This window comes from Schistocerca serialis, chromosome 10, assembly GCF_023864345.2.
Source record: "Schistocerca serialis cubense isolate TAMUIC-IGC-003099 chromosome 10, iqSchSeri2.2, whole genome shotgun sequence".
Classification (NCBI taxonomy): domain Eukaryota; kingdom Metazoa; phylum Arthropoda; class Insecta; order Orthoptera; family Acrididae; genus Schistocerca; species Schistocerca serialis.
The window spans coordinates 1,678,505-1,750,593 of NC_064647.1; positions in this window are offsets into that span (position 1 = coordinate 1,678,505).

The window sequence follows — 72,089 nt, forward strand, 5'->3', positions numbered from 1 at the left end:
CATTGTGCCTTTTGTATTTAATTCCGATGCAATTTCTGTGTTTCATCGTCAATAAGAAGGTCAGAGGGATACAGTAAACCAGAAGTAAAGCATCGGAATCTATAACTAGTGTCACAGGAATGGTTCAAAACATAGTCAGTAAGAAGAGTCAGTCTTCTTGTACTTAAGTCGGCATTGTGCCTTTTCTATTTAATTCCGATGCAATTTCTGTGTTTGATCGTCAATAAGAAGGTCCAAGGACACAGTAAACCTGGAATGAAGCATCGGAATCTATAACTAGTGTCACAGGAATGGTTCAAAACATAGACAGTAAGAAGAGTCAGTCTTCTTGTCCTTAAGTCGCCATTGTGCCTTTTGTATTTAATTCCGATGCAATTTCTGTGTTTCATCGGCAATAAGGTCAGAGGGATACAGTAAACCTGAAGTCAAGCATCGGAATCTATAACTAGTGTCACAGGAATGGTTCAAAACATAGACAGTAAGAAGAGTAAGTCTTCGTGTACTAAAGTTTGCAATTTGCCTTTTGTATTTTTTCCGATGCAATATCTGTGTTTCATCGTCAATAACAAGGTCCAAGGGATACAGTGAACCTGGAGTGAAGCATCGGAATCCATAACTAGAGTCAATGGAATGGGTCAAAACATAGACAGTAAGAAGAGTCAGTCTTCTTGTACTTAAGTCGGCATTATGCCTTTTGTATTTAATTCCGATGCAATTTCTGTGTTTCATCGTCAATAAGAAGGTCAGAGGGATACAGTAAACCTGAAGTGAAGCATCGGAATCTGGTGCTAGTGTCACAGGAATGGTTCAAAACAGAGTCAGTAAGAAGAGTCAGTCTCCTTGTCCTTAAGTCGGCATTGTGCCTTTTGTATTTAATTCCGATGCAATTTCTGTGTTTCATCGTCAATACGAAGGTCAGAGGGAAACAGTAAACCTGAAGTGAAGCATCGGAATCCATAACTAGTGTCACAGGAATGGTTCAAATCATAGACAGTAAGAAGAGTCAGTCTTCTTGTACTTAAGTCGGCATTGTGGCTTTTTCTATTTAATTCCGATGCAATTTCTGTGTTTCATGGTCAAAAAGAAGGTCCAAGGGATACAGTAAACCTGGAGTGAAGCATCGGAATCTATAACTAGTGTCACAGGCATGGTTCTAAACATAGACAGTAAGAAGAGTCAGTCTTCTTGTGCATAAGTCTGCATTGTGCCTTTTCTATTTAATTCCGATGCAATTTCTGTGTTTCATCGTCAATAAGAAGGTCAGAGGGATACAGTAAACCTGAAGTGAAGCATCGGAATCTATAACTAGTGTCACAGGAATGGTTCAAAACATAGTCAGTAAGAAGAGTCAGTCTGCTTGTACTTAAGTCGGCATTGTGCCTTTTCTATTTAATTCCGATGCAATTTCTGTGTTTCATCGTCAATAAGAAGGTCCAAGGGATACAGTAGACCTGGAGTGAAGCATCGGAATCTATAACTAGTGTCAATGGAATGGTTCAATACATAGACAGTAAGAAGAGTCAGTCTTCTTGTACTTAAGTCGGCATTGTGCCTTTTGTATTTAATTGCGATGCAATTTCTGAGTTCCATCGTCAATAAGAAGGTCAGAGGGATACAGTAAACCTGAGGTGAAGCATCGGAATCTATAACTAGTGTCACAGGAATGGTTCAAAACATAGTCAGTAAAAGAGTCAGTCTATTTGCCCTTAAGTCGGCATTGTGCCTTTTGTATTTAATTCCGATGCAATTTCTGTGTTTCATCGTCAATAAGAAGGTCTAAGGGATATAGTAAACCTGGAGTGAAGCATCGGAATCTATAACTAGTGTCGCAGGAATGGTTCATAACATAGACAGTAAGAAGAGTCAGTCTTCTTGTACTTAAGTTGGCATTGTGCTTTTTATATTTATTTCCGATGCAATTTCTGTGTTTCATCGTCAATAAGAATGTCCAAGGGATACAGTAAAAATGAAGTGAAGGATCGGAATCTATAACTAGTGTCACAGGAATGGTTCAAATCATTGTCAGTAAGATGATTCGGTCCTCATGTACTTAAGTAGGCATTGTGCTTTTTGTATATAATTCCGATGCAATTTCTGTGTTTCATCGTCTATAAGAAGGTCCAAGGGATACAGTAAACCTGAAGTGAAGCATCGGAATCTACAACTAGTGCCACAGGAATGGTTCAAAACATAGACAGTAAGATGAGTCAGTCTTCATGTACTTAAGTTGGCATTGTGCCTTTTCTATTTAATTCCGATGCAATCTCTGTGTTTCATCGTCAATAAGAAGGTCAGAGGAATACAAAAAACCTGAAGTGAAGCATCGGAATCTATAACTAGTGTCACAGGAATGGTTCAAAACTAAGTCAGTAAGAAGAGTCAGTCTTCTACTCCTTAAGTCGGCTTTGTGCCTTTTGTATTTAATTCCGCTGCAATTTCTGTGTTTCATCGTCAATAAGAAGGTCCAGGGGATACAGTAAACCTGGAGTGTAGCATCGGGATCCATAACTAGTGTCACTGGAATGATTCAAAACATAGACAGTAAGAAGAGTCAGTCTTCGTGTACTAAAGTTGGCAATTTGCCTTTTGTATTTAATTCCGATGCAATTTCTGTGTTTCATCGTCAATAAAAAGGTCCAAGGGATACTGTAAACCTGAAGTGTAGCATCGGAATCTATAACTAGTGTCACAGGAATGGTTCAAAACATAGGCAGTAAGAAGAGTCAGTCTTCTTGTCCTTAAGTCGCCATTGTGCCTTTTGTATTTAATTCCGTTGCAATTTCTGTGTTTCATCGGCAATAAGGTCAGAGGGATACAGTAAACCTGAAGTCAAGCATCGGAATCTATAACTAGTGTCACAGGAATGGTTAAAAACATAGTCAGTAAGAAGTCAGCCTTCTTGTACTTAAGTCGGCACTGTACCTTCTCAATTTAATTCCCATGCAATTTCTGTGTTTCATCGTCAATAAGAAGGTCCAAGGGATATAGTAAACCTGGAGTCAAGCATCGGAATCTATAACTAGTGTCACAGGAATGGTTCATAACATAGACAATAAGAAGAGTCAGTCTTCTTGTACTTAAGTCGGCATTGTGCCTTTTATATTTATTTCCGATGCAATTTCTGTGTTTCATCGTCAATAAGAATGTCCAAGGGATACAGTAAAAATGAAGTGAAGCTTCGGAATCTATAACTAGTGTCACAGGAATGGTTCAAATCATTGTCAGTAAGAAGATTCGGTCTTCATGTACTTAAGTCGGCATTGTGCCTTTTGTATATAATTCCGATGCAATTTCTGTGTTTCATCGTCTATAAGAAGGTCCAAGGGATACAGTAAACCTGAAGTGAAGCATCGGAATCTATAACTAGTGTCACAGGAATGGTTCAAAACATAGACAGTAGGAAGAGTCAGTCTTCTTGTATTTAAGTGGGCATTGTGCCTTTTGTATTTAATTCCCATGCAATTTCTGTGTTTCATTGTCAATAAGAAGGTCAGAGGGATACAGTAAACCTGAAGTGAAGCATCGGAATCCAAAACTAGGGTCAAAGGAATGGTTCAAACATAGACAGTAGGAAGAGTCAGTCTTCTTGGACTTAAGTCGGCATTGTGCCTTTTGTATTTAATTGCGATGCAATTTCTGTGTTTCATCGTCAATAAGAACTTCCAAGGTATACAGTAAACCTGAAGTGTAGCATCGGAATCTATAACTAGTGTCACAGGAATGGTTCAAATCATAGGCAGTAAGAAGAGTCAGGCTTCTTGTACTTAAGTCGGCATTGTGCCTTTTCTATTTAATTCCGATGCAATTTCTGTGTTTAATCGTCAATAAGACGGTCCAAGGGATACAGTGAACCTGGAGTGAAGCATCGGAATCTATAACTAGTGTCACAGGAATGGTTCAAAACATAGGCAGTAAGAAGAGTCAGGCTTCTTGTCCTTAAGTCGGCATTGTGCCTTTTGTATTTAATTCCGATGCAATTTCTGTGTTTCATCGTCAATAAGAAGGTCAGAGGGATACAGTAAACCAGAAGTAAAGCATCGGAATCTATAACTAGTGTCACAGGAATGGTTCAAAACATAGTCAGTAAGAAGAGTCAGTCTTCTTGTACTTAAGTCGGCATTGTGCCTTTTCTATTTAATTCCGATGCAATTTCTGTGTTTGATCGTCAATAAGAAGGTCCAAGGGACACAGTAAACCTGGAATGAAGCATCGGAATCTATAACTAGTGTCACAGGAATGGTTCAAAACATAGACAGTAAGAAGAGTCAGTCTTCTTGTCCTTAAGTCGCCATTGTGCCTTTTGTATTTAATTCCGATGCAATTTCTGTGTTTCATCGGCAATAAGGTCAGAGGGATACAGTAAACCTGAAGTCAAGCATCGGAATCTATAACTAGTGTCACAGGAATGGTTCAAAACATAGACAGTAAGAAGAGTAAGTCTTCGTGTACTAAAGTTTGCAATTTGCCTTTTGTATTTTTTCCGATGCAATATCTGTGTTTCATCGTCAATAACAAGGTCCAAGGGATACAGTGAACCTGGAGTGAAGCATCGGAATCCATAACTAGTGTCAATGGAATGGGTCAAAACATAGACAGTAAGAAGAGTCAGTCTTCTTGTACTTAAGTCGGCATTATGCCTTTTGTATTTAATTCCGATGCAATTTCTGTGTTTCATCGTCAATAAGAAGGTCAGAGGGATACAGTAAACCTGAAGTGAAGCATCGGAATCTGGTGCTAGTGTCACAGGAATGGTTCAAAACAGAGTCAGTAAGAAGAGTCAGTCTCCTTGTCCTTAAGTCGGCATTGTGCCTTTTGTATTTAATTCCGATGCAATTTCTGTGTTTCATCGTCAATACGAAGGTCAGAGGGAAACAGTAAACCTGAAGTGAAGCATCGGAATCCATAACTAGTGTCACAGGAATGGTTCAAATCATAGACAGTAAGAAGAGTCAGTCTTCTTGTACTTAAGTCGGCATTGTGGCTTTTTCTATTTAATTCCGATGCAATTTCTGTGTTTCATGGTCAAAAAGAAGGTCCAAGGGATACAGTAAACCTGGAGTGAAGCATCGGAATCTATAACTAGTGTCACAGGCATGGTTCTAAACATAGACAGTAAGAAGAGTCAGTCTTCTTGTGCATAAGTCTGCATTGTGCCTTTTCTATTTAATTCCGATGCAATTTCTGTGTTTCATCGTCAATAAGAAGGTCAGAGGGATACAGTAAACCTGAAGTGAAGCATCGGAATCTATAACTAGTGTCACAGGAATGGTTCAAAACATAGTCAGTAAGAAGAGTCAGTCTGCTTGTACTTAAGTCGGCATTGTGCCTTTTCTATTTAATTCCGATGCAATTTCTGTGTTTCATCGTCAATAAGAAGGTCCAAGGGATACAGTAGACCTGGAGTGAAGCATCGGAATCTATAACTAGTGTCAATGGAATGGTTCAATACATAGACAGTAAGAAGAGTCAGTCTTCTTGTACTTAAGTCGGCATTGTGCCTTTTGTATTTAATTGCGATGCAATTTCTGAGTTCCATCGTCAATAAGAAGGTCAGAGGGATACAGTAAACCTGAGGTGAAGCATCGGAATCTATAACTAGTGTCACAGGAATGGTTCAAAACATAGTCAGTAAAAGAGTCAGTCTATTTGCCCTTAAGTCGGCATTGTGCCTATTGTATTTAATTCCGATGCAATTTCTGTGTTTCATCGTCAATAAGAAGGTCTAAGGGATATAGTAAACCTGGAGTGAAGCATCGGAATCTATAACTAGTGTCGCAGGAATGGTTCATAACATAGACAGTAAGAAGAGTCAGTCTTCTTGTACTTAAGTTGGCATTGTGCTTTTTATATTTATTTCCGATGCAATTTCTGTGTTTCATCGTCAATAAGAATGTCCAAGGGATACAGTAAAAATGAAGTGAAGGATCGGAATCTATAACTAGTGTCACAGGAATGGTTCAAATCATTGTCAGTAAGATGATTCGGTCCTCATGTACTTAAGTAGGCATTGTGCTTTTTGTATATAATTCCGATGCAATTTCTGTGTTTCATCGTCTATAAGAAGGTCCAAGGGATACAGTAAACCTGAAGTGAAGCATCGGAATCTACAACTAGTGCCACAGGAATGGTTCAAAACATAGACAGTAAGATGAGTCAGTCTTCATGTACTTAAGTTGGCATTGTGCCTTTTCTATTTAATTCCGATGCAATCTCTGTGTTTCATCGTCAATAAGAAGGTCAGAGGAATACAAAAAACCTGAAGTGAAGCATCGGAATCTATAACTAGTGTCACAGGAATGGTTCAAATCTAAGTCAGTAAGAAGAGTCAGTCTTCTACTCCTTAAGTCGGCTTTGTGCCTTTTGTATTTAATTCCGCTGCAATTTCTGTGTTTCATCGTCAATAAGAAGGTCCAGGGGATACAGTAAACCTGGAGTGTAGCATCGGGATCCATAACTAGTGTCACTGGAATGATTCAAAACATAGACAGTAAGAAGAGTCAGTCTTCGTGTACTAAAGTTGGCAATTTGCCTTTTGTATTTAATTCCGATGCAATTTCTGTGTTTCATCGTCAATAAAAAGGTCCAAGGGATACTGTAAACCTGAAGTGTAGCATCGGAATCTATAACTAGTGTCACAGGAATGGTTCAAAACATAGGCAGTAAGAAGAGTCAGTCTTCTTGTCCTTAAGTCGCCATTGTGCCTTTTGTATTTAATTCCGTTGCAATTTCTGTGTTTCATCGGCAATAAGGTCAGAGGGATACAGTAAACCTGAAGTCAAGCATCGGAATCTATAACTAGTGTCACAGGAATGGTTCAAAACATAGACAGTAGGAAGAGTCAGTCTTCTTGTATTTAAGTCGGCATTGTGAATTTTGTATTTAATTCCCATGCAAATTCTGTGTTTCATTGTCAATAAGAAGGTCAGAGGGATACAGTAAACCGAAGTGAAGCATCGGAATCCTAAACTAGTGTCACAGGAATGGTTCAAAACATAGACAGTAGGAAGAGTCAGTCTTCTTGTACTTAAGTCGGCATTGTGCCTTTTGTATTTAATTGCGATGCAATTTCTGTGTTTCATCGTCAATAAGAAGTTCCAAGGTATACAGTAAACCTGAAGTGAAGCATCGGAATCTATAACTAGTGTCACAGGAATGTTTCAAAACATAGGCAGTAAGAAGAGTCAGACTTCTTGTCCTTAAGTCGGCATTGTGCCTTTTGTATTTAATTCCGATGCAATTTCTGTGTTTCATCGTCAATAAGAAGGTCAGAGGGATACAGTAAACCTGAAATAAAGCATCGGAATCAATAACTAGTGTCACAGGAATGGTTCAAAACATAGTCAGTAAGAAGAGTCAGTCTTCTTGTACTTAAGACGGCATTGTGCATTTTCTATTTAATTCCGATGCAATTTCTGTGTTTGATCGTCAATAAGAAGGTCCAAGGGATACAGTAAACCGGGATTGAAGCATCGGAATCTATAACTAGTGTCACAGGAATGGTTCAAAACATAGACAGTATGAAGAGTCAGTCTACTTGTCCTTAAGTCGCCATTGTGCCTTTTGTATTTAATTCCGATTCAATTTCTGTGTTTCATCGGCAATAAGGTCAGAGGGATACAGTAAACCTGAAGTCAAGCATCGGAATCTATAACTAGTGTCACAGGAATGGTTCAAAACATAGACAGTAAGAAGAGTAAGTCTTCGTGTACTAAAGTTTGGAATTTGCCTTTTGTATTTAATTCCGATGCAATATCTGTGTTTCATCGTCAATAACAAGGTCCAAGGGATACAGTGAACCTGGAGTGAAGCATCGGAATCCATAACTAGTGTCAATGGAATGGGTCAAAACATAGACAGTAAGAAGAGTCAGTCTTCTTGTACTTAAGTCGGCATTATGCCTTTTGTATTTAATTCCGATGCAATTTCTGTGTTTCATCGTCAATAAGAAGGTCAGAGGGAAACAGTAAACCTGAAGTGTAGCATCGGATTCTATAACTAGTGTCATAGGAATGGTTCAAAACATAAACAGTAAGAAGAGTCAGTCTTCTTGTCCTTAAGTCGCCATTGTGCCTTTTGCATTTAATTCCGATGCAATTTCTGTGTTTCATCGGCAATAAGGTCAGAGGGATACAGTAAACCTGAAGTCAAGCATCGGAATCTATAACTAGTGTCACAGGAATGGTTCAAAACATAGACAGTAGGAAGAGTCAGTCTTCTTGTATTTAAGTCGGCATTGTGAATTTTGTATTTAATTCCCATGCAAATTCTGTGTTTCATTGTCAATAAGAAGGTCAGAGGGCTACAGTAAACCTGAAGTGAACCGTCGGAATCCTAAACTAGTGTCACAGGAATGGTTCAAAACATAGACAGTAGGAAGAGTCAGTCTTCTTGTACTTAAGTCGGCATTGTGCCTTTTGTATTTAATTGCGATGCAATTTTTGTGTTTCATCGTCAATAAGAACTTCCAAGGTATACAGTAAACCTGAAGTGAAGCATCGGAATCTATAACTAGTGTCACAGGAATGGTTCAAAACATAGGCAGTAAGAAGAGTCAGGCTTCTTGTCCTTAAGTCGGCATTGTGCCTTTTGTATTTAATTCCGATGCAATTTCTGTGTTTCATCGTCAATAAGAAGGTCAGAGGGATACAGTAAACCTGAAGTAAAGCATCGGAATCTATAACTAGTGTCACAGGAATGGTTCAAAACATAGTCAGTAAGAAGAGTCAGTCTTCTTGTACTTAAGTCGGCATTGTGCCTTTTCTATTTAATTCCGATGCCATTTCTGTGTTTGATCGTCAATAAGAAGGTCCAAGGGACACAGTAAACCTGGAATGAAGCATCGGAATCTATAACTAGTGTCACAGGAATGGTTCAAAACATAGACAGTAAGAAGAGTCAGTCTTCTTGTCCTTAAGTCGCCATTGTGCCTTTTGTATTTAATTCCGATGCAATTTCTGTGTTTCATCGGCAATAAGGTCAGAGCGATACAGTAAACCTGAAGTCAAGCATCGGAATCTATAACTAGTGTCACAGGAATGGTTCAAAACATAGACAGTAAGAAGAGTAAGTCTTCGTGTACTAAAGTTTGCAATTTGCCTTTTGTATTTAATTCCGATGCAATATCTGTGTTTCATCGTAAATAACAAGGTCCAAGGGATACAGTGAACCTGGAGTGAAGCATCGGAATCCATAACTAGTGTCAATGGAATGGGTCAAAACATAGACAGTAAGAAGAGTCAGTCTTCTTGTACTTAAGTCGGCATTATGCCTTTTGTATTTAATTCCGATGCAATTTCTGTGTTTCATCGTCAATATGAAGGTCAGAGGGATACAGTAAACCTGGTGTGAAGCATCGGAATCTGTTGCTAGTGTCACAGGAATGGTTCAAAACAGAGTCAGTAAGAAGAGTCAGTCTACTTGTCCTTAAGTCGGCATTGTGCCTTTTGTATTTAATTCCGATGCAATTTCTGTGTTTCATCGTCAATAAGAAGGTCAGAGGGAAACAGTAAACCTGAAGTGAAGCATCGGAATCCATAACTAGTGTCACAGGAATGGTTCAAATCATAGACAGTAAGAAGAGTCAGTCTTCTTGTACTTAAGTCGGCATTGTGGCTTTTTCTATTTAATTCCGATGCAATTTCTGTGTTTCATCGTCAAAAAGAAGGTCCAAGGGATACAGTAAACCTGGAGTGAAGCATCGAAATCTATAACTAGTGTCACAGGAATGGTTCAAAACATAGGCAGTAAGAAGAGTCAGTCTTCTTGTACATAAGTCTGCATTGTGCCTTTTCTATTTAATTCCGATGCAATTTCTGTGTTTCATCGTCAATAAGACGGTCAGAGGCATACAGTAAACCTGAAGTGAAGCATCGGAATCTATAACTAGTGTCACAGGAATGGTTCAAAACATAGTCAGTAAGAAGAGTCAGTCTGCTTGTACTTAAGTCGGCATTGTGCCTTTTCTATTTAATTCCGATGCAATTTTTGTGTTTCATCGTCAATAAGAAGGTCCAAGGGATACAGTAGACCTGGAGTGAAGCATCAGAATCTATAACTAGTGTCAATGGAACGGTTCAATTCATAGACAGTAAGAAGTGTCAGTCTTCTTGTACTTAAGTCGGCATTGTGCCTTTTGTATTTCATTCCGATGCAATTTCAGAGTTTCATTGTCAATAAGAAGGTCAGAGGGATACAGTAAACCCTGATGTGAAGCATCGGAATCTATAACTAGTGTCACAGGAATGGTTAAAAACATAGTCAGTAAGAAGTCAGTCTTCTTGTACTAAAGTCGGCATTGTGCATTTTCAATTTAATTCCCATGCAATATCTGTGTTTCATCGTCAATAAGAAGGTCCAAGGGATACAGTAAACCAGGAGTGAAACATCGGAATCTATAACTAGTGTCAATGGAATGGTTCAATACATAGACAGTAAGAAGAGTCAGTCTTCTTGTACTTAAGTTGGCATTGTGCCTTTTCAATTTAATTCCGATGCAATCTCTGTGTTTCATCGTCAATAAGAAGGTCAGAGGAATACAAAAAACCTGAAGTGAAGCATCGGAATCTATAACTAGTGTCACAGGAATGGTTCAAAACTAAGTCAGTAAGAAGAGTCAGTTTTCTACTCCTTAAGTCGGCTTTGTGCCTTTTGTATTTAATTCCGCTGCAATTTCTGTGATTCATCGTCAATAAGAAGGTCCAGGGGATACAGTAAACCTGGAGTGTAGCATCGGGATCCATAACTAGTGTCACTGGAATGATTCAAAACATAGACAGTAAGAAGAGTCAGTCTTCGTGTACCAAAGTTGGCAATTTGCCCTTTGTATTTAATTCCGATGCAATTTCTGTGTTTCATCGTCAATAAAAAGGTCCAAGGGATACTGTAAACCTGAAGTGAAGCATCGGAATCTATAACTAGTGTCACAGGAATGGTTCAAAACATAGTCAATAAGAAGAGTCGGTCTTCTTGTACTTAAGTCGGCATTGTGCCTTTTCTACTTAATTCCGATGCAATATCTGTGTTTCATCGTCAATAACAAGGTCGAAGGGATACAGTGAACGTGGAGTGAACCTTCGGAATCCATAACCAGTGTCAATGGAATGGGTCAAAACATAGACAGTAAGAAGAGTCAGTCTTCTTGTACTTAAGTCGGCATCATGCCTTTTGTATTTAATTCCGATGCAATTTCTGTGTTTCATCGTCAATAAGAAGGTCAGAGGGATACAGTAAACCTGAAGTGAAGCATCGGAATCTATTGCTAGTGTCACAGGAATGGTTCAAAACAGAGTCAGTAAGAAGAGTCTGTCTTCTTGTCCTTAAGTCGGCATTGTGCCTTTTGTATTTAATTCCGATGCAATTTCTGTGTTTCATCATCAATAAGAAGGTCAGAGGGATACACTAAACCTAAAGTGAAGCATCGGAATCCACAACTAGTGTCACAGGAATGGTTCAAAACATAGACAGTAGGAAGATTCAGCCTTCTTGTACTTAAGTCGGCATTGTGCCTTTTGTATTTAATTCCGATGCTTTTTCTGTGTTTCATCGTCAATAAGAAGGTCCAAGGTATACAGTAAACCTGAAGTAAAGCATCGGAATTTATACTAGTGTCACAGGAATGGTTCAAACATAGTCAGTAAGAAGAGTCAGTCATCTTGTACTTAAGTCGGCATTGTGCCTTTCGCATTTCATTCCGATGCAATTTCTGTGTTTCACCGTCAATAAGAAGGTCACGGGGATACAGTAAACCTGAAGTGAAGCATCGGAATCTATAACTAGTGTCACAGGAATGGTTCAAATATTGACAGTAAGATTAGTCAGTCTTCGAGTACTTAAGTCGGCATTGTCCCTTTTGTATTTAATTCCGATGCAATTTCTGTGTTTTATCGTCAATAAGAAGGTCCAAGGTATATAGTAAACCTGAAGTGAAGCATCGGAGTCTATAACTAGTGTCACAGGAATGGTTCAAAACTAAGTCAGTTAGAAGAGTCAGTCTTCTTGTCCTTAAGTCGGCATTGTGACTTTTGCATTTAATTCCGAAGCAATTTCTGTGTTTCATCGTCAATAAGAAAGTCCAGGGGATACAGTAAACCTGGAGTGTATCATCGGGATCCATAACTAGTGTCACAGGAATGGTTCAAAACATAGACAGTAAGAAGAGTCAGTCTTCGTGTACTAAAGTTGGCAATTTGCCTTTTGTATTTAATTCCGATGCAATTTTTGTCTTTCATCGTCAATACAAAGGTCCAAGGGATACTGTAAACCTGAAGTGAAGCATCGGAATCTATAACTAGTGTCACAGGAATGGTTCAAAACATAGTCAGTAAGAAGAGTCGGTCTTCTTGTACTTAAGTCGGCATTGTGCTTTTTCTACTTAATTCCGATGCCATTTCTGTGTTTCATCGTCAATAACAAGGTCCAAGGGATACAGTGAACCTGGAGTGAAGCATCGGAATCCATAACTAGTGTCAATGGAATGGGTCAAAACATAGACAGTAAGAAGAGTTTGTCTGCATGTACTTAAGTCGGCATTATGCCTTTTGTATTTAATTTCGATGCAATTTCTGTGTTTCATCGTCAATAAGAAGGTCAGAGGGATACAGTAAACCTGAAGTGAAGCATCGGAATCTATTGCTAGTGTCACAGGAATGGTTCAAAACAGAGTCAGTAAGAAGAGTCAGTCTTCTTGTCCTTAAGTCGGCATTGTGCTTTTGTATTTAATTCCGATGCAATTTCTGTGTTTCATCGTCAATAAGAAGGTCGGAGGGATGCACTAAACCTGAAGTGAAGCATCGGAATCCACATCTAGTGTCACAGGAATGGTTCAAATAATAGACAGTAGGAAGAATCAGCCTTCTTGTACTTATGTCGGCTTTGTGCCTTTTGTATTTAATTCCGATGCATTTTCTGTGTTTCATCGTCAATAACAAGGTCCAAGGTATACAGTAAACCTGAAGTAAAGCATCGGAATCAATAACTAGTGTCACAGGAATGGTTCAAACATAGTCAGTAAGAAGAGTCAGTCTTCTTGTACTTTAGTCAGCATTGTGCCTTTCGTATTTAATTCCGATGCAATTTCTGTGTTTCACCGTCAATAAGAAGGTCAGAGGGATACAGTAAACCTGAAGTGAAGCATCGGAATCTATAACTAGTGTCACAGGAATGGTTCAAGACATAGTCAGTAAGAAGAGACAGTCTTCGGGTACTTAAGTCGGCATTGTCCCTTTTGTACTTAATTCCGACGCCATTTCTGTGTTTCATCGTCAATAAGAAGTTCCAAGGGATACAGTAAACCTGAAGTGAAGCATCGGACTCTATAACTAGTGTCACAGAATTGGTTCAAACATAGACAGTAGGAAGAGCCAGTCTTCTTGTACTTAAGTCGGCATTGTGCCTTTTGTATTTAATTCCGATGCAATTTCTGTGTTTCATCGTCAATAAGAAGGTCCAAGGGAAACAGTAAACCTGAAGTGAAGCATCGGAATCTATAACTAGTGTAACAGGAATGGTTCAAATCATAGACAGTAAGAAGAGTCAGTCTTATTGTATTTAAGTCGGCATTGTGGCTTTTGTATTTAATTACGATGCAGTTTCTGTGTTTCATCGTCAATAAGAAGGTCACAGGGATACAGTAAACCTGAAGTGAAGCATCGGAATCTATAACTAGAGTCACAGGAATGGTTCAAAACATAGTCAGTAAGAAGAGTCAGTCTTCGTGTCCTTAAGTCGGCATTGTGCCTTTTGTACTTAATTCCTATGCAATTTCTGTGTTTCATCGGCAATAAAGTCAGAGGGATACAGTAAACCTGAAGTGAAGCATCGGAATCTATAACTAGTGTCACAGGAATGGGTCAAAACATAGACAGTAGGAAGAGTCAGTCTTCTTGTACTTGAGTCGGCATTGTGAGTTTTCTATTTAATTCCGATGCAATTTCGGTGTTTCATCGTCAATAAGAAGGTCATAGGGATACAGTAAACCTGAAGTGAAGCATCGGAATCTGTAACTAGTGTCACAGGAATGGTTCAAACATAGTCAGTAAGAAGAGTCAGTCTTCTTGTACTTAAGTCAGCATTGTGCCTTTTCTATTTAATTCCGATGCAATTTCTGTGTTTCATCGTCAATAAGATGGTCCAAGGTATATGGTAAACCTGAAGTGAAGCATCGGAATCTATAACTAGTGTCACAGGAATGGTTCAAAACTAAGTCAGATAGAAGAGTCAGTCTTCTTGTCCTTAAGTCGGCATTGTGCCATTTGTATTTAATTCCGATGCAATTTCTGTGTTTCATCGTCAATAAGAAGGTCCAGGGAATACAGTAAACGTGGAGTGTATCATCGGGATCCATAACCAGTGTCACAGGAATGGTTCAAAACATAGACAGTAAGAAGAGTCAGCCTTCGTGTACTAAAGTTGGCAATTTGCCTTTTGTATTTAATTCCGATGTAATTTCTGTGTTTCATCGTCAATAGGAACGTCAGAGGGATACAGTAAACCTGAAGTGATGCATCGGAATCTATTGCTAGTGTCACAGGAATGGTTCAAAACATAGTCAGTAAGAAGAGTCGGTCTTCTTGTACTTAAGTCGGCATTGTGCCTTTTCCACTTAATTCCGATGCAATTTCTGTGTTTCATCGTCAATAACCAGGTCCAAGGGATACAGTGAACCTGGAGTGAACCTTCGGAATCCATAACCAGTGTCAATGGAATGGGTCAAAACATAGACAGTAAGAAGAGTCAGTCTTCTTGTACTTAAGTCGGCATCATGCCTTTTGTATTTAATTCCGATGCAATTTCTGTGTTTCATCGTCAATAAGAAGGTCAGAGGGATACAGTAAACCTGAAGTGAAGCATCGGAATCTATTGCTAGTGTCACAGGAATGGTTCAAAACAGAGTCAGTAAGAAGAGTCAGTCTTCTTGTACTTAAGTCGGCATTGTGCCTTTCGCATTTAATTCCGATGCAATTTCTGTGTTTCACCGTCAATAAGAAGGTCTGGGGGATACAGTAAACCTGAAGTGAAGCATCTGAATCTATAACTAGTGTCACAGGAATGGTTCAAGACATAGTCAGTAAGAAGAGACAGTCTTCGGGTACTTAAGTCGGCATTGTCCCTTTTGTACTTAATTCCGACGTCATTTCTGTGTTTCATCGTCAATAAGAAGTTCCAAGGGATACAGTAAACCTGAAGTGAAACATCGGACTCTATAACTAGTGTCACAGAATTGGTTCAAACATAGACAGTAGGAAGAGCCAGTCTTCTTGCACTTAAGTCGGCATTGTGCCTTTTGTATTTAATTCCGATGCAATTTCTGTGTTTCATCGTCAATAAGAAGGTCCAAGGGAAACAGTAAACCTGAAGTGAAGCATCGGAATCTATAACTAGTGTCACAGGAATGGTTCAAATCATAGACAGTAAGAAGAGTCAGTCTTATTGTATTTAAGTCGGCATTGTGGCTTTTGTATTTAATTACGATGCAGTTTCTGTGTTTCATCGTCAATAAGAAGGTCACAGGGATACAGTAAACCTGAAGTGATGCATCGGAATCTATAACTAGAGTCACAGGAATGGTTCAAAACATAGTCATTAAGAAGAGTCAGTCTTCTTGTCCTTAAGTCGGCATTGTGCCTTTTGTATTTAATTCCTATGCAATTTCTGTGTTTCATCGGCAATAAAGTCAGAGGGATACAGTAAACCTGAAGTGAAGCATCGGAATCTATAACTAGTGTCACAGGAATGGGTCAAAACATAGACAGTAGGAAGAGTCAGTCTTCTTGTACTTGAGTCGGCATTGTGAGTTTTCTATTTAATTCCGATGCAATTTCGGTGTTTCATCGTCAATAAGAAGGTCATAGGGATACAGTAAACCTGAAGTGAAGCATCGGAATCTGTAACTAGTGTCACAGGAATGGTTCAAACATAGTCAGTAAGAAGAGTCAGTCCTCTTGTACTTAAGTCAGCATTGTGCCTTTTCTATTTAATTCCGATGCAATTTCTGTGTTTCATCGTCAATAAGATGGTCCAAGGTATATGGTAAACCTGAAGTGAAGCATCGGAATCTATAACTAGTGTCACAGGAATGGTTCAAAACTAAGTCAGATAGAAGAGTCAGTCTTCTTGTCCTTAAGTCGGCATTGTGCCTTTTGTATTTAATTCCGATGCAATTTCTGTGTTTCATCGTCAATAAGAAGGTCCAGGGAATACAGTAAACGTGGAGTGTATCATCGGGATCCATAACCAGTGTCACAGGAATGGTTCAAAACATAGACAGTAAGAAGAGTCAGCCTTCGTGTACTAAAGTTGGCAATTTGCCTTTTGTATTTAATTCCGATGTAATTTCTGTGTTTCATCGTCAATAGGAACGTCAGAGGGATACAGTAAACCTGAAGTGATGCATCGGAATCTATTGCTAGTGTCACAGGAATGGTTCAAAACATAGTCAGTAAGAAGAGTCGGTCTTCTTGTACTTAAGTCGGCATTGTGCCTTTTCTACTTAATTCCGATGCAATTTCTGTGTTTCATCGTCAATAACCAGGTCCAAGGGATACAGTGAACCTGGAGTGAACCTTCGGAATCCATAACCAGTGTCAATGGAATGGGTCAAAACATAGACAGTAAGAAGAGTCAGTCTTCTTGTACTTAAGTCGGCATCATGCGTTTTGTATTTAATTCCGATGCAATTTCTGTGTTCATCGTCAATAAGAAGGTCAGAGGGATACAGTAAACCTGAAGTGAAGCATCGGAATCTATTGCTAGTGTCACAGGAATGGTTCAAAACAGAGTCAGTAAGAAGAGTCAGTCTTCTTGTACTTAAGTCGGCATTGTGCCTTTCGCATTTAATTCCGATGCAATTTCTGTGTTTCACCGTCAATAAGAAGGTCTGGGGGATACAGTAAACCTGAAGTGAAGCATCTGAATCTATAACTAGTGTCACAGGAATGGTTCAAACATTGACAGTAAGATTAGTCAGTCTTCGAGTACTTAAGTCGGCATAGTCCCTTTTGTATTTAATTCCGATGCAATTTCTGTGTTTCATCGTCAATAAGAAGGTCGGAGGGATACAGTAAACCTGAAGTGAAGCATCGGAATCTATAACTAGTGTCACAGGAATGGTTCAAGACATAGTCAGTAAGAAGAGTCTGTCTTCGGGTACTTAAGTCGGCATTGTCCCTTTTGTATTTAATTCCGATGTCATTTCTGTGTTTCATCGTCAACAAGAAGCTCCAAGGGATACAGTAAGCCTGAAGTGAAGCATCGGAATCTATAACTAGTGTCACAGGAATGGTTCAAATCATAGACAGTAAGAAGAGTCAGTCTTCTTGTCCTTGTCGGCATTGTGCCTTTTGTATTTAATTCCGATGCAATTTCTGTGTTTTATCGTCAATAAGAAGGTCCAAGGTATATAGTAAACCTGAAGTGAAGCATCGGAATCTATAACTAGTGTCACAGAAATGGTTCAAAACTAAGTCAGTTAGAAGAGTCAGTCTTCTTGTCCTTAAATCGGCATTGTGCCTTTTGTATTTAATTCCGATGCAATTTCTGTGTTTCATCGTCAATAAGAAGGTCCAGGGGATACAGTAAACCTGGAGTGTATCATCGGGATCCATAACTAGTGTCACAGGAATGGTTCAAACCATAGACAGTAAGAAGAGTCAGTCTTCGTGTACTAAAGTTGGCAATTTGCCTTTTGTTTTTAATTCCGATGCAATTTCTGTGTTTCATCGTCAATACAAAGGTCCAAGGGATACTGTAAACCTGAAGTGAAGCATCGGAATCTATAACTAGTGTCACAGGAATGGTTCAAAACATAGTCAGTAAGAAGAGTCGGTCTTTTTGTACTTAAGTCGGCATTGTGCTTTTTCTATTTAATTCCGATGCAATTTCTGTGTTTCATCGTCAATAAGGTCGGAGGGATACACTAAACCTGAAATGAAGCATCGGAATCCACATCTAGTGTCACAGGAATGGTTCAAATAATAGACAGTAGGAAGAATCAGCCTTCTTGTACTTATGTCGGCTTTGTGCCTTTTGTATTTAATTCCGATGCATTTTCTGTGTTTGATCGTCAATAACAAGGTCCAAGGTATACAGTAAACCTGAAGTAAAGCATCGGAATCTATAACTAGTGTCACAGAAATGGTTCAAACATAGTCAGTAAGAAGAGTCAGTCTTCTTGTACTTTAGTCAGCATTGTGCCTTTCGTATTTAATTCCGATGCAATTTCTGTGTTTCACCGTCAATAAGAAGGTCAGAGGGATACAGTAAACCTGAAGTGAAGCATCGGAATCTATAACTAGTGTCACAGGAATGGTTCAAATAATTGATAGTAAGAAGAGTCAGTCTTCGAGTACTTAAGTCGGCATTGTCCCTTTTGTATTTAATTCCGATGCATTTTCTGTGTTTCATCGTCAATAAGAAGGTCAGAGGGATACAGTAAACCTGAAGAGAAGCATCGGAATTTATAAATAGTGTCACAGGAATGGTTCAAGGCATAGTCAGTAAGAAGAGACAGTCTTCGGGTACTTAAGTCGGCATTGTCCCTTTTGTACTTAATTCCGACGTCATTTCTGTGTTTCATCGTCAATAAGAAGTTCCAAGGGATACAGTAATCCTGAAGTGAAGCATCGGACTCTATAACTAGTGTCACAGAATTGGTTCAAAACATAGACAGTAGGAAGAGCCAGTCTTCTTGTAGTTAAGTCGGCATTGTGCCTTTTGTATTTAATTCCGATGTAATTTCTGTGTTTCATCGTCAATAAGAAGGTCCAAGGGAAACAGTAAACCTGAAGTGAAGCATCGGAATCTATAACTAGTGTCACAGGAATGGTTCAAATCATAGACAGTAAGAAGAGTCAGTCTTATTGTCCTTAAGTCGGCATTGTGCCTTTTGTATTTAATTCCGATGCAATTTCTGTGTTTTATCGTCAATAAGAAGGTCCAAGGTATATAGTAAACCTGAAGTGAAGCATCGGAATCTATAACTAGTGTCACAGGAATGGTTCAAATCATAGACAGTAAGAAGAGTCAGTCTTATTGTATTTAAGTCGGCATTGTGGCTTTTGTATTTAATTACGATGCAATTTCTGTGTTTCATCGTCAATAAGAAGGTCACAGGGATACAGTAAACCTGAAGTGAAGCATCGGAATCTATAACTAGAGTCACAGGAATGATTCAAAACATAGTCAGTAAGAAGAGTCAGTCTTCTTGTCCTTATGTCGGCATTGTGCCTTTTGTATTTAATTCCTATGCAATTTCTGTGTTTCATCGGCAATAAAGTCAGTGGGATACAGTAAACCTGAAGTGAAGCATCGGAATCTATAACTAGTTTCACAGGAATGGTTCAAGACATAGTCAGTAAGAAGAGTTAGTCTTCGGGTACTTAAGTCGGCATTGTCCCTTTTGTATTTAATTTCGATGTCATTTCTGTGTTTCATCGTCAACAAGAAGCTCCAAGGGATACAGTAAACCTGAAGTGAAGCATCGGAATCTATAACTAGTGTCACAGGAATGGTTCAAATCATAGATAGTAAGAAGAGTCAGTCTTCTTGTCCTTAAGTCGGCATTGTGCCTTTTGTATTTAATTCCGATGCAATTTCTGTGTTTTATCGTCAATAAGAAGGTCCAAGGTATATAGTAAACCTGAAGTGAAGCATCGGAATCTATAACTAGTGTCACAGGAATGGTTCAAAACTAAGTCAGTTAGAAGAGTCTGTCTTCTTGTCCTTAAGTCGGCATTGTGCCTTTTGTATTTAATTCCGATGCAATTTCTATGTTTCATCGTCAATAAGAAGGTCCAGGGGATACAGTAAACCTGGAGTGTATCATCGGGATCCATAACTAGTGTCACAGGAATGGTTCAAAACATAGACAGTAAGAAGAGTCAGTCTTCGTGTACTAAAGTTGGCAATTTGCATTTTGTATTTAATTCCGATGCAATTTCTGTGTTTCATCGTCAATACAAAGGTCCAAGGGATACTGTAAACCTGAAGTGAAGCATCGGAATCTATAACTAGTGTCACAGGAATGGTTCAAAACATAGTCAGTAAGAAGAGTCGGTCTTCATGTACTTAAGTCGGCATTTTCATTTTTGGATTTAATTTCGTTGCAATTTCTGTGTTTCATCGTCAATAAGAATGTCAGAGGGATACAGTAAACCTGAAGTGAAGCATCGGAATCTATTGCTAGTGTCACAGGAATGGTTCAAAACAGAGTCAGTAAGAAGAGTCAGTCTTCTTGTCCTTAAGTCGGCATTGTGCCTTTTGTATTTAATTCCGATGCAATTTCTGTGTTTCATCGTCAATAAGAAGGTCGGAGGGATACACTAAACCTGAAGTGAAGCATCGGAATCCACATCTAGTGTCACAGGAATGGTTCAAATAATAGACAGTAGGAAGAATCAGCCTTCTTGTACTTATGTCGGCTTTGTGCCTTTTGTATTTAATTCCGATGCATTTTCTGTGTTTCATCGTCAATAAAAAGGTCCAAGGTATACAGTAAACCTGAAGTAAAGCATCGGAATCTATAACTAGTGTCACAGGAATGGTTCAAACATAGTCAGTAAGAAGAGTCAGTCTTCTTGTACTTTAGTCAGCATTGTGCCTTTCGTATTTCATTCCGATGCAATTTCTGTGTTTCACCGTCAATAAGAAGGTCAGAGGGATACAGTAAACCTGAAGTGAAGCATCGGAATCTATAACTAGTGTCACAGGAATGGTTCAAACATTGACAGTAAGAGGAGTCAGTCTTCGAGTACTTAAGTCGGCATTGTCCCTTTGTATTTAATTCCGATGCATTTTCTGTGTTTCATCGTCAATAAGAAGGTCAGAGGGATACAGAAAACCTGAAGAGAAGCATCGGAATTTATAACTAGTGTCACAGGAATGGTTCAAGACATAGTCAGTTAGAAGAGACAGTCTTCGGGTACTTAAGTCGGCATTGTCCCTTTTGTACTTAATTCCGACGTTATTTCTGTGTTTCATCGTCAATAAGAAGTTCCAAGGGATACAGTAAACCTGAAGTGAAGCATCGGACTCTATAACTAGTGTCACAGAATTGGTTCAAAACATAGACAGTAGGAAGAGCCAGTCTTTTTGTACTTAAGTCGGCATTGTGCCTTTTGTATTTAATTCCGATGCAATCTCTGTGTTTCATCGTCAATAAGAAGGTCCAAGGGAAACAGTAAACCTGAAGTGAAGCATCGGAATCTATAACTAGTGTCACAGGAATGGTTCAAATCATAGACAGTAAGAAGAGTCAGTCTTATTGTATTTAAGTCGGCATTGTGGCTTTTGTATATAATTACGATGCAATTTCTGTGTTTCATCGTCAATAAGAAGGTCACAGGGATACAGTAAACCTGAAGTGAAGGATCGGAATCTATAACTAGAGTCACAGGAATGGTTCAAAACATAGTCAGTAAGAAGAGTCAGTCTTCTTGTCCTTAAGTCGGCATTCTGCCTTTTGATTTTATTCCTATGCAATTTCTGTGTTTCATCGGCAATAAAGTCAGAGGGATACAGTAAACCTGAAGTGAAGCATCGGAATCTTTAACTAGTGTCACAGGAATGGGTCAAAACATAGACAGTAGGAAGAGTCAGTCTTCTTTTACTTGAGTCGGCATTGTGAGTTTTCTATTTAATTCCGATGCAATTTCGGTGTTTCATCGTTAATAAGAAGGTCATAGGGATACAGTAAACCTGAAGTGAAGCATCGGAATCTGTAACTAGTGTCACAGGAATGGTTCAAACATAGTCAGTAAGAAGAGTCAGTCTTCTTGTACTTAAGTCAGCATTGTGCCTTTTCTATTTAATTCCGATGCAATTTCTGTGTTTCATCGTCAATATGATGGTCCAAGGTATATGGTAAACCTGAAGTGAAGCATCGGAATCTATAACTAGTGTCACAGGAATGGTTCAAAACTAAGTCAGATAGAAGAGTCAGTCTTCTTGTCCTTATGTCGGCATTGTGCCTTTTGTATTTAATTTCGATGCAATTTCTGTGTTTCATCGTCAATAAGAAGGTCCAGGGAATACAGTAAACGTGGAGTGTATCATCGGGATCCATAACTAGTGTCACAGGAATGGTTCAAAACATAGACAGTAAGAAGAGTCAGTATTCGTGTACTAAAGTTGGCAATTTGCCTTTTGTATTTAATTCCGATGCAATTTCTGTGTTTCATCGTCAATAGGAAGGTCAGAGGGATACAGTAAACCTGAAGTGATGCATCGGAATCTATTGCTAGTGTCACAGGAATGGTTCAAAACATAGTCAGTAAGAAGAGTCGGTCTTCTTGTACTTAAGTCGGCATTGTGCCTTTTCTACTTAATTCCGATGCAATTTCTGTGTTTCATCGTCAATAACAAGGTCCAAGGGATACAGTGAGCTTGGAGTGAACCTTCGGAATCCATAACCAGTGTCAATGGAATGGGTCAAAACATAGACAGTAAGAAGAGTCAGTCTTCTTGTACTTAAGTCAGCATCATGCCTTTTGTATTTAATTCCGAAGCAATTTCTGTGTTTCATCGTCAATAAGGTCAGAGGGATACAGTAAACCTGAAGTGAAGCATCGGAAACTATTGCTAGTGTCACAGGAATGGTTCAAAACAGAGTCAGTAAGAAGAGTCTGTCTTCTTGTACTTAAGTCGGCATTGTGCCTTTTGTATTTAATTCCGATGCAATTCTGTGTTTCATCATCAATAAGAAGGACAGAGGGATACACTAAACCTGAAGTGGAGCATCGGAATCCACAACTAGTGTCACAGGAATGGTTCAAAACATAGACAGTAGGAAGATTCAGCCTTCTTGTACTTATGTCGGCATTGTGCCTTTTGTATTTAATTCCGATGCTTTTTCTGTGTTTCATCGTCAATAAGAAGGTCCAAGGTATACAGTAAACCTGAAGTAAAGCATCGGAATTTATAACTAGTGTCACAGGAATGGTTCAAACATAGTCAGTAAGAAGAGTCAGTCTTCTTGTACTTAAGTCGGCATTGTGCCTTTCGCATTTAATTCCGATGCAATTTCTGTGTTTCACCGTCAATAAGAAGGTCAGGGGGATACAGTAAACCTGAAGTGAAGCATCGGAATCTATAACTAGTGTCACAGGAATGGTTCAAACATTGACAGTAAGATTAGTCAGTCTTCGAGTACTTAAGTCGGCATAGTCCCTTTTGTATTTAATTCCCATGCAATTTCTGTGTTCCATCGTCAATAAGAAGGTCGGAGGGATACAGTAAACCAGAAGTGAAGCATCGGAAACTATAACTAGTGTCACAGGAATGGTTCAAGACATAGTCAGTAAGAAGAGTCAGTCTTCGGGTACTTAAGTCGGCATTGTCCCTTTTGTATTTAATTCCGATGTCATTTCTGTGTTTCATCGTCAACAAGAAGCTCCAAGGGATACAGTAAACCTGAAGTGAAGCATCGGAATCTATAACTAGTGTCACATGAATGGTTCAAATCATAGACAGTAAGAAGAGTCAGTCTTCTTGTCCTTAAGTTGGCATTGTGCCTTTTGTATTTAATTCCGATGCAATTTCTGTGTTTTATCGTCAATAAGAAGGTCCAAGGTATATAGTAAACCTGAAGTGAAGCATCGGAATCTATAACTAGTGTCACAGGAATGGTTCAAAACTAAGTCAGCTAGAAGAGTCAGTCTTCTTGTACTTAAGTCGGCATTGTGCCTTTTGTATTTAATTCCGATGCAATTTCTGTGTTTCATCGACAATAAGAAGGTCCAGGGGATACAGTAAACCTGGAGTGTATCATCAGGATCCATAACTAGTGTCACAGGAATGGTTCAAAACATAGACAGTAAGAAGAGTCAGTCTTCGTGTACTAAAGTTGGCAATTTGCCTTTTGTATTTAATTCCGATGCTATTTCTGTGTTTCATCGTCAATAAAAAGGTCCAAGGGATACTGTAAACCTGAAGTGAAGCATCGGAATCTATAACTAGTGTCACAGGAATGGTTCAAAACATAGTCAGTAAGAAGAGTCGGTCTTCATGTACTTAAGTCGGCATTTTCATTTTTGGATTTAATTTCGTTGCAATTTCTGTGTTTCATCGTCAATAAGAATGTCAGAGGGATACAGTAAACCTGAAGTGAAGCATCGGAATCTATTGCTAGTGTCACAGGAATGGTTCAAAACAGAGTCAGTAAGAAGAGTCAGTCTTCTTGTCCTTAAGTCGGCATTGTGCCTTTTGTATTTAATTCCGATGCAATTTCTGTGTTTCATCGTCAATAAGAAGGTCGGAGGGATACACTAAACCTGAAGTGAAGCATCGGAATCCACATCTAGTGTCACAGGAATGGTTCAAATAATAGACAGTAGGAAGAATCAGCCTTCTTGTACTTATGTCGGCTTTGTGCCTTTTGTATTTAATTCCGATGCATTTTCTGTGTTTCATCGTCAATAAAAAGGTCCAAGGTATACAGTAAACCTGAAGTAAAGCATCGGAATCTATAACTAGTGTCACAGGAATGGTTCAAACATAGTCAGTAAGAAGAGTCAGTCTTCTTGTACTTTAGTCAGCATTGTGCCTTTCGTATTTCATTCCGATGCAATTTCTGTGTTTCACCGTCAATAAGAAGGTCAGAGGGATACAGTAAACCTGAAGTGAAGCATCGGAATCTATAACTAGTGTCACAGGAATGGTTCAAACATTGACAGTAAGAGGAGTCAGTCTTCGAGTACTTAAGTCGGCATTGTCCCTTTGTATTTAATTCCGATGCATTTTCTGTGTTTCATCGTCAATAAGAAGGTCAGAGGGATACAGAAAACCTGAAGAGAAGCATCGGAATTTATAACTAGTGTCACAGGAATGGTTCAAGACATAGTCAGTTAGAAGAGACAGTCTTCGGGTACTTAAGTCGGCATTGTCCCTTTTGTACTTAATTCCGACGTTATTTCTGTGTTTCATCGTCAATAAGAAGTTCCAAGGGATACAGTAAACCTGAAGTGAAGCATCGGACTCTATAACTAGTGTCACAGAATTGGTTCAAAACATAGACAGTAGGAAGAGCCAGTCTTTTTGTACTTAAGTCGGCATTGTGCCTTTTGTATTTAATTCCGATGCAATCTCTGTGTTTCATCGTCAATAAGAAGGTCCAAGGGAAACAGTAAACCTGAAGTGAAGCATCGGAATCTATAACTAGTGTCACAGGAATGGTTCAAATCATAGACAGTAAGAAGAGTCAGTCTTATTGTATTTAAGTCGGCATTGTGGCTTTTGTATATAATTACGATGCAATTTCTGTGTTTCATCGTCAATAAGAAGGTCACAGGGATACAGTAAACCTGAAGTGAAGGATCGGAATCTATAACTAGAGTCACAGGAATGGTTCAAAACATAGTCAGTAAGAAGAGTCAGTCTTCTTGTCCTTAAGTCGGCATTCTGCCTTTTGATTTTATTCCTATGCAATTTCTGTGTTTCATCGGCAATAAAGTCAGAGGGATACAGTAAACCTGAAGTGAAGCATCGGAATCTTTAACTAGTGTCACAGGAATGGGTCAAAACATAGACAGTAGGAAGAGTCAGTCTTCTTTTACTTGAGTCGGCATTGTGAGTTTTCTATTTAATTCCGATGCAATTTCGGTGTTTCATCGTCAATAAGAAGGTCATAGGGATACAGTAAACCTGAAGTGAAGCATCGGAATCTGTAACTAGTGTCACAGGAATGGTTCAAACATAGTCAGTAAGAAGAGTCAGTCTTCTTGTACTTAAGTCAGCATTGTGCCTTTTCTATTTAATTCCGATGCAATTTCTGTGTTTCATCGTCAATATGATGGTCCAAGGTATATGGTAAACCTGAAGTGAAGCATCGGAATCTATAACTAGTGTCAGAGGAATGGTTCAAAACTAAGTCAGATAGAAGAGTCAGTCTTCTTGTCCTTATGTCGGCATTGTGCCTTTTGTATTTAATTTCGATGCAATTTCTGTGTTTCATCGTCAATAAGAAGGTCCAGGGAATACAGTAAACGTGGAGTGTATCATCGGGATCCATAACTAGTGTCACAGGAATGGTTCAAAACATAGACAGTAAGAAGAGTCAGTATTCGTGTACTAAAGTTGGCAATTTGCCTTTTGTATTTAATTCCGATGCAATTTCTGTGTTTCATCGTCAATAGGAAGGTCAGAGGGATACAGTAAACCTGAAGTGATGCATCGGAATCTATTGCTAGTGTCACAGGAATGGTTCAAAACATAGTCAGTAAGAAGAGTCGGTCTTCTTGTACTTAAGTCGGCATTGTGCCTTTTCTACTTAATTCCGATGCAATTTCTGTGTTTCATCGTCAATAACAAGGTCCAAGGGATACAGTGAGCTTGGAGTGAACCTTCGGAATCCATAACCAGTGTCAATGGAATGGGTCAAAACATAGACAGTAAGAAGAGTCAGTCTTCTTGTACTTAAGTCAGCATCATGCCTTTTGTATTTAATTCCGATGCAATTTCTGTGTTTCATCGTCAATAAGGTCAGAGGGATACAGTAAACCTGAAGTGAAGCATCGGAAACTATTGCTAGTGTCACAGGAATGGTTCAAAACAGAGTCAGTAAGAAGAGTCTGTCTTCTTGTACTTAAGTCGGCATTGTGCCTTTTGTATTTAATTCCGATGCAATTCTGTGTTTCATCATCAATAAGAAGGACAGAGGGATACACTAAACCTGAAGTGGAGCATCGGAATCCACAACTAGTGTCACAGGAATGGTTCAAAACATAGACAGTAGGAAGATTCAGCCTTCTTGTACTTATGTCGGCATTGTGCCTTTTGTATTTAATTCCGATGCTTTTTCTGTGTTTCATCGTCAATAAGAAGGTCCAAGGTATACAGTAAACCTGAAGTAAAGCATCGGAATTTATAACTAGTGTCACAGGAATGGTTCAAACATAGTCAGTAAGAAGAGTCAGTCTTCTTGTACTTAAGTCGGCATTGTGCCTTTCGCATTTAATTCCGATGCAATTTCTGTGTTTCACCGTCAATAAGAAGGTCAGGGGGATACAGTAAACCTGAAGTGAAGCATCGGAATCTATAACTAGTGTCACAGGAATGGTTCAAACATTGACAGTAAGATTAGTCAGTCTTCGAGTACTTAAGTCGGCATAGTCCCTTTTGTATTTAATTCCCATGCAATTTCTGTGTTCCATCGTCAATAAGAAGGTCGGAGGGATACAGTAAACCAGAAGTGAAGCATCGGAAACTATAACTAGTGTCACAGGAATGGTTCAAGACATAGTCAGTAAGAAGAGTCAGTCTTCGGGTACTTAAGTCGGCATTGTCCCTTTTGTATTTAATTCCGATGTCATTTCTGTGTTTCATCGTCAACAAGAAGCTCCAAGGGATACAGTAAACCTGAAGTGAAGCATCGGAATCTATAACTAGTGTCACATGAATGGTTCAAATCATAGACAGTAAGAAGAGTCAGTCTTCTTGTCCTTAAGTTGGCATTGTGCCTTTTCTATTTAATTCCGATGCAATTTCTGTGTTTTATCGTCAATAAGAAGGTCCAAGGTATATAGTAAACCTGAAGTGAAGCATCGGAATCTATAACTAGTGTCACAGGAATGGTTCAAAACTAAGTCAGCTAGAAGAGTCAGTCTTCTTGTACTTAAGTCGGCATTGTGCCTTTTGTATTTAATTCCGATGCAATTTCTGTGTTTCATCGACAATAAGAAGGTCCAGGGGATACAGTAAACCTGGAGTGTATCATCAGGATCCATAACTAGTGTCACAGGAATGGTTCAAAACATAGACAGTAAGAAGAGTCAGTCTTCGTGTACTAAAGTTGGCAATTTGCCTTTTTTATTTAATTCCGATGCAATTTCTGTGTTTCTTCGTCAATACAAAGGTCCAAGGTATACAGTAAACCTGAAGTAAAGCATCGGAATCTATAACTAGTGTCTCAGGAATGGTTCAAACATAGTCAGTAGGAAGAGTCAGTCTTCTTGTACTTTAGTCAGCATTGTGCCTTTCGTATTTAATTCCGATGCAATTTCTGTGTTTCACCGTCAACAAGAAGGTCAGAGGGATACAGTAAACCTGAAGTGAAGCATCGGAATCTATAACTAGTGTCACAGGAATGGTTCAAACATTGACAGTAAGAAGAGTCAGTCTTCGAGTACTTAAGTCGGCATTGTCCCTTTTGTATTTAATTCCGATGCATTTTCTCTGTTTCATCGTCAATAAGAAGGTCAGAGGGATACAGTAAACCTGAAGAGAAGCATCGGAAATTATAACTAGTGTCACAGGAATGGTTCAAATTATAGACAGTAAGAAGAGTCAGTCAACTTGTACTTTAGTTGGCATTGTGCCTTTTCTATTTAATTCCGATGCAATTTCTGTGTTTCATTGTCAATAAGATGGTCCAAGGTATATGGTAAACCTGAAGTGAAGCATCGGAATCTATAACTAGTGTCACAGGAATGGTTCAAATCTATGTCGGATAGAAGAGTCAACTTCTTGTCCTTAAGTCGGCATTGTCCCTTTTGTATTTAATTCCGATGCAATTTCTGTGTTTCATCGTCAATAAGAAGGTCCAGGGAATACAGTAAACCTGGAGTGTATCATCGGGATCCATAACTAGTGTCACAGGAATGGTTCAAAACATAGACAGTAGGAAGAGTCAGTCTTCGTGTACTAAAGTTTGCAATTTGCCTTTTGTATTTAATTCCGATGCAATTTCTGTGTTTCATCGTCAATAGGAAGGTCAGAGGGATACAGTAAACCTGAAGTGATGCATCGGAATCTATTGCTAGTGTCACAGGATTGGTTCAAAACAGAGACAGTAAGAAGAGTCATTCTTCTTGTCCTAATGTTGGCATTGTGCCTTTTGTATTTAATTCCGATGCAATTTCTGTGTTTCATCGTCAATAAGAAGGACAGAGGGATACAGTAAACCTGAAGTGAAGCATCGGAATCCACAACTAGTGTCACAGGAATGGTTCAAAGCATAGACAATAGGAAGAATCAGCCTTCTTGTACTTATGTCGGCATTGTGCCTTTTGTATTTAATTCCGATGCTTTTTCTGTGTTTCATCGTCAATAAGAAGGTCCAAGGGATACAGTAAACCTGAAGTAAAGCATCGGAATCTATAACTAGTGTCACAGGAATGGTTCAAACATTGACAGTAAGAAGAGTCAGTCTTCGGGTACTTAAGTCGGCATTGTCCCTTTTGTATTTAATTCCGATGCAATTTCTGTGTTTCATCGTCAATAAGAAGTTCCAAGGGATACAGTAAACCGAAGGGAAGCATCGGACTCTATAACTAGTGTCACAGAATTGGTTCAAAACATAGACATTAGGAAGAGTCAGTCTTCATGTACTTAAGTCGGCATTGTGCCTTTTGTATTTCATTCCGATGCAATTTCTGTGTTTCACCGTCAATAAAAAGGTCCAAGGGAAACAGTAAACCTGAAGTGAAGCATCGGAATCTATAACTAGTGTCACAGGAATGGTTCAAATCATAGACAGTAAGAAGAGTTAGTCTTCTTGTACTTAAGTCGGCATTGTGGCTTTTGTATTTAATTACGATGCAATATCTGTGTTTCATCGGCAATAAGAAGGTCCAAGGTATAGAGTTAACCTGAAGTAAAGCTTCGGAATCTATAATTAGTGTCACAGGAATGGTTCATAACATAGACAGTAAGAAGAGTCAGTCTTCTTAAGTCGGCATTGTCCCTTTTGTATTTAATTCCGATGCAATTTCTGTGTTTCATCGTCAATAAGAAGGTCCAAGGGATACAGTAGACCTGGAGTGAAGCATCGGAATCTATAACTAGTGTCAATGCAATGGTTCAATTCATAGACAGTAAGAAGAGTCAGTCTTCTTGTACTTAAGTCGGCATTGTGCCTTTCGTATTTAATTCCGATGCAATTTCTGAGTTTCATCGTCAATAACAAGGTCAGAGGTATACAGTAAACCTGAAGGGAAGCATCGGAATCTATAACTAGTGTCACAGGAATGGTTCAAAACATAGACAGTAAGAAGAGTCAGTTTTCTTGTTCTTAAGTCGGCATTGTGCCTTTTCTATTTAATTCCGATACAATTTCTGTGTTTCATCGTCAATAAGAAGGTTCTAGGGATACAGTAAACCTGGAGTGAAGCATCGGAATCTATAACTAGTGTCGATGGAATGTTTCAATACATAGACAGTAAGAAGGGTCAATCTTCTTGTACTTAAGTCGGCATTGTGCCTTTTGTATTTAATTCCGATGCAATTTCGAGTTTCATCGTCAATAAGAAGGTCAGAGGAATACAGTAAACCTGAAGTGAAGTATCGGAATCTATAACTAGTGTCACAGGAATGGTTCAAAACATAGTCAGTAAAAGAGTCAGTCCTCTTGTCCTTAAGTCGGCTTTGTGCCTTTTGTGTTTAATTCCGAGGCAATTTCTGTATTTCATCGTCAATAAGAAGGTCCAACGGATATAGTAAACCTGGGGTGAAGCATCGGAATCTATAACTAGTGTCACAGGAATGGTTCATAACATAGACAGTAAGAAGAGTCAGTCTTCTTAAGTCGGCATTGTCCCTTTTGTATTTAATTCCGATGCAATTTCTGTGTTTCATCGTCAATAAGAATGTCCAAGGGATACAGTAATAATGAAGTGAAGCAATGGAATCTATAACTAGTGTCACAGGAATGGTTCAAATCATTGTCAGTAAGAAGAGTCGGTCTTCATGTACTTAAGTCGGCATTGTGCCTTTTGTATATAATTCCGATTCTATTTCTGTGTTTCATCGTCTATAAGAAGGTCCAAGGGGTATAGTAAACCTGGAGTGAAGCATCGGAATCTATAACTAGTGTCACAGGAATGGTTCATAACATAGACAGTAAGAAGAGTCAGTCTTCTTAAGTCGGCATTGTCCCTTTTGTATTTAATTCCGATGCAATTTCTGTGTTTCATCGTCAATAAGAAGTTCCAAGGGATACAGTAAACCGAAGGGAAGCATCGGACTCTATAACTAGTGTCACAGAATTGGTTCAAAACGTAGACATTAGGAAGAGTCAGTCTTCTTGTACTTAAGTCGGCATTGTGCCTTTTGTATTTCATTCCGATGCTATTTCTGTGTTTCACCGTCAATAAAAAGGTCCAAGGGAAACAGTAAACCTGAAGTGAAGCATCGGAATCTATAACTAGTGTCACAGGAATGGTTCAAATCATAGAAAGTAAGAAGAGTTAGTCTTCTTGTACTTAAGTCGGCATTGTGGCTTTTGTATTTAATTACGATGCAATATCTATGTTTCATCGGCAATAAGAAGGTCCAAGGTATAGAGTCAACCTGAAGTAAAGCATCGGAATCTATAATTAGTGTCTCAGCAATGGTTCAAAGTATAATCACTAAGAAGAGTCAGGCTTCTTGTACTTAAGTCGGCATTGTGCCTTTTCTATTTAATTCCGATGCAATTTCTGTGTTTCATCTTCAATAAGAAGGTCCAAGGGATACAGTAAACCTGGAGTGAAGCATCGGAATCTCCAACTAGTGTCACAGGAATGGTTCAAAACATAGACTGTAAGAAGAGTCAGTCTTCTTGTACTTAAGTCGGCATTGTGCCTTTTGTATTTAATTCCGATGCAATTTCTGTGTTTCATCGTCAATCAGAAGGTCAGAGGGATACAGTAAACCTGAAGTGAAGCATCGGAATCTATAACTAGTGTCACAGGAATGGTTCAAAACATAGACAGTAAGAAGAGTCAGTCTTCTTGTACTTAAGTCGGCATTGTGCCTTTTCTACTTAATTCCGATGCAATTTCTGTGTTTCATCGTCAATAAGAAGGTCCAAGGGATACAGAAGACCTGGAGTGAAGCATCGGAATCTATAACTAGTGTCAATGGAATGGTTCAATTGATAGACAGTAAGAAGAGTCAGTCTTCTTGTACTTAAGTCGGCATTGTGCCTTTCGTATTTAATTCCGATGCAATTTCTGAATTTCATCGTCAATAACAAGGTCAGAGGTATACATTAAACCTGAAGGGAAGCATCGGAATCTATAACTAGTGTCACAGGAATGGTTCAAAACATAGTCAGTAAGAAGAGTCAGTTTTCTTGTTCTTAAGTCGGCATTGTGCCTTTTCTATTTAATTCCGATACAATTTCTGTGTTTCATCGTCAATAAGAAGGTCCAAGGGATACAGTAAACCTGGAGTAAAGCATCGGAATCTATAACTAGTGTCAATGGAATGTTTCAATACATAGACAGTAAGAAGGGTCAATCTTCTTGTACTTAAGTCGGCATTGTGCCTTTTGTATTTAATTCCGATGCAATTTCTGAGTTTCATCGTCAATAAGAAGGTCAGAGGGATACAGTAAACCTGAAGTGAAGCATCGGAATCTATAACTAGTGTCACAGGAATGGTTCAAAACATAGTCAGTAAAAGAGTCAGTCTTCTTGTCCTTAAGTCGGCTTTGTGCCTTTTGTATTTAATTCCGATGCAATTTCTGTGTTTCATCGTCAATAAGAAGGTCCAAGGGATATAGTAAACCTGGAGTGAAGCATCGGAATCTATAACTAGTGTCACACGAATGGTTCATAACATAGACAGTAAGAAGAGTCAGTCTTCTTAAGTCGGCATTGTCCCTTTTGTATTTAATTCCGATGCAATTTCTGTGTTTCATCGTCAATAAGAATGTCCAAGGGATACAGTAAACATTAAGTGAAGCAATGGAATCTATATCTAGTGTCACAGGAATGGTTCAAATCATTGTCAGTAAGAAGAGTCGGTCTTCATGGACTTAAGTCGGCAATGTGCCTTTTGTATATAATTCCGATTCAATTTCTGTGTTTCATCGTCTATAAGAAGGTCCAAGGGATACAGTAAACCTGAATTGAAGCATCGGAATCTAAAACTAGTGCCACAGGAATGGCTCAAATCATAGACTGTAAGATGAGTCAGCCTTCTTGTACTTATGTCGGCATTGTGCCTTTTGTAATTAATTCCGATGCATTTTCTGTGTTTCATCGTCAATAAGAAGGTCCAAGGAATACAGTAAACCTGAAGTAAAGCATCGGAATCTATAACTAGTGTCACAGGAATGGTTCAAACATAGTCAGTAAGAAGAGTCAGTCATCTTGTACTTAAGTCGGCATTGTGCCTTTCGTATTTAATTCCGATGCAATTTCTGTGTTTCACCGTCAATAAGAAGGTCAGAGGGATACATTAAACCTGAAGTGAAGCATCGGAATCTATGACTAGTGTCACAGGAATGGTTCAAACATTGACAGTAAGAAGAGTCAGTCTTCGGGTACTTAAGTCGGCATTGTCCCTTTTGTATTTAATTCCGAGGAAATTTCTGTGTTTCATCGTCAATAAGAAGGTCAGAGGGATACAGTAAACTTGAAGTGAAGCATCGGAATCTATAACTATTGTCACAGGAATGGTTCAAGACATTGTCAGTAAGAAGAGTCAGTCTTCGGGTACTTAAGTCTGCATTGTCCCTTTTGTATTTAATTCCGATGCAATTTCTGTGTTTCATCGTCAATAAGAAGTTCCAAGGGATACAGTAAACCTGAAGTGAAGCATCGGACTCTATAACTAGTGTCACAGAATTGGTTCAAAACATAGAGAGTTGGAAGAGTCTGTCTTCTTGTACTTAAGTCAGCATTGTGCATTTTGTATTTAATTCCGATGCAATTTCTGTGTTTCATCGTCAATAAGAAGGTCCAAGGGAAACAGTAAACCTGAAGTGAAGCATCGGAATCTATAACTAGTGTTACAGGAATGGTTCAAATGATAGACAGTAAGAAGAGTTAGTCTTCTTGTACTTAAGTCGGCATTGTGGCTTTTGTATTTAATTACGATGCAATTTCAGTGTTTCATCGTCAATACGAAGGTCAGAGGGATACAGTAAACCTGAAGTGAAGCATCGGAATCTTTAACTAGAGTCACAGGAATGGTTCAAAAAATAGTCAGTAAGAAGAGTCAGTCTTCTTAAGTCGGCATTGTGCCTTTTGTATTTAATTCCGATGCAATTTCTGTGTTTCATCGTCAATAAGAATGTCCAAGGGATACAGTAAAAATGAAGTGAAGCATCGGAATCTATAACTAGTGTCACAGGAATGGTTCAAATCATTGTCAGTAAGGAGAGTCGGTCTTCATGTACTTAAGTCGGCATTGTGCCTTTTGTATATAATTCCGATGCAATCTCTGTGTTTCATCGTCAATAAGCAGGTCACAGGATACAGTAAACCTGAAGTGAAGCATCGGAATCTATAACTAGTGTCACAGGAATGGTTCAAAACATAGACAGTAGGAAGAGTCAGTCTTCTTCTACTTAAGTCGGCATTGTGCCTCTTGTATTTAATTCCCATGAAATTTCTGTGTTTCATCGTCAATAAGAAGGTTCAAGGGATACAGTAAACCTGAAGTGAAGCATCGGAATCTATAACTAGTGTCACAGGAATGGTTCAAAACATAGACAGTAGGAAGGGTCAATCTTCTTGTACTTAAGTCGGCATTGTGCCTTTTGTATTTAATTCCGATGCAATTTCTGAGTTTCATCGTCAATAGGAAGGTCGGAGGGATACAGTAAACCTGAAGTGAAGCATCGGAATCTATAACTAGTGTCAAAGGAATGGTTCAAAACATAGTCAGTAAAAGAGTCAGTCCTCTTGTCCTTAAGTCGGCTTTGTGCCTTTTGTATTTAATTCCGATGCAATTTCTGTGTTTCTTCGTCAATAAGAAGGTCCAACGGATATAGTAAACCTGGAGTGAAGCATCGGAATCTATAACTAGTGTCACAGGAATGGTTCATAACATAGACAGTAAGAAGAGTCAGTCTTCTTAAGTCGGCATTGTCCCTTTTGTATTTAATTCCGATGCAATTTCTGTGTTTCATCGTCAATAAGAATGTCCAAGGGATACAGTCAAAATGAAGTGAAGCAATGGAATCTATAACTAGTGTCACAGGAATGGTTCAAATCGTTGTCAGTAAGAAGAGTCGGTCTTCATGTACTTAAGTCGGCATTGTGCCTTTTGTATATAATTCCGATTCAATTTCTGTGTTTCATCGTCTATAAGAAGGTCCAAGGGAAATAGTAAACCTGGAGTGAAGCATCGGAATCTATAACTAGTGTCACAGGAATGGTTCATAACATAGACAGTAAGAAGAGTCAGTCTTCTTAAGTGGGCATTGTCCCTTTTGTATTTAATTCCGATGCAATTTCTGTGTTTCATCGTCAATAAGAAGTTCCAAGTGATACCGTAAACCGAAGGGAAGCATCGGACTCTATAACTAGTGTCACAGAATTGGTTCAAAACATAGACATTAGGAAGAGTCAGTCTTCTTGTACTTAAGTCGGCATTGAGCCTTTTGTATTTCATTCCGATGCAATTTCTGTGTTTCACCGTCAATAAAAAGGTCCAAGGGAAACAGTAAACCTGAAGTGAAGCATCGGAATCTATAACTAGTGTCACAGGAATGGTTCAAATCATAGACAGTAAGAAGAGTTAGTCTTCTTGTACTTAAGTCGGCATTGTGGCTTTTGTATTTAATTACGATGCAATATCTGTGTTTCATCGGCAATAAGAAGGTCCAAGGTATAAAATCAACCTGAAGTAAAGCGTCGGAATCTATAATTAGTGTCTCAGCAATGGTTCAAAGTATAATCACTAAGAAGAGTCAGGCCTCTTGTACTTAAGTCGGCATTGTGCCTTTTCTATTTAATTCCGATGCAATTTCTGTGTTTCATCGTCAATAAGAAGGTCCAAGGGATACAGTAAACCTGGAGTGAAGCATCGGAATCTATAACTAGTGTCACAGGAATGGTTCAAATCATAGACAGTAAGAAGAGTCAGTCTTCTTGTACTTAAGTCGGCATAGTGCCTTTTGTATTTAATTCCGATGCAATTTCTGTGTTTCATCGTCAATCAGAAGGTCCAAGGGATACAGAAAACCTGGAGTGAAGCATCGGAATCTATAACTAGTGTCAATGGAATGGTTCAATTCATAGACAGTAAGAAGAGTCAGTCTTCTTGTACTTAAGTCGGCATTGTGCCTTTCGTATTTAATTCCGATGCAATTTCTGAGTTTCATCGTCAATAACAAGGTCAGAGGTATACAGTAAACCTGAAGGGAAGCATCGGAATCTATAACTAGTGTCACAGGAATGGTTCAAAACATAGTCAGTAAGAAGAGTCAGTTTTCTTGTTCTTAAGTCGGCATTGTGCCCTTTCTATTTAATTCCGATACAATTTCTGTGTTTCATCGTCAATAAGAAGGTCCAAGTGATACAGTACACCTGGAGTAAAGCATCGGAATCTATAACTAGTGTCAATGGAATGTTTCAATACATAGACAGTAAGAAGGGTCCACCTTCTTGTACTTAAGTCGGCATTGTGCCTTTTGTATTTAATTCCGATGCAATTTCTGAGTTTCATCGTCAATAAGAAGGTCAGAGGGATACAGTAAACCTGAAGTGAAGCATCGGAATCTATAACTAGTGTCACAGGAATGGTTCAAAACATAGTCAGTAAAAGAGTCAGTCTTCTTGTATTTAAGTCGGCTTTGTGCCTTTTGTATTTAATTCCGATGCAATTTCTGTGTTTCATCGTCAATAAGAAGGTCCAAGGGATATAGTAAACCTGGAGTGAAGCATCGGAATCTATAACTAGTGTCACACGAATGGTTCATAACATAGACAGTAAGAAGAGTCAGTCTTCTTAAGTCGGCATTGTCCCTTTTGTATTTAATTCCGATGCAATTTCTGTGTTTCATCGTCAATAAGAATTTCCAAGGGATACAGTAAAAATTAAGTGAAGCAATGGAATCTATCACTAGTGTCACAGGAATGGTTCAAATCATTGTCAGTAAGAAGAGTCGGTCTTCATGTACTTAAGTCGGCATTGTGCCTTTTGTATATAATTCCGATTCAATTTCTGTGTTTCATCGTCTATAAGAAGGTCCAAGGGATACAGTAAACCTGAATTGAAGCATCGGAATCTAAAACTAGTGCCACAGGAATGGCCCAAATCATAGACAGTAAGATGAGTCAGCCTTCTTGTACTTATGTCGGCATTGTGCCTTTTGTAATTTATTCCGATGCATTTTCTGTGTTTCATCGTCAATAAGAAGGTCCAAGGTATACAGTAAACCTGAAGTAAAGCATCGGAATCTATAACTAGTGTCACAGGAATGGTTCAAACATAGTCAGTAAGAAGAGTCAGTCTTCTTGTACTTAAGTCGGCATTGTGCCTTTCGTATTTAATTCCGATGCAATTTCTGTGTTTCACCGTCAATAAGAAGGTCAGAGGGATACATTAAACCTGAAGTGAAGCATCGGAATCTATAACTAGTGTCACAGGAATGGTTCAAACATTGACAGTAAGAAGAGTCAGTCTTCGGGTACTTAAGTCGGCATTGTCCCTTTTGTATTTAATTCCGATGAAATTTCTGTGTTTCATCGTCAATAAGAAGGTCAGAGGGATACAGGAAATTTGAAGTGAAGCATCGGAATCTATAACTATTGTCACAGGAATGGTTCAAGACATAGTCAGTAAGAAGAGTCAGTCTTCGTGTACTTAAGTCTGCATTGTCCCTTTTGTATTTAATTCCGATGCAATTTCTGTGTTTCATCGTCAATAAGAAGTTCCAAGGGATACAGTTAACCTGAAGTGAAGCATCGGACTCTATAACTAGTGTCACAGAATTGGTTCAAAACATAGAGAGTTGGAAGTGTCAGTCTTCTTGTACTTAAGTCAGCAATGTGCATTTTGTATTTAATTCCGATGCAATTTCTGTATTTCATCGTCAATAAGAAGGTCCAAGGGAAACAGTAAACCTGAAGTGAAGCATCGGAATCTATAACTAGTGTTACAGTAATGGTTCAAATGATAGACAGTAAGAAGAGTTAGTCTTCTTGTACTTAAGTCGGCATTGTTGCTTTTGTATTCAATTACGATGCAATTTCTGTGTTTCATCGTCAATAAGAAGGTCAGAGGGATACAGTAAACCTGAAGTGAAGCATCGGAATCTTTAACTAGAGTCACAGGAATGGTTCAAAACATAGTCAGTAAGAAGAGTCAGTCTTCTTGTCTTAAGTCGGCATTGTGCCTTTTGTATTTAATTTCGATGCAATTTCTGTGTTTCATCGGCAATAAAGTCAGAGGGATACAGTAAACCTGAAGTGAAGCATCGGAATCTATAACTAGTGTCACAGGAATGGTTCAAAACATAGACAGTATGAAGAGTCAGTCTTCTTGTACTTAAGTCGGCATTGTGCCTTTTGTATTTAATTCCGATGCAATTTCTGTGTTTCATTGTCAATAAGAAGGTCAGAGGAATACAGTAAACCTGAAGTGAAGCATCGGAATCAAAAACTAGTGTCACAGGAATGGTTCAAATCATAGACTGTGGGAAGAGTCAGTCTTCTTATACTTAAGTCGGCATTGTGCCTTTTGTATTTAATTCCGATGCAATTTCTTTGTTTCATCGTCAATAAGAAGGTCCAAGGTATACAGTAAACCTGAAGTGAAGCATCGGAATCTATAACTAGTGTCACAGGAATGGTTCATAACATAGAAAGTAAGAAGAGTCAGTCTTCTTAAGTCGGCATTGTGCCTTTTGTATTTAATTCCGATGCAATTTCTGTGTTTCATCGTCAATAAGAATGTCCAAGGGATACAGTAAAAATGAAGTGAAGCATCGGAATCTATAACTAGTGTCACAGGAATGGTTCAAATCATTGTCAGTAAGAGGAGTCGGTCTTCATGTACTTAAGTCGGCATTGTGCCTTTTGTATATAATTCCGATGCAATCTCTGTGTTTCATCGTCAATAAGCAGGTCACAGGATACAGTAAACCTGAAGTGAAGCATCGGAATCTATAACTAGTGTCACAGGAATGGTTCAAAACATAGACAGTAGGAAGAGTCAGTCTTCTTGTACTTAAGTCGGCATTGTGCCTCTTGTATTTAATTCCCATGCAATTTCTGTGTTTCATTGTCAATAAGAAGGTCAGAGGGATACAGTAAACCTGAAGTGAAGCATCGGAATCCAAAACTAGTGTCACAGGAATGGTTCAAAACATAGACAGTAGGAAGAGTCAGTCTTCTTGTACTTAAGTCGGCATTGTGCATTTTGCATTTCATTCCGATGCAATTTCTGTGTTTCATCGTCAATAAGAACTTCGAAGGTATACAGTAAACCTCAAGTATAGTATCGGAATCAATAACTAGTGTCACAGGAATGGTTCAAACATAGGCAGTAAGAAGAGTCAGTCTTCTTGTACTTAAGTCGGCATTGTGCCTTTTCTATTTAATTCCAATGCTATTTCTGTGTTTTATCGTCAATAATAGGTCCAAGGGATACAGTAAACCTGGAGTGAAGCATCGGAATCTATAACTAGTGTCACAGGAATGGTTCAAAACATAGACAGTAGGAAGAGTCAGTCTTCTTGTACTTTTGTCGGCATTGTGCCTTTTGTATTTAATTCCGATGCAATTTCTGTGTTTCATCGTCAATAAGAAGGTCCAAGGGATACAGTAAACCTGAAGTGAAGCACCGGAATCTACAACTAGAGCCACAGGAATGGTTCAAAACATAGACAGTAAGAAGAGTCAGTCTTCTTGTACTTAAGTCGGCATTGTGCCTTTTCTATTTAATTCCGATGTAATCTCTGTGTTTCATCGTCAATAAGCAGGTCACAGGGATACAGTAAACCTGAAGTGAAGCATCGGAATCTATAACTAGTGTCACAGGAATGGTTCAAAGCATTGTCAGTATGAACAGTCAGTCTTCTTGTCCTTAAGTCGCCATTGTGCCTTTTGTATTTAATTCAGATGCAATTTCTGTGTTTCATCGGCAATAAGGTCAGAGGGATACAGTAAACCTGAAGTGAAGCATCGGAATCTATAACTAGTGTCACAGGAATGGTTCAAAACATAGACAGTAGGAAGAGTCAGTCTTCATCTACTTAAGTCCGCATTGTGCCTTTTGTATTTAATTCCCATGCAATTTCTGTGTTTCATTGTCAATAAGAAGCTCAGAGGGATACAGTATACCTGAAGTGAAGAATCGGGATCCAAAACTAGTGTCACAGGAATGCTTCAAAACATAGACAGTAGGAAGAGTCAGTCTTCTTGTACTTAAGTCGGCATTGTGCCTTTTGCATTTAATTCCGATGCAATTTCTGTGTTTCATCGTCAATAAGAACTTCCAAGGTATACAGTAAATCTCAAGTGTAGTATCGGAATCTATAACTAGTGCCACAGGAATGGTTCAAAACATAGGCAGTAAGAAGAGTCAGTCTTCTTGTACTTAAGTCGGCATTGTGCCTTTTCTATATAATTCCAATGCAATTTCTGTGTTTTATCGTCAATAAGAGGGTCCAAGGGATACAGTAAACCTGCAGTGAAGCATCGGAATCTATAACTAGTGTCACAGGAATGGTTCAAAACATAGACAGTAAGAAGAGTCAGTCTTCTTGTACTTAAGTCGGCATTGTGCCTTTTGTATTTAATTCCGATGCAATTTCTGTGTTTCATTGTCAATAAGAAGGTCAGAGGAATACAGTAAACCTGAAGTGAAGCATCGGAATCCAAAACTAGTGTCACAGGAATGGTTCAAATCATAGACTGTGGGAAGAGTCAGTCTTCTTGCACTTAAGTCGGCATTGTGCCTTTAGTATTTAATTCCGATGCAATTTCTTTGTTTCATCGTCAATAAGAAGGTCCAAGGTATACAGTAAACCTGAAGTGAAGCATCGGAATCTATAACTAGTGTCACAGGAATGGTTCATAACATAGACAGTAAGAAGAGTCAGTCTTCTTAAGTCGGCATTGTGCCTTTTGTATTTAATTCCGATGCAATTTCTGTGTTTCATCGTCAATAAGAAGCTCAGTGGGATACAGTAAACCTGAAGTGAAGCATCGGAATCTATTGCTAGTGTCACAGGATGGTTCAAAACAGAGTCAGTAAGAAGAGTCAGTCTTCTTGTCCTTAAGTCGGCATTGTGCCTTTTGTATTTAATTCCGATGAAATTTCTGTGTTTCATCGTCAATAAGAAGGTCAGAGGGATACAGTAAACCTGAAGTGAAGCATCGGAATCCACAACTAGTGTCACAGGAATGGTTCAAAACATAGACAGTAGGAAGAATCAGCCTTCTTGTACTTAAGTCGGCATTGTGCCTTTTGTATTTAATTCCGATGCATTTTCTGTGTTTCATCGTCAATAAGAAGGTCCAAGGTATACAGTAAACCTGAAGTAAAGCATCGGAATCTATAACTAGGGTCACAGGAATGGTTCAAACATAGACAGTAAGAAGAGTCAGTCTTCGGGTACTTAAGTCGGCATTGTGCCCTTTGTATTTAATTCCGATGCAATTTCTGTGTTTCATCGTCAATAAGAAGGTCCAAGGGATACAGTAAACCTGGAGTGAAGCATCGGAATCAATAACTAGTGTCACAGGAAATGTTCCAAACATAGACAGTAAGAAGAGTCAATCTTCTTGTATTTAAGTCGGCATTGTGGCTTTTGTATTTAATTGCGATGCCATTTCTGTGTTTCATCGTCAATAAGAAGGTCCGAGGGATACAGTAAACCTGAAGTGAAGCATCGGAATCTATAACTAGAGTCACAGGAATGGTTCAAAACATAGTCAGTAAGAAGAGTCAGTCTTCTTGTCCTTAAGTCGGCATTGTGCCTTTTGTATTTAATTCCGATGCAATTTCTGTGTTTCATCGGCAATAAGATCAGAGGGATACAGTAAACCTGAAGTGAATCATCGGAATCTATAACTACTGTCACAGGAATGGTTCAAAACATTGACAGTAGGAAGAGTCAGTCTTCTTGTACTTAAGTCGGCATTGTGCCTTTTGTACTTATTTCCGATGCAATTTCTGTGTTTCATTGTCAATTAGTAGGTCAGAGTGGTACAGTAAACCTCAAATTAAGCATCGGAATCCAAAACTAGTGTCGCAGGAATGGTTCAAAACATAGACAGTAGGAAGAGTCAGTCTTCTTGTACTTCAGTCGGCATTGTGCCTTTTGTATTTAATTCCGATGCAATTTCTGTGTTTCTTCGTCACTAAGAAGGTCCAAGGTATACAGTAAACCTAAAGTGAAGCATCGGAATCTATAACTAGTGTCACAGGAATGGTTCAAAACATAGTAAGAAGAGTCAGTCTGCTTGTACTTAAGGCGCCATTGTGCCTTTTCTATTTAATTCCGATGCAATTTCTGTGTCTCATCGTCAATAAGAAGGTCCAAGGTACACAGTAAACCTGAAGTAAAGTATCGCAATCTATAACTAGTGTCACAGGAATGGTTCAAACTATAATCAGTAAGAAGAGTCAGTCTTCTTGTACTTAATTCGGCATTGTGCCTTTTGTATTTAATTCCGATGCAATTTCTGATGTGTTTTAATAGTCAATAAGAAGGTCCAAGGAATACAGTAAACCTGAAGTGAAGCATCGGAATCTATAACTTGTGTCACTGGAACGGTTCAAAGTATAGACAGTAAGAAGAGTCAGTCATCTTGTACTTTAGTTGGCATTGTGCCTTTTGTATTTAATTCCTATGCAATTTCTGTGATTCATCGTCAATAAGAAGGTCCAAGGGATACAGTAAACCTGAAGTGAAGCATCGGAATCTACAAATAGTGTCACAGAAATGGTTCAAAACATAGACAGTAGGAAGAGTCAGTCTTCTTGTACTTAAGTCGGCATTGTGCCTTTCGTATTTAATTCCGATGCAATTTCTGTGTTTCACCGTCAATAAGAAGGTCAGAGGGATGCAGTAAACCTGAAGTGAAGCATCAGAATCTATAACTAGGGTCACAGGAATGGTTCAAACATAGACAATAAGAAGAGTCAGTCTTCGGGTACTTAAGTCGGCATTGTCCCTTTTGTATTTAATTCCGATGCAATTTCTGTGTTTTATCATCAATAAGAAGGTCAGAGGGATACAGTAAACCTGAAGTGAAGCATCGGAATCTATAACTAGTGTCACAGGAATGGTTCAAGACATAGTCAGTAAGAAGAGTCAGTCTTCTTGTACTTAAGTCGGCATTGTGCCATTTGTATTTAATTCCGATGCAATTTCTGTGTTTCATCGTCAATAAGAAGGTCCAAGGGATACAGTAAACCTGGAGTGAAGCATCGGAATCAATAACTAGTGTCACAGGAATGATTCAAAACATAGACAGTAAGAAGAGTCAGTCTTCTTGTATTTAAGTCGGCATTGTGGCTTTTGTATTTAATTGCGATGCAATTTCTGTGTTTCATCGTCAATAAGAAGGTCAGAGGGATACAGTAAACCTTAAGTGAAGCATCGGAATCTATAACTAGAGTTACAGGAATGGTTCAAAACATAGTCAGTAAGTAGAGTCAGTCTTCTTGTACTTAAGTCGGCATTGTGCCATTTGTATTTCATTCCGATGCAATTTCTGTGTTTCATCGGCAATAAGGTCAGAAGGATACAGTAAACCTGAAGTGAATCATCGGAATCTATAACTACTGTAACAGGAATGGTTCATAACATTGACAGTAGGAAGAGTCAGTCTTCTTGTACTTAAGTCGGCATTGTGTCTTTCGTATTTAATTCCGATGCAATTTCTGTGGTTTCACCGTCAATAAGAAGGTAAGAGGGATACAGTAAACCGGAAGTGAATCATCGGAATCTATAACTAGTGTCACAGGAATGGTTCAAACATAGACAGTAAGAAGAGTGAGTCTTCTTGTACTTAATTCGGCATTGTGCCTTTTGTATTTAATTCCGCTGCAATTTCTGTGTTTCATCGGCAATAAGATGGTCCAAGGGATACAGTAAACCTGGAGTGAAGCATCGGAATCTATAACTAGTGTCACAGTAATGGCTCAAAACATAGACAGTAAGAAGAGTCAGTCTTCTTGTACTTAATTCGGCATTGTGCCTTTCGTATTTAATTCCGATGCAATTTCTGATGTGTTTTAATCGTCAATAAGAAGGCCCAAGGAATACAGTAAACCTGAAGTGAAGCATCGGAATCTATAACTAGTGTCACTGGAACGGTTCAAAGTATAGACAGTAAGAAGAGTCAGTCATCTTGTACTTTAGTTGGCATTGTGCCTTTTGTATTTAATTCCTATGCAATTTCTGTGATTCATCGTCAATAAGAAGGTCCAAGGGATACAGTAAACCTGAAGTGAAGCATCGGACTCTACAAATAGTGTCACAGAAATGGTTCAAAACATAGACAGTAGGAAGAGTCAGTCTTCTTGTACTTAAGTCGGCATTGTGCCTTTCGTATTTAATTCCGATGCAATTTCTGTGTTTCACCGTCAATAAGAAGGTCAGAGGGATGCAGTAAACCTGAAGTGAAGCATCGGAATCTATAACTAGAGTCACAGGAATGGTTCAAACAAAGACAGTAAGAAGAGTCAGTCTTCGGGTACTTAAGTCGGCATTGTCCCTTTTGTATTTAATTCCGATGCAATTTCTGTGTTTCATCATCAATAAGAAGGTCAGAGGGATACAGTAAACCTGAAGTGAAGCATCGGAATCTATAACTAGTGTCACAGGAATGGTTCAAGACATAGACAGTAGGACGAGTCAGTCTTCTAGTACTTAAGTCGGCATTGTGCCATTTGTATTTAATTCCGATGCAATTTCTGTGTTTCATCGTCAATAAGAAGGTCCAAGGGATACAGTAAACCTGGAGTGTAGCATCGGAATCAATAACTAGTGTCACAGGAATGGTTCAAAACATAGACAGTAAGAAGAGTCAGTCTTCTTGTATTTAAGTCGGCATTGTGGCTTTTGTATTTAATTGCGATGCAATTTCTGTGTTTCATCGTCAATAAGAAGGTCAGAGGGATACAGTGAACCTGAAGTGAAGCATCGGAATCTATAACTAGAGTTACAGGAATGGTTCAAAACATAGTCAATAAGAAGAGTCAGTCTTCTTGTCCTTAAGTCGGCATTGTGCCTTTTGTATTTAATTCCGATGCAATTTCTGTGTTTCATCGGCAATAAGGTCAGAAGGATACAGTAAACCTGAAGTGAATCATCGGAATCTATAACTACTGTCACAGGAATGGTTCAAAACATTGACAGTAGGAAGAGTCAGTCTTATTGTACTTAAGTCGGCATTGTGCCTTTTGTACTTATTTCCGATGCAATTACTGTGTTTCATTGTCAATTAGTAGGTCAGAGTGGTACAGTAAACCTGAAGTGAAGTATCGGAATCCAAAACTAGTGTTGCAGGAATGGTTCAAAACATAGACAGTGGGAAGAGTCAGTCTTCTTGTACTTCAGTCGGTATTGTGCCTTTTTTATTTAATTCCGATGCAATTTCTGTGTTTCTTCGTCACTAAGAAGGTCCAAGGTATACAGTAAAACTAAAGTGAAGCATCGGTATCTATAACTAGTGTCACAGGAATGGTTCAAACATAGTAAGAAGAGTCAGTCTGCTTGTACTTAAGGCGCCATTGTGACTTTTCTATTTAATTCCGATGCAATTTCTGTGCCTCATCGTCAATAAGAAGGTCCAAGGTACACAGTAAACCTGAAGTAAAGTATCGGAATCTATAACTAGTGTCACAGGAATGGTTCAAACTATAATCAGTAAGAAGAGTCAGTCTTCTTGTACTTAAGTCGGCATTGTGCCTTTTCTATTTAATTCCGATGCAATTTCTGTGTTTCATCGTCAATAAGAAGGTCCAAGGGATATAGTAAACCTAGAGTGAAGCATCGGAATCTATAACTAGTGTCACAAGAATGGTACAATACATAGACAGTAAGCAGAGTCAGTCTTCTTGTACTTAAGTCGTCATAGTGCCTTTTATATTTAATCCCGATGCAATTTCTGTGTTTGATCGTCAATAAGATGGTCCAAGGGATATAGTAAACCTGAAGTGAAGCATCGGAATCTATAACTAGTGTCACAGGAATGGTTCGAAACATACTCAGTAAGAAGAGTCAGTCTTCTTGTACTTAAGTCGGCATTGTGCCTTTCGTATTTAATTCCGATGCAATTTCTGTGTTTCACCGTCAATAAGACGGTCAGTGGGATATAGTAAACCGGAAGGGAATCATCGGAATCTATAACTAGTGTCACAGGAATGGTTCAAACATAGACAGTAAGAAGAGTCAGTCATCTTGTACTTAAATCGGCATTGTGCCTTTTGTATTTAATTCCCATGCAATTTCTGTGTTTCATCGGCAATAAGAAGGTCCAAGGGATACAGTAAACCTGGAGTGAAGCATCGGAATCTATAACTAGTGTCACAGTAATGGTTCAAAACATAGACAGTAAGAAGAGTCAGTCTTCTCGTACTTAATTCAGCATTGTGCCTCTTGTATTTAATTCCGATGCAACTTCTGTGTGTTTTAATCGTCAATAAGAAGGTCCAAGGAATACAGTAAACCTGAAGTGAAGCATCGGAACCTAAAACTAGTGTCACTGGAACGGGTCAAAATATTGACAGTAAGAAGAGTCAGTCATCTTGTAATTTACTCGGCATTGTGCATTTGTATTTACTTCCGATGTAATTTCTGTGATTCATCGTCAATAAGAAGGTCCAAGGGATACAGCAAACCTGAAGTGAAGCATCGGAATCTAAAACTAGTGCCACAGGAATGGTTCAAAACATAGGCAGTAAGAAGAGTCAGTCTTCTTGTACTTAAGTCGGCATTGTGCCTTTTCTATTTAATTCCGATGCAATCTCTGTGTTTCATCGTCAATAAGCAGGTCACAGGGATACAGTAAACCTAAAGTGAAGCATCGGAATCTATAACTAGTGTAACAGAAATGGTTCACAACATAGACAGTAGAAAGAGTCAGTCTTCTTGTACTTAAGTCGGCATTGTGCCTTTTGTTTTTAATTCCGATGCAATTTCTGTGTTTCATCGTCAATAAGAAGGTCCAAGGGAAACAGTAAACCTGAAGTGAAGCATCGAAATCTATAACTAGAGTTACAGGAATGGTTCAAAACATAGTCAATAAGAAGAGTCAGTCTTCTTGTCCATAAGTCGGCATTGTGCCTTTTGTATTTAATTCCGATGCAATTTCTGTGTTTCATCGGCAATAAGGTCAGAAGGATACAGTAAACCTGAAGTGAATCATCGGAATCTATAACTACTGTCACAGGAATGGTTCAAAACATTGACAGTAGGAAGAGTCAGTCTTCTTGTACTTAAGTCGGCATTGTGCCTTTTGTACTTATTTCCGATGCAATTTCTGTGTTTCATTGTCAATTAGTAGGTCAGAGTGGTACAGTAAACCTGAAGTGAAGTATCGGAATCCAAAACTAGTGTCGCAGGAATGGTTCAAAACATAGACAGTAGGAAGAGTCAGTCTTCTTGTACTTCAGTCGGCATTGTGCCTTTTGTATTTAATTCCGATGCAATTTCTGTGTTTCTTCGTCACTAAGAAGGTCCAAGGTATACAGTAAACCTAAAGTGAAGCATCGGAATCTATAACTAGTGTCACAGGAATGGTTCAAAACATAGTAAGAAGAGTCAGTCTGCTTGTACTTAAGGCGCCATTGTGCCTTTTCTATTTAATTCCGATGCAATTTCTGTGTCTCATCGTCAATAAGAAGGTCCAAGGTACACAGTAAACCTGAAGTAAAGTATCGGAACCTATAACTAGTGTCACAGGAATGGTTCAAACTATAATCAGTAAGAAGAGTCAGTCTTCTTGTACTTAAGTCGGCATTCTGCCTTTTCAAATTAATTCCGAGGCAATTTCTGTGTTTGATCGTCTATATGAAGGTCCAAGGATTACAGTAAACCTGAAGTGAAGCATCGGAATCTATAACTAGTGTCACAGGAATGGTTCAAAACACACTCAGTAAGAAGAGTCAGTCTTCTTGTACTTAAGTCGGCATTGTGCCTTTCGTATTTAATTCCGATGCAATTTCTGTGGTTTCACCGTCAATAAGAAGGTAAGAGGGATACAGTAAACCGGAAGTGAATCATCGGAATCTATAACTAGTGTCACAGGAATGGTTCAAACATAGACAGTAAGAAGAGTCAGTCTTCTTGTACTTAATTCGGCATTGTGCCTTTTGTATTTAATTCCGCTGCAATTTCTGTGTTTCATCGGCAATAAGAAGGTCCAAGGGATACAGTAAACCTGGAGTGAAGCATCGGAATGTATAACTAGTGTCACAGTAATGGTTCAAAACATAGACAGTAAGAAGAGTCAGTCTTCTTGTACTTAATTCGGCATTGTGCCTTTTGTATTTAATTCCGATGCAATTTCTGATGTGTTTTAATCGTCAATAAGAAGGTCCAAGGAATACAGTGAACCTGAAGTGAAGCATCGGAATCTATAACTAGTGTCACTGGAACGGTTCAAAGTATAGACAGTAAGAAGAGTCAGTCATCTTGTACTTTAGTTGGCATTGTGCCTTTTGTATTTAATTCCTATGCAATTTCTGTGATTCATCGTCAATAAGAAGGTCCAAGGGATACAGTAAACCTGAAGTGAAGCACCGGACTCCACAAATAGTGTCACAGAAATGGTTCAAAACATAGACAGTAGGAAGAGTCAGTCTTCTTGTACTTAAGTCGGCATTGTGCCTTTCGTATTTAATTCCGATGCACTTTCTGTGTTTCACCGTCAATAAGAAGGTCAGGGGATGCAGTAAACCTGAAGTGAAGCATCGGAATCTATAACTAGGCTCACAGGAATGGTTCAAACATAGACAGTAAGAAGAGTCAGTCTTCGGGTACTTAAGTCGGCATTGTCCCTTTTGTATTTAATTCCGATCCAATTTCTGTGTTTCATCGTCAATAAGAAGGTCACAGGGATACAGTAAACCTGAAGTGAAGCATCGGAATCTATAACTAGTGTCGCAGGAATGGTTCAAGACATAGTCAGTAAGAAGAGTCACTCTTCTTGTACTTATGTCGGCATTGTGCCTTTTGTATTTAATTCCGATGCAATTTCTGTGTTTCATCGTCAATAAGAAGGTCCAAGGGATACAGTAAACCTGGAGTGAAGCATTGGAATCAATAACTAGTGTCACAGGAATGGTTCAAAACATAGTCAGTAAGAAGAGACAGTCTTCTTGTCCTTAAGTCGCCATTGTGTCTTTTGTATTTAATTCCGATGCAATTTCTGTGTTTCATCGGCAATAAGGTCAGAGGGATACAGTAAACCAGAAGTGAATCATCGGAATCTATAACTACTGTCACAGGAATGGTTCAAAACAGTGACAGTAGGAAGAGTCAGTCTTCTTGTACTTAAGTCGGCATTGTGCCTTTTGTACTTATTTCCGATGCAATTTCTGTGTTTCATTGTCAATTAGTAGGTCAGAGTGGTACAGTAAACCTGAAGTGAAGTATCGGAATCCAAAACTAGTGTCGCAGGAATGGTTCAAAACATAGACAGTAGGAAGAGTCAGTCTTCTTGTACTTCAGTCGGTATTGTGCCTTTTTTATTTAATTCCGATGCAATTTCTGTGTTTCTTCGTCACTAAGAAGGTCCAAGGTATACAGTAAACCTAAAGTGAAGCATCGGAATCTATAACTAGTGTCACAGGAATGGTTCAAAACATAGTAAGAAGAGTCAGTCTGCTTGTACTTAAGGCGCCATTATGACTTTTCTATTTCATTCCGATGCAATTTCTGTGCCTCATCGTCAATAAGAAGGTCCAAGGTACACAGTAAACCTGAAGTAAAGTAACGGAATCTATAACTAGTGTCACAGGAATGGTTCAAACTATAATCAGTCAGAAGAGTCAGTTTTCTTGTACTTAAGTCGGCATTGTGCCTTTTCTATTTAATTCCGATGCAATTTCTGTGTTTCATCGTCAATAAGAAGGTCCAAGGGATATAGTAAACCTAGAGTGAAGCATCGGAATCTATAACTAGTGTCACAAGAATGGTTCAAAACATACTCAGTAAGAAGAGTCAGTCTTCTTGTACTTAAGTCGGCATTGTGCCTTTCGTATTTAATTCCGGTGCAATTTCTGTGTTTCACCGTCAATAAGACGGTCAGAGGGATACAGTAAACCGGAAGGGAATCATCGGAATCTATAACTAGTGTCACAGGAATGGTTCAAACATAGACAGTATGAAGAATCAGTCTTCTTGTACTTAAGTCGGCATTGTGCCTTTTGTATTTTATTCCCATGCAATTTCTGTGTTTCATCGGCAATAAGAAGGTCCAAGGGATACAGTAAACCTGGAGTGAAGCATCGGAATCTATAACTAGTGTCACAGTAATGGTTCAAAACATAGACAGTAAGAAGAGTCAGTCTTCTTGTACTTAATTCGGCATTGTGCCTTTTGTATTTAATTCCGATGCAACTTCTGTGTGTTTTAATCGTCAATAAGAAGGTCCAAGGAATACAGTAAACCTGAAGTGAAGCATCGGAAGCTAAAACTAGTGTCACTGGAACGGGTCAAAATATTGACAGTAAGAAGAGTCAGTGATCTTGTAATTTAGTCGGCATTGTGCATTTGTATTTACTTCCGATGCAATTTCTGTGATTCATCGTCAATAAGAAGGTGCAAGGGATACAGCAAACCTGAAGTGAAGCATCGGAATCTAAAACTAGTGCCACAGGAATGGTTCAAAACATAGGCAGTAAGAAGAGTCAGTCTTCTTGTACTTATGTCGGCATTGTGCCTTTTCTATTTAATTCCGATGCAATCTCTGTGTTTCATCGTCAACAAGAAGGTCACAGGGATACAGTAAACCTGAAGTGAAGCATCGGAATCTGCAACTAGAGCCACAGGAATGGTTCAAAACATAGTCAGTAAGAAGAGACAGTCTTCTTGTCCTTAAGTCGCCATTGTGTCTTTTGTATTTAATTCCGATGCAATTTCTGTGTTTCATCGGCAATAAGGTCAGAGGGATACAGTAAACCAGAAGTGAATCATCGGAATCTATAACTACTGTCACAGGAATGGTTCAAAACAGTGACAGTAGGAAGAGTCAGTCTTCTTGTACTTAAGTCGGCATTGTGCCTTTTGTACTTATTTCCGATGCAATTTCTGTGTTTCATTGTCAATTAGTAGGTCAGAGTGGTACAGTAAACCTGAAGTGAAGTATCGGAATCCAAAACTAGTGTCGCAGGAATGGTTCAAAACATAGACAGTAGGAAGAGTCAGTCTTCTTGTACTTCAGTCGGTGTTGTGCCTTTTTTATTTAATTCCGATGCAATTTCTGTGTTTCTTCGTCACTAAGAAGGTCCAAGGTATACAGTAAACCTAAAGTGAAGCATCGGAATCTATAACTAGTGTCACAGGAATGGTTCAAAACATAGTAAGAAGAGTCAGTCTGCTTGTACTTAAGGCGCCATTGTGACTTTTCTATTTCATTCCGATGCAATTTCTGTGCCTCATCGTCAATAAGAAGGTCCAAGGTACACAGTAAACCTGAAGTAAAGTAACGGAATCTATAACTAGTGTCACAGGAATGGTTCAAACTATAATCAGTCAGAAGAGTCAGTTTTCATGTACTTAAGTCGGCATTGTGCCTTTTCTATTTAATTCCGATGCAATTTCTGTGTTTCATCGTCAATAAGAAGGTCCAAGGGATATAGTAAACCTAGAGTGAAGCATCGGAATCTATAACTAGTGTCACAAGAATGGTTCAAAACATACTCAGTAAGAAGAGTCAGTCTTCTTGTACTTAAGTCGGCATTGTGCCTTTCGTATTTAATTCCGGTGCAATTTCTGTGTTTCACCGTCAATAAGACGGTCAGAGGGATACAGTAAACCGGAAGGGAATCATCGGAATCTATAACTAGTGTCACAGGAATGGTTCAAACATAGACAGTATGAAGAATCAGTCTTCTTGTACTTAAGTCGGCATTGTGCCTTTTGTATTTTATTCCCATGCAATTTCTGTGTTTCATCGGCAATAAGAAGGTCCAAGGGATACAGTAAACCTGGAGTGAAGCATCGGAATCTATAACTAGTGTCACAGTAATGGTTCAAAACATAGACAGTAAGAAGAGTCAGTCTTCTTGTACTTAATTCGGCATTGTGCCTTTTGTATTTAATTCCGATGCAACTTCTGTGTGTTTTAATCGTCAATAAGAAGGTCCAAGGAATACAGTAAACCTGAAGTGAAGCATCGGAAGCTAAAACTAGTGTCACTGGAACGGGTCAAAATATTGACAGTAAGAAGAGTCAGTGATCTTGTAATTTAGTCGGCATTGTGCATTTGTATTTACTTCCGATGCAATTTCTGTGATTCATCGTCAATAAGAAGGTGCAAGGGATACAGCAAACCTGAAGTGAAGCATCGGAATCTAAAACTAGTGCCACAGGAATGGTTCAAAACATAGGCAGTAAGAAGAGTCAGTCTTCTTGTACTTATGTCGGCATTGTGCCTTTTCTATTTAATTCCGATGCAATCTCTGTGTTTCATCGTCAACAAGAAGGTCACAGGGATACAGTAAACCTGAAGTGAAGCATCGGAATCTGCAACTAGAGCCACAGGAATGGTTCAAAACATAGTCAGTAAGAAGAGACAGTCTTCTTGTCCTTAAGTCGCCATTGTGTCTTTTGTATTTAATTCCGATGCAATTTCTGTGTTTCATCGGCAATAAGGTCAGAGGGATACAGTAAACCAGAAGTGAATCATCGGAATCTATAACTACTGTCACAGGAATGGTTCAAAACAGTGACAGTAGGAAGAGTCAGTCTTCTTGTACTTAAGTCGGCATTGTGCCTTTTGTACTTATTTCCGATGCAATTTCTGTGTTTCATTGTCAATTAGTAGGTCAGAGTGGTACAGTAAACCTGAAGTGAAGTATCGGAATCCAAAACTAGTGTCGCAGGAATGGTTCAAAACATAGACAGTAGGAAGAGTCAGTCTTCTTGTACTTCAGTCGGTGTTGTGCCTTTTTTATTTAATTCCGATGCAATTTCTGTGTTTCTTCGTCACTAAGAAGGTCCAAGGTATACAGTAAACCTAAAGTGAAGCATCGGAATCTATAACTAGTGTCACAGGAATGGTTCAAAACATAGTAAGAAGAGTCAGTCTGCTTGTACTTAAGGCGCCATTGTGACTTTTCTATTTCATTCCGATGCAATTTCTGTGCCTCATCGTCAATAAGAAGGTCCAAGGTACACAGTAAACCTGAAGTAAAGTAACGGAATCTATAACTAGTGTCACAGGAATGGTTCAAACTATAATCAGTCAGAAGAGTCAGTTTTCTTGTACTTAAGTCGGCATTGTGCCTTTTCTATTTAATTCCGATGCAATTTCTGTGTTTCATCGTCAATAAGAAGGTCCAAGGGATATAGTAAACCTAGAGTGAAGCATCGGAATCTATAACTAGTGTCACAAGAATGGTTCAAAACATACTCAGTAAGAAGAGTCAGTCTTCTTGTACTTAAGTCGGCATTGTGCCTTTCGTATTTAATTCCGGTGCAATTTCTGTGTTTCACCGTCAATAAGACGGTCAGAGGGATACAGTAAACCGGAAGGGAATCATCGGAATCTATAACTAGTGTCACAGGAATGGTTCAAACATAGACAGTATGAAGAATCAGTCTTCTTGTACTTAAGTCGGCGTTGTGCCTTTTGTATTTTATTCCCATGCAATTTCTGTGTTTCATCGGCAATAAGAAGGTCCAAGGGATACAGTAAACCTGGAGTGAAGCATCGGAATCTATAACTAGTGTCACAGTAATGGTTCAAAACATAGACAGTAAGAAGAGTCAGTCTTCTTGTACTTAATTCGGCATTGTGCCTTTTGTATTTAATTCCGATGCAACTTCTGTGTGTTTTAATCGTCAATAAGAAGGTCCAAGGAATACAGTAAACCTGAAGTGAAGCATCGGAAGCTAAAACTAGTGTCACTGGAACGGGTCAAAATATTGACAGTAAGAAGAGTCAGTGATCTTGTAATTTAGTCGGCATTGTGCATTTGTATTTACTTCCGATGCAATTTCTGTGATTCATCGTCAATAAGAAGGTGCAAGGGATACAGCAAACCTGAAGTGAAGCATCGGAATCTAAAACTAGTGCCACAGGAATGGTTCAAAACATAGGCAGTAAGAAGAGTCAGTCTTCTTGTACTTATGTCGGCATTGTGCCTTTTCTATTTAATTCCGATGCAATCTCTGTGTTTCATCGTCAACAAGAAGGTCACAGGGATACAGTAAACCTGAAGTGAAGCATCGGAATCTGCAACTAGAGCCACAGGAATGGTTCAAAACATAGACAGTAAGAAGAGTCAGTCTTCTTGTACTTAAGTCGGCATTGTGCCTTTTCTATTTAATTCCGATGCAATCTCTGTGTTTCATCGTCAATAAGCAGGTCACAGGGATACAGTAAACCTGAAGTGAAGCATCGGAATCTATAACTAGTGTCACAGGAATGGTTCAAAACATAGTCAGTATGAACAGTCAGTCTTTTTGTCATTAAGTCGGCATTGTGCATTTTGTATTTAATTCCGATGCAATTTCTGTGTTTCATCGTCAATAAGAAGGTCCAAGGGATACAGTAACCATGAAGTGCAGCATCGGACTCTATAACTAGTGTCACAGAAGTGGTTCACAACATTGACAGTAGAAAGAGTCAGTCTTCTTGTACTTAAGTCGGCATTGTGCCTTTTGTTTTTAATTCCGATGCAATTTCTGTGTTTCATCGTCAATAAGAAGGTCCAAGGGAAACAGGTAACCTGAAGTGAAGCATCGAAATCTATAACTAGTGTCACAGGAATGGTTCAAAACATAGTCAGTAAGAAGAGACAGTCTTCTTGTCCTTAAGTCGCCATTGTGCCTTTTGTATTTAATTCCGATGCAATTTCTGTGTTTCATCGGCAATAAGGTCAGAGAGATACAGTAAACCTGAAGTGAAGCATCGGAATCTATAACTAGAGTCACAGGAATGGTTCAAGACATAGTCAGTATGAACAGTCTGTCTTCTTGTCCTTAAGTCGGCATTGTGCCTTTTGTCTTTAATTCCGATGCAATTTCTGTGTTTCATCGTCAATAAGAAGGTCCAAAGGATACAGTAAACCTGAGATGCAGCATCAGAATCCATAACTAGTGCTAATGGAATGGGTCGAAACATAGACAGTAAGAAGAGTCAGACTTCTTGTACTTAAGTCGGCATTATGCCTTTTGTATTTAATTCCGATGCAATTTCTGTGTTTGATCGTCAATAAGAAGGTCAGAGCGATACAGTAAACCTGAAGTGAAGCATCGGAATCTATTGCTAGTGTCACAGGAATGATTCAAAACAGAGTCAGTAAGAAGAGTCTGTCTTCTTGTCCTTAAGTCGGCATTGTGCCTTTTGTATTTAATTCCGATGCAATTTCTGTGTTTCATCGTCAATAAGAAGTTCAGAGGGATACAGTAAACCTGAAGTGAAGCATCGGAATCCACAACTAGTGTCACAGGAAGGGTTCAAAACACAGACAGTAGGAAGAATCAGCTTTCTTGTACTTAAGTCGGCATTGTGCCTTTTGTATTTAATTCCGATGCATTTTCTGTGTTTCATCGTCAATAAGAAGGTCCAAGGTACACAGTAAACCTGAAGTAAAGTATCGGAATCTATAACTAGTGTCACAGGAATGGTTCAAACATAGTCAGTAAGAACAGTCAGTCTTCTTGTACTTAAGTCGGCATTGTGCATTTTGTATTTAATTCCGATCGATTTCTGTGTTTCATCGTCAATAAGAAGGTCCAAGAGATACAGTAAACCTGGAATGAAGCATCAGAATCAATAACTAGTGTCACAGGAATGGTTCAAAACATAGACAGTAGGAAGAGTCAGTCTTCTTGTACTTAAGTCGGCATTGTGCCTTTTGTATTTAATTCCGATGCAATTTCTGTGTTTCATCGGCAATAAGGTCAGAGGGATACAGTAAACCTGAAGTGAAGCATCGAAATCTATAACTAGAGTCACAGGAATGGTTCAAAACATAGTCAGTAAGAAGAGTCAGTCTTCTTGTACTTAAGTCGGCATTGTGTCTTTCGTATTTCATTCCGATGCAATTTCTGTGCTTCATTGTCAATAAGAAGGTCAGAGGGATACAGTAAACCTGGAGTGAAGCATCGGAATCTATAACTAGTGTCACAAGAATGGTACAATACATAGACAGTAAGAAGAGTCAGTCTTCTTGTATTTAAGTCGTCATTGTGCCTTTTCTATTTAATCCCGATGCAATTTCTGTGTTTCATCGTCAATAAGAAGGGCCTAGGGATACAGTACACCTGAAGTGAAGCATCGGAATCTATAACTAGTGTCACAGTAATGGTTCAAAACATAGTCAGTAAGAAAATTCAGTCTTCTTGTACTTAAGTCGGCATTGTGCCTTTCGTATTTAATTCCGATGCAATTTCTGTGTTTCACCGTCAATAAGAAGGTCAGAGGGATACAGTAAACCGGAAGTGAAGCATCGGAATCTATAACTAGTGTCACAGGAATGGTTCAAACATAGACAGTAAGAAGAGTCAGTCTTCTTGTACTTAAGTTGGCATTGTGCCTTTTGTATTTAAATCCGATGCAATTTCTGTGTTTCATCGTCAATAAGAAGGTCCAAGGGATACAGTAAACCTGGAGTGAAGCATCGAAATCTATAACTAGTGTCACAGTAATTGTTCAAAACATAGACAGTAAGAAGAGTCAGTCTTCTTGTACTTAAGTCAGCATTGTGCCTTTTGTATTTAATTCCGTTGCAATTTATGTGTTTTAATCGTCAATAAGAAGGTCCAAGGAATACAGTAAACCTGAAGTGAAGCATCGGATTCTATAACTAGTGTCACTGGAATGGTTCAAAATATAGACAGTAAGAAGAGTCAGTCTTCTTGTACTTTGGTCGGCATTGTGATTTTTGTATTTAATTCCGATGCAATTTCTGTGATTCATCGTCAATAAGAAGGTCCAAGGGATACAGTAAACCTCAAGTGAAGCATCGGCCTCTATAACTAGTGTCACAGAAATGGTTCAAAACATAGACAGTAGGAAGAGTCAGTCTTCTTGTACTTAAGTCGGCATTGTGCAATTTCTATTTAATTCCGATGCAATTTCTGTGTTTCATCGTCAATAAGAAGGTCCAAGGGCAACATCAAATCTGAAGTGAAGCATCGGAATCTAAAACTAGTGCCACAGGAATGGTTCAAATCGTAAACAGTAAGAAGAGTCAGTCTACTTGTACTTAAGTCGCCATTGTGCGTTTTTTATTTAATTCCGATGCAATCTCTGTGTTTCAACGTCAATAAGAAGGTCAGAGGGATACAGTAAACCTGAAGTGAAGCACCGGAATCTTTAACTAGTGTCACAGGAATGGTTCAAAACATAGTCAGTAAGAAGAGTCAGTCTTCTTGCACTTAGGTCGGCATTGTGCCTTTCGTATTTAATTCCGATGCAATTTCTGTGTTTCACCGTCAATCAGAAGTACAGTGGGATACAGTAAACCTGAAGTGAAGCATCGGAATCTATAACTAGTGTCACAGGAATGGTTCAAACATAGACAGTAAGAAGAGTCAGTTTTCTTGTACTTAAGTCGGCATTGTGCCTTTTGTATTTAATTCCGATGCAATTTCTGTGTTTCATCGTCAATAAGAAGGTCCAAGGGATACAGTAAACCTGAAGTGAAGCATCGGAATCTACAACTAGTGCCACAGGAGTGGTTCAAAACATAGACAGTAAGAAGAGTCAGTCTTCTTGTACTTAAGTCGGCATTGTGCCTTTTCTATTTAATTCCGATGCAATCCCTGTGTTTCATCGTCAATACGCAGGTCACAGGGATACAGTAAACTTGAAGTGAAGCATCGGAATGTATAACTAGTGTCACAGGAATGGTTCAAAACATAGTCAGATTGAACAGTCAGTCTTCTTGTCCTTAAGTCGGCATTATGCCTTTTGTATTTATTTCCGATGCAATTTCTGTGTTTCATCGTGAATAAGAAGGTCCAAGGGATACAGTAAACCTGAAGTGTAGCATCGGACTCTATAACTAGTGTCTCAGAAATCGTTCAAAACATAGACAGTAGGACGAGTCAGTCTTCTTGTACTTAAGTCGGCATTGTGCCTTTTGTTTTTAATTCAGATGCAATTTCTGTGTTTCATCGACAATAAGAAGGTCCAAGGGAAACAGTAAACCTGAAGTGAAGCATCGCAATCTATAACTAGTGTCACAGGAATGGTTCAAAACATAATCAGTAAGAAGAGACAGTCTTCTTGTCCTTAAGTCGCCATTGTGCCTTTTGTATTTAATTCCGATGCAATTTCTGTGTTTCATCGGCAATAAGGTCAGAGGGATACAGTAAACCTGAAATGAAGCATCGGAATCTATAACTAGTGTCACAGGAATGGTTCAAAACATAGACAGTAGGAAGAGACAGTCTTCTTGTACTTAAGTCGGCATTGTGCCTTTTGTATTTAATTCCCATGCAATTTCTATATTTCATTGTCAATAAGAAGGTCAGAGGGATACAGTAAACCTGAAGTGAAGCATCGGAATCCAAAACTAGTGTCACAGGAATGGTTCAAAACATAGGCAGTAAGAAGAGTCAGTCTTCTTGTACTTAAGTCGGCATTGTGCCTTTTCTAATTAATTCCGATGCAATATCTGTGTATCATCGTCAATAACAAGGTCCAAGGGATACAGTAAACCTGAAGTGAAGCATCGGAATCTATAACTAGTGTCACAGGAATGGTTCAAATTATAGTCAGTATGAACAGTCAGTCTTCTTCTCCATAAGTCGGCATTGTGCCTTTTGTAATTAGTTCCGATGCAATTTCTGTGTATCATCGTCAATAAGAAGGTCCAAGGGATACAGTAAACCTGAAGTGCAGCATCGGAATCCATAACTAGTGTCACAGGAATTGTTCAAACAGAGACAGTAAAAAGAGTCATTCTTCTTGTACTTAAGTCGGCATTATGTCTTTTATATTGAATTCCGATGCAATTTCTGTGTTTCATCGTCAATAAGAAGGTCCAAGGGATACAGTAAAACCTGAAGTGTAGCATCGGAATCTATAACTAGTGTCACAGGCATGGTTCAAAACATAGGCAGTAAGAAGAGTCAGTCTTCTTTACTTAAGTCGGCATTGTGCTTTTTCTATTTAATTCCAATGCAATTTCTGTGTTTCATCATCAATAAGAAGGTCCAAGGGATACAGTCAACCTGAAGTGCAGCATCGGAATCCATAACTAGTGTCACAGGAATGGTTCAAACATAGACAGTAAGAAGAGTCAGTCTTCTTGTACTTAAGTCGGCATTATGCCTTTTGTATTTAATTCCGATGCAATTTCTGTGTTTCATGGTCAATAAGACGGTCCAAGGGATACAGTAAACCTGAAGTGCAGCATCGGAATCCATAACTAGTGTCACAGGAATGGTTCAAACATAAACAGTAAGAAGAGTCAGTCTTCTTGTACTTAAGTCGGCATTGTGCCTTTCGTATTTAATTCCGATGCAATTTCTGTGTTTCACCGCCAATACGAAGGTCAGAGGGATACAGTAAACCTGAAGTGAAGCATCGGAATCTATAACTAGTGTCACAGGAATGGTTCAAACTTAGACAGTAAGAAGAGTCAGTCTTCGGGTACTTAAGTCGGCATTGTCCCTTTTGTATTTAATTCCGATGCACTTCTGTGTTTCATCGTCAATAAGAAGGTCAGAGGGATACAGTAAACCTGAAGTGAAGCATCGGAATCTATAACTAGTGTCACAGGAATGGTTCAAGACATAGTCAGTAAGAATAGACAGTCGTCTTGTCCTTAAGTCGCCATTGTGCCTTTTGTATTTAATTCCGATGCAATTTCTGTGTTTCATCGGCAATAAGGTCAGACGGATACAGTAAACGTTAAGTGAAGCATCGGCATCTATAACTAGAGTCACAGGAATGGTTCAAAACATAGTCACTATGAACAGTCAGTCTTCTTGTCCATAAGTCGGCATTGTGCCTTTTGTATTTAATTCCGTTGCAATTTCTGTGTTTCATCGTCAATAAGAAGGTCCAAGGGATACAGTAAACCTGAAGTGCAGCATCAGAATCCATAACTAGTGCTAATGGAATGGGTCAAAACATAGACAGTAAGGAGAGTCAGACTTCTTGTACTTATGTCGGCATTATGCCTTTTGTATTTAATTCCGATGCAATTTCTGTGTTTGATCGTCAATAAGAAGGTCAGAGGGATACAGTAAACCTGAAGTGAAGCATCGGAATCTATTGCTAGTGTCACAGGAATGGTTCAAAACAGAGTCAGTAAGAAGAGTCTGTCTTCTTGTCCTTAAGTCGGCATTGTGCCTTTTGTATTTAATTCCGATGCAATTTCTGTGTTTCATCGTCAATAAGAAGGTCAGAGGGATACAGTAAACCTGAAGTGAAGCATCGGAATCCACAACTAGTGTCACAGGAATGGTTCAAAACATAGACAGTAGGAAGAATCAGCTTTCTTGTACTTAAGTCGGCATTGTGCCTTTTGTGTTTAATTCCGATGCATTTTCTGTGTTTCATCGTCAATAAGAAGGTCAGAGGGATGCAGTAAACCTGAAGTGAAGCATCGGAATCTATAACTAGTGTCACAGGAATGGTTCAAGACATAGTCAGTCAGAAGAGTCAGTCTTCTTGTACTTAAGTCGGCATTGTGCCTTTTGTATTTAATTCCGATGCAATTTCTGTGTTTCATCGTCAATAAGAAGGTCCAAGGGATACAGTAAACCTGGAGTGAAGCATCGGAATCAATAACTAGTGTCACAGGAATGGTTCAAAACATAGACAGTAAGAAGAGTTAGTCTTCTTGTATTTAAGTCGGCATTGTGGCTTTTGTATTTAATTGCGATGCAATTTCTATGTTTCATCGTCAATAAGAAGGTCAGAGGGATACAGTAAACCTGAAGTGAAGCATCGGAATCTATAACTAGAGTCACAGGAATGGTTCAAAACATAGTCAGTATTACGAGTCAGTCTTCTTGTCCTTAAGTCTTCATTGTGCCTTTTGTATTTAATTCCGATGCAATATCTGTGTTTCATCAGCAATAATGTCAGAGGGATACAGTAAACCTGAAGTGAATCATCGGAATCTATAACTACTGTCACAGGAATGGTTCAAAACATTGACAGTAGGAAGAGTCAGTCTTCTTGTACTTAAGTCGGCTTTGTGCCTTTTGTACTTATTTCCGATGCAATTTCTAATGTGTTTTAATCGTCAATAAGAAGCTCCAAGGAATACAGTAAACCTGAAGTGAAGCATCGGAATCTATAACTAGTGTCACTGGAACAGTTCGAAATGTAGACTGTAAGAAGAGTCAGTCATCTTGTACTTTAGTCGGCATTGTGCCTTTTGTATTTAATTCCGATGCAATTTCTGTGATTCATCGTCAATAAGAAGGTCCAAGAGATACAGTAAACCTGTAGTGAAGCATCGGACTCTATAAATAGTGTCACAGAAATGGTTCAAAGCATAGACAGTAGGAAGAGTCAGTCTTTTTGTACTTAAGTCGGCATTGTGCCTTTTCTATTTAAATCCGATGCATTTTCTGTGTTTCATCGTCAATAAGAAGGTCCAATGTATACAGTAAACCTGAAGTAAAGCAGCGGAATCTATAACTAGTGTCACAGGAATGGTTCAAACATAGTCAGTAAGAAGAGTCAGTCTTCTTGTACTTAAGTCGGCATTGTGCCTTTCGTATTTAATTCCGATGCAATTTCTGTGTTTCACCGTCAATAAGAAGGTCAGGGGATGCAGTAAACCTGAAGTGAAGCATCGGAATCTATAACTAGGGTCACAGGAATGGTTCAAACATAGACAGTAAGAAGAGTCAGTCTTCGGGTACTTAAGTCGGCATTGTCCCTTTTGTATTTAATTCCGATGCAATTTCTGTGTTTCATCGTCAATAAGAAGGTCAGAGGGATACAGTAAACCTGAAGTGAAGCAATGGAATCTATAACTAGTGTCACAGGAATGGTTCAAAACATTGTAAGAGGAGTCAGTCTGCTTGTACTTAAGGCGCCATTGTGACTTTTCTATTTAATTCCGATGCAATTTCTGTGCCTCATCGTCAATAAGAAGGTCCAAGGTACACAGTAAACCTGAAGTAAAGTATCGGAATCTATAACTAGTGTCACAGGAATTGTTCAAACTATAATCAGTAAGTAGAGTCAGTCTTCTTGTATTTAAGCCGGCATTGTGCCTTTTCTATTTAATTCCGATGCAATTTCTGTGTTTCATCGTCAATAAGAAGGTCCAAGGGATATAGTAAACCTAGAGTGAAGCATCGGAATCTATAACTAGTGTCACAAGAATGGTACAATACATAGACAGTAAGAAGAGTCAGTCTTCTTGTACTTAAGTCGTCATTGTGCCTTTTATATTTAATCCCGATGCAATTTCTGTGATTGATCGTCAATAAGAAGGTCCAAGGGATATAGTAAACCTGAAGTGAAGCATCGGAATCTATAACTAGTGTCACAGGAGTGGTTCAAAACATACTCAGTAAGAAAAGTCAGTCTTCTTGTACTTAAGTCGGCATTGTGGCTTTCGTATTTAATTCCGATGCAATTTCTGTGTTTCACCGTCAATAAGAAGGTCAGAGGGATACAGTAAACCGGAAGTGAATTATCGGAATCTATAACTAGTGTCACAAGAATGGTTCAAACATAGACAGTAAGAAGAGTCAGTCACCTTGTACTTAAATCGGCATTGTGCCTTTTGTATTTAATTCCCATGCAATTTCTGTGTTTCATCGGCAATAAGAAGGTCCAACGGATACAGTAAACCTGGAGTGAAGCATCGGAATCCATAACTAGTGTCACAGTAATGGTTCCAAACATAGACAGTAAGAAGAGTCAGGCTTCTTGTACTTAATTCGGCATTGTGCCTTTTGTATTTAATTCCGATGCAACTTCTGTGTGTTTTAATCGTCAATAAGAAGGTCCAAGGAATATAGTAAATCTGAAGTGAAGCATCGGACTCTATAAATAGTGTCACAGAAATGGGTCAAAACATAGACAGTAGGAAGTGTCAGTCTTCTTGTACTTAAGTCGTCATTGTGCCTTTTCTATTTAATTCCGATGCAATTTCTGTGTTTCATCGTCAATAAGAAGGTCCAAGGGAAACAGCAAACCTGAAGTGAAGCATCGGTATCTAAAACTAGTGCCACAGGAATGGTTCAAAACATAGGCAGTAAGAAGAGTCAGTCTTCTTGTACTTAAGTCGGCATTGTGCCTTTTCTATTTAATTCCGATGCAATCTCTGTGTTTCATCGTCAACAAGAAGGTCACAGGGATACAGTAAACCTGAAGTGAAGCATCGGAATCTACAACTAGTGCCACAGGAATGGTTCAAAACATAGACAGTAAGAAGAGTCAGTCTTCTTGTACTTAAGTCGGCATTGTGCCTTTTCTATTTAATTCCGATGCAATCTCTGTGTTTCATCGTCAATAAGCAGGTCACAGGGATACAGTAAACCTGAAGTGAAGCATCGGAATCTATAACTATTGTCACATGAATGGTTCAAAACATAGTCATTATGAAAAGTCAGTCTTCTTGTCATTAAGTCGGCATTGTGCATTTTGTATTTAATTCCGATGCAATTTCTGTGTTTCATCGTCAATAAGAAGGTCCAAGGGATACAGTAAACATGAAGTGCAGCATCGGACTCTATAACTAGTGTCACAGAAATGGTTCACAACATAGACAGTAGAAAGAGTCAGTCTTCTTGTACTTAAGTCGGCATTGTGCCTTTTGTTTTTAATTCCGATGCAATTTCTGTGTTTCATCGTCAGTTAGAAGGCCAAGGGAAACAGTAAACCTGAAGTGAAGCATCGAAATCTATAACTAGTGTCACAGGAATGGTTCAAAACATAGTCAGTAAGAAGAGACAGTCTTCCTGTCCTTATGTCGCCATTGTGCCTTTTGTATTTAATTCCGATGCAATTTCTGTGTTTCATCGGCAATAAGGTCAGAGGGATACAGTAAACCTGAAGTCAAGCATCGGAATCTATTGCTAGTGTCACAGGAATGGTTCAAAACAGAGTCAGTAAGAAGAGTCTGTCTTCTTGTCCTTAAGTCGGCATTGTGCCTTTTGTATTTAATTCCGATGCAATTTCTGTGTTTCATCGTCAATAAGAAGTTCAGAGGGATACAGTAAACCTGAAGTGAAGCATCGGAATCCACAACTAGTGTCACAGGAAAGGTTCAAAACATAGACAGTAGGAAGAATCAGTTTTCTTGTACTTAAGTCGGCATTGTGCCTTTTGTATTTAATTCCGATGCATTTTCTATGTTTCATCGTCTATAAGAAGGTCCAAGGTACACAGTAAACCTGAAGTAAAGTATCGGAATCTATAACTAGTGTCACAGGAATGGTTCAAACATAGTCAGTAAGAACAGTCAGTCTTCTTGTACTTAAGTCGGCATTGTCCCTTTTGTATTTAATTCCGATGCGATTTCTGTGTTTCTTCGTCAATAAGAAGGTCCAAGAGATACAGTAAACCTGGGGTGAAGCATCGGAATCAATAACTAGTGTCACAGGAATGGTTCAAAACATAGACAGTAGGAAGAGTCAGTCTTCTTGTACTTAAGTCGGCATTGTGCCTTTTGTATTTAATTCCGATGCAATTTCTGTGTTTCATCGGCAATAAGGTCAGAGGGATACAGTAAACCTGAAGTGAAGCATCGAAATCTATAACTAGAGTCACAGGGATGGTTCGAACATAGTCAGTAAGAAGAGTCAGTCTTCTTGTACTTAAGTCGGCATTGTGTCTTTCGTATTTCATTCCGATGCAATTTCTGTGCTTCATCGTCAATAAGAAGGTCCAAGGGATACAGTAAACCTGGAGTGAAGCATCGGAATCTATAACTAGTGTCACAAGAATGGTACAATACATAGACAGTAAGAAGAGTCAGTCTTCTTGTACTTAAGTCGTCATTGTGCCTTTTCTATTTTATCCCGATGCAATTTCTGTGTTTCATCATCAATAAGAAGGTCCTAGGGATACAGTACACCTGAAGTGAAGCATCGGAATCTATAACTAGTGTCACAGGAATGGTTCAAAACATAGTCAGTAAGAAGAGTCAGTCTTCTTGTACTTAAGTCGGCATTGTGCATTTCGTATTTAATTCCGATGCAATTTCTGTGTTTCACCGTCAATAAGAAGGACAGAGGGATACAGTAAACCGGAAGTGAAGCATCCGAATCTATAACTAGAGTCACAGGAATGGTTCAAACATAGACAGTAAGAAGAGTCAGTCTTCTTGTACTTAAGTCGGCATTGTGCCTTTTGTATTTAATTCCGATGCAATTTCTGTGCTTCATCGTCAATAAGAAGGTCCAAGGGATACAGTAAACCTGGAGTGAAGCATCGGAATCTATAACTAGTGTCACAAGAATGGTACAATACATAGACAGTAAGAAGAGTCAGTCTTCTTGTACTTAAGTCGTCATTGTGCCTTTTCTATTTTTTCCCGATGCAATTTCTGTGTTTCATCATCAATAAGAAGGTCCTAGGGATACAGTACACCTGAAGTGAAGCATCGGAATCTATAACTAGTGTCACAGGAATGGTTCAAAACATAGTCAGTAAGAAGAGTCAGTCTTCTTGTACTTAAGTCGGCATTGTGCATTTCGTATTTAATTCCGATGCAATTTCTGTGTTTCACCGTCAATAAGAAGGTCAGAGGGATACAGTAAACCGGAAGTGAAGCATCCGAATCTATAACTAGAGTCACAGGAATGGTTCAAACATAGACAGTAAGAAGAGTCAGTCTTCTTGTACTTAAGTCGGCATTGTGCCTTTTGTATTTAATTCCGATGCAATTTCTGTGTTTCATCGTGAATTAGAAGGTCCAAGGGATACAGTAAACCTGGAGTGAAGCATCGAAATCTATAACTAGTGTCACAGTAATGGTTCAAAACATAGACAGTAAGAGGAGTCAGTCTTCTTGTGCTTAAGTCAGCATTGTGCCTTTTGTATTTAATTCCGATGCAATTTCTGTGATTCATCGTCAATAAAAAGGTCCAAGGGATACAGTAAACCTCAAGTGAAGCATCGGCCACTATAACTGGTGTCACAGAAATGGTTCAGAACATAGACAGTAGGAAGAGTCAGTCTTCTTGTACTTAAGTCGGCATTGTGCCTTTTCTATTTAATTCCGATGCAATTTCTGTGTTTCATCGTCAATAAGAAGGTCCAAAGGCAACAGCAAATCTGAAGTGAAACATCGGAATCTAAAACTAGTGCCACAGGAATGGTTCAAAACGTAGACAGTAAGAAGAGTCAGTCTTCTTGTACTTAAGTCGGCATTGTGCGTTTTTTATTTAATTCCGATGCAATCTCTGTGTTTCAACGTCAATAAGAAGGTCAGAGGGATACAGTAAACCTGAAGTGAAGCACCGGAATCTATAACTAGTGTCACAGGAATGGTTCAAAACTCAGTCAGTAAGAAGAGTCAGTCCTCTTGCACTTTTCTCGGCATTGTGCCTATTGTATTTCATTCCGATGCAATTTCTGTGATTCATCGTCAATAAGAAGGTCCAAGAGATACAGTAAACCTGAAGTGAAGCATCGGACTCTATAAATAGTGTCACAGAAATGGTTCAAAGCATAGACAGTAGGAAGAGTCAGTCTTCTTGTACTTAAGTCGGCATTGTGCCTTTTCTATTTAAATCCGATGCATTTTCTGTGTTTCATCGTCAATAAGAAGGTCCAATGTATACAGTAAACCTGAAGTAAAGCATCGGAATCTATAACTAGTGTCACAGGAATGGTTCAAACATAGTCAGTAAGAAGAGTCAGTCTTCTTGTACTTAAGTCGGCATTGTGCCTTTCGTATTTAATTCCGATGCAATTTCTGTGTTTCACCGTCAATAAGAAGGTCAGGGGATGCAGTAAACCTGAAGTGAAGCATCGGAATCTATAACTAGGGTCACAGGAATGGTTCAAACATAGACAGTAAGAAGAGTCAGTCTTCGGGTACTTAAGTCGGCATTGTCCCTTTTGTATTTAATTCCGATGCAATTTCTGTGTTTCATCGTCAATAAGAAGGTCAGAGGGATACAGTAAACCTGAAGTGAAGCAATGGAATCTATAACTAGTGTCACAGGAATGGTTCAAAACATTGTAAGAAGAGTCAGTCTGCTTGTACTTAAGGCGCCATTGTGACTTTTCTATTTAATTCCGATGCAATTTCTGTGCCTCATCGTCAATAAGAAGGTCCAAGGTACACAGTAAACCTGAAGTAAAGTATCGGAATCTATAACTAGCGTCACAGGAATTGTTCAAACTATAATCAGTAAGTAGAGTCAGTCTTCTTGTATTTAAGCCGGCATTGTGCCTTTTCTATTTAATTCCGATGCAATTTCTGTGTTTCATCGTCAATAAGAAGGTCCAAGGGATATAGTAAACCTAGAGTGAAGCATCGGAATCTATAACTAGTGTCACAAGAATGGTACAATACATAGACAGTAAGAAGAGTCAGTGTTCTTGTACTTAAGTCGTCATTGTGCCTTTTATATTTAATCCCGATGCAATTTCTGTGATTGATCGTCAATAAGAAGGTCCAAGGGATATAGTAAACCTGAAGTGAAGCATCGGAATCTATAACTAGTGTCACAGGAGTGGTTCAAAACATACTCAGTAAGAAAAGTCAGTCTTCTTGTACTTAAGTCGGCATTGTGCCTTTCGTATTTAATTCCGATGCAATTTCTGTGTTTCACCGTCAATGAGAAGGTCAGAGGGATACAGTAAACCGGAAGTGAATTATCGGAATCTATAACTAGTGTCACAAGAATGGTTCAAACATAGACAGTAAGAAGAGTCAGGCTTCTTGTACTTAATTCGGCATTGTGCCTTTTGTATTTAATTCCGATGCAACTTCTGTGTGTTTTAATCGTCAATAAGAAGGTCCAAGGAATACAGTAAACCTGAAGTGAAGCATCGGAATCTAAAACTAGTGTCACTGGAACGGGTCAAAATATTGACAGTAAGAAGAGTCAGTCATCTTGTTCTTTAGTAGGCATTGTGCATTTGTATTTAATTCCGATGCAATTTTTGTGATTCATCGTCAATAAGAAGGTCCAAGGAATACAGTAAAAGTGAAGTGAAGCATCGGACTCTATAAATAGTGTCACAGAAATGGTTCAAAACATAGACAGTAGGAAGAGTCAGTCTTCTTGTACTTAAGTCGTCATTGTGCCTTTTCTATTTAATTCCGATGCAATTTCTGTGTTTCATCGTCAATAAGAAGGTCCAAGGGAAACAGCAAACCTGAAGTGAAGCATCGGTATCTAAAACTAGTGCCACAGGAATGGTTCAAAACATAGGCAGTAAGAAGAGTCAGTCTTCTTGTACTTAAGTCGGCATTGTGCCTTTTCTATTTAATTCCGATGCAATCTCTGTGTTTCATCGTCAACAAGAAGGTCACAGGGATACAGTAAACCTGAAGTGAAGCATCGGAATCTACAACTAGTGCCACAGGAATGGTTCAAAACATAGACAGTAAGAAGAGTCAGTCTTCTTGTACTTAAGTCGGCATTGTGCCTTTTCTATTTAATTCCGATGCAATCTCTGTGTTTCATCGTCAATAAGCAGGTCACAGGGATACAGTAAACCTGAAGTGAAGCATCGGAATCTATAACTATTGTCACATGAATGGTTCAAAACATAGTCAGTATGAAAAGTCAGTCTTCTTGTCATTAAGTCGGCATTGTGCATTTTGTATTTAATTCCGATGCAATTTCTGTGTTTCATCGTCAATAAGAAGGTCCAAGGGATACAGTAAACATGAAGTGCAGCATCGGACTCTATAACTAGTGTCACAGAAATGGTTCACAACATAGACAGTAGAAAGAGTCAGACTTCTTGTACTTACGTCGGCATTGTGCCTTTTGTATTTAATTCCGATGCAATTTCTGTGTTTCATCGGCAATAAGGTCAGAGGGATACAGTAAACCTGAAGTCAAGCATCGGAATCTATAACTAGAGTCACAGGAATGGTTCAAAACATAGTCAGTATGAACAGTCAGTCTTCTTGTCCTTAAGTCGGCATTGTGCCTTTTGTATTTAATTCCGATGCAATTTCTGTGTTTCATCGTCAATAAGAAGGTCCAAGGGATACAGTAAACCTGGAGTGCAGCATCACAATCCATAACTAGTGCTAATGGAATGGGTCAAAACATAGACAGTAAGAAGAGTCAGAGTTCTTGTACTTAAGTCGGCATTATGCCTTTTGTATTTAATTCCGATGCAATTTCTTTGTTTGATCGTCAATAAGAAGGTCAGAGGGATACAGTAAACCTGAAGTGAAGCATCGGAATCTATTGCTAGTGTCACAGGAATGGTTCAAAACAGAGTCAGTAAGAAGAGTCTGTCTTCTTGTCCTTAATTCGGCATTGTGCCTTTTGTTTTTAATTCCGATGCAATTTCTGTGTTTCATCGTCAATAAGAAGTTCAGAGGGATACAGTAAACCTGAAGTGAAGCATCGGAATCCACAACTAGTGTCACAGGAAAGGTTCAAAACATAGACAGTAGGAAGAATCAGTTTTCTTGTACTTAAGTCGGCATTGTGCCTTTTGTATTTAATTCAGATGCATTTTCTGTGTTTCATCGTCTATAAGAAGGTCCAAGGTACACAGTAAACCTGAAGTAAAGTATCGGAATCTATAACTAGTGTCACAGGAATGGTTCAAACATAGTCAGTAAGAACAGTCAGTCTTCTTGTACTTAAGTCGGCATTGTCCCTTTTGTATTTAATTCCGATGCGATTTCTGTGTTTCATCGTCAATAAGAAGGTCCAAGAGATACAGTAAACCTGGAGTGAAGCATCGGAATCAATAACTAGTGTCACAGGAATGGTTCAAAACATAGACAGTAGGAAGAGTCAGTCTTCTTGTACTTAAGTCGGCATTGTGCCTTTTGTATTTAATTCCGATGCAATTTCTGTGTTTCATCGGCAATAAGGTCAGAGGGATACAGTAAACCTGAAGTGAAGCATCGAAATCTATAACTAGAGTCACAGGAATGGTTCAAACATAGTCAGTAAGAAGAGTCAGTCTTCTTGTACTTAAGTCGGCATTGTGTCTTTCGTATTTCATTCCGATGCAATTTCTGTGCTTCATCGTCAATAAGAAGGTCCAAGGGATACAGTAAACCTGGAGTGAAGCATCGGAATCTATAACTAGTGTCACAAGAATGGTACAATACATAGACAGTAAGAAGAGTCAGTCTTCTTGTACTTAAGTCGTCATTGTGCCTTTTCTATTTTATCCCGATGCAATTTCTGTGTTTCATCATCAATAAGAAGGTCCTAGGGATACAGTACACCTGAAGTGAAGCATCGGAATCTATAACTAGTGTCACAGGAATGGTTCACAACATAGTCAGTAAGAAGAGTCAGTCTTCTTGTACTTAAGTCGGCATTGTGCATTTCGTATTTAATTCCGATGCAATTTCTGTGTTTCACCGTCAATAAGAAGGTCAGAGGGATACAGTAAACCGGAAGTGAAGCATCCGAATCTATAACTAGAGTCACAGTAATGGTTCAAACATAGACAGTAAGAAGAGTCAGTCTTCTTGTACTTAAGTCGGCATTGTGCCTTTTGTATTTAATTCCGATGCAATTTCTGTGTTTCATCGTCAATAAGAAGGTCCAAGGGATACAGTAAACCTGGAGTGAAGCATCGAAATCTATAACTAGTGTCACAGTAATGGTTCAAAACATAGACAGTAAGAAGAGTCAGTCTTCTTGTACTTAAATCAGCATTGTGCCTTTTGTATTTAATTCCGTTGCAATTTATGTTTTTTAATCGTCAATAAGAAGGTCCAAGGAATACAGTAAACCTGAAGTGAAGCATCGGAATCTATAACTTGTGTCACTGGAATGGTTCAAAATATAGACAGTAAGAAGAGTCAGTCTTCTTGTACTTTGGTCGGCATTGGATTTTTGTATTTAATTCCGATGCAATTTCTGTGATTCATCGTCAATAAAAAGGTCCAAGGGATGCAGTAAACCTCAAGTGAAGCATCGCCCCCTATAACTAGTGTCACAGAAATGGTTCAAAACATAGACAGTAGGAAGAGTCAGTCTTCTTGTACTTAAGTCGGCATTGTGCCTTTTCTATTTAATTCCGATGCAATTTCTGTGTTTCGTCGTCAATAAGAAGGTCCAAAGGCAACAGCAAATCTGAAGTGAAACATCGGAATCTAAAACTAGTGCCACAGGAATGGTTCAAAACGTAGACAGTAAGAAGAGTCAGTCTTCTTGTACTTAAGTCGGCATTGTGCGTTTTTTTTTAATCCCGATGCAATCTCTGTGTTTCAACGTCAATAAGAAGGTCAGAGGGATACAGTAAACCTGAAGTGAAGCACCAGAATCTATAACTAGTGTCACAGGAATGGTTCAAAACACAGTCAGTAAGAAGAGTCAGTCCTCTTGCACTTAAGTCGGCATTGTGCCTTTCGTATTTAATTCCGATGCAATTTCTGTGTTTCACCGTCAATCAGAAGGTCCAAGGGAAACAGTAAACCTGAAGTGAAGCATCGGAATCTACAACTAGTGCCACAGGAGTGGTTCAAAACATAGCCAGTAAGAAGAGTCAGTCTTCTTGTACTTAAGTCGGCATTGTGCCTTTTCTATTTAATTCCGATGCAATCTCTGTGTTTCATCGTCCAAACGCAGGTCACAGGGATACAGTAAACCTGAAGTGAAGCATCGGAATCTATAACTAGTGTCACAGGAATGGTTCAAACATAGTCAGTAAGAAGAGTCAGTTTTCTTGTACTTAAGTCGGAATTGTGCATTTTGTATTTAATTCCGTTGCAATTTCTGTGATTCATCGTCAATAAGAAGGTCCAAGGGATACAGTAAACCTGAAGTGAAGCATCGGAATCTACAACTAGTGCCACAGGAGTGGTTCAAAAGATAGACAGTAAGAAGAGTCAGTCTTCTTGTACTTAAGTCGGCATTGTGCCTTTTCTATTTAATTCCGATGCAATCTCTGTGTTTCATCGTCCATACGCAGGTCACAGGGATACAGTAAACCTGAAGTGAAGCATCGGAATCTAAAACTAGTGTCACAGGAATGGTTCAAAACATAGGCAGTAAGAAGAGTCAGTCTTCTTGTACTTAAGTCGGCATTGTGCCTTTTCTAATTAATTCCGATGCAATATCTGTGTATCATCGTCAATAACAAGGTCCAAGGGATACAGTAAACCAGAAGTGAAGCATCGGAATCTATAAC